This window comes from Thermobia domestica, chromosome 5 (assembly GCF_964235325.1).
Source record: "Thermobia domestica chromosome 5, izTheDome1.hap1.1, whole genome shotgun sequence".
Taxonomy (NCBI): domain Eukaryota; kingdom Metazoa; phylum Arthropoda; class Insecta; order Zygentoma; family Lepismatidae; genus Thermobia; species Thermobia domestica.
The window spans coordinates 307,984,526-308,056,614 of NC_137458.1; the positions used below are offsets into that span (position 1 = coordinate 307,984,526).

The following is a 72,089-nucleotide window of genomic DNA, read 5'->3' on the forward strand; positions in this document are numbered from 1 at the left end:
AAGGTAACTTTAGAAGTTAAACCTTTTAAATCGCTGTTAATTCTCCTGTAAAGAAAAACTGTCTGCAGGAGGAATACACACGCTGATTAAAAAAGAAAAAAGGTGAAAATGAACTGGGCGAGTTTAGGAAGCATACTCTTCAATACTTGCATGTAGTAACTACAATTTATTTGGACAATTATATAAATTACGGTGTAACTTAATTAAATTTTTTCGTATCATGTTCGTTGCATGCGAAATCAACATATTCCACACAATCCGACCAACTCCGATTTGTATGAAACTTGGGAAATTTAAACTGTCGGACTGGCCAAGCCTCCCCCTCCCCGTCCGAGTCTAACTAGTTTTTTCACGTAATAGCCTCTATGCAACTTATTATGGGTTACGGTCGCTTGTTGATCGTATTAAATACTTACTGAGACTAGTGATGGGCCAAAATGAATACAACGAATTCGATTCATTAGATTCTCCCAAGAATTCGGATACCACGAATACTACGAAAAAGAATTCGATTTCTTTTTGTATTCGCTTTTGTAACTTCTGCTACACTAATTCTTTGACAATTTATTTTCGGAAGAAAAAGTGTTGTTAAATATTCCGTACCACGCTAAACCCTCATCAAGAGAATATTACAAATAACAGAGAATTACACAGTTATCCCTCTCATTTCTTTGCCTCCAGACCGAGCAAGCAACAGACTTCCGCTGTTAGTTGACTGAAATGCAAACAAGCCGCAAAGCAGACAGAAGACTCGGATACTTTAGTATTCGATTTCATCTGCAGTATTATCAATTCAGTCATATTATATTTTATCTATTTTTCCCACATCTTAATTTAGCTACAAGGAATGATGACTTTTATTCTTTTACTGAGGTTTTAGATTTATTGTTTTTTGTTTTTTTTATATGAAAGCGCGCTAACAAACAATAGCAAATATTTTTTGACTTTCGCTTTAGTTTTCTTTTTTCTCCATTCCGCTATTGTTGGAAATATTCTTCCTGTTGCGCCTGCGCAAAAGTGCGAATTCGAGTAAAGAATTCGCTTCTTGAATCGAATACACCGAAAACACTTGGCGTTGTGCCTCAATAATAGTAGAAGTAAGAACTCGGTTTAATCACGTGTTCCCATCCGCCTTCACCTTGCAAAATTCTCTCTTATTGTCAAGGCAGCAAGGTTCACTCTCGTGCAGCACAAGAAACAACAGTTCAACATCCAATCAATACACTTCGCGCGTAAATGAACCCTCTTCCTTAAATTGTCTCTGGACATCTCCATTTCTTTCCGTGAATTCGAATTCGTCGAGTTCTTCTGAGTACTACAGTCCGAATCCGAGTTCTCAGTGTAAGATGAGAGCCTATAGAGTGATTAGGTCTAGTTTTAACCTGATCTTGTCTTTAATAAGTTTAATAAATACTGTAGCACTTACTTTCTAACTGTTTAGCAAGACAGCGGTGAAAATTGATAAGGATAAATCGTGTGGCAATAATAAACAACTATATATATTCGTAGAATTCTACGGGTGTATTCGTAGAATTCGAATTCGAACTCGATTCGTTTTCACAGTATTCGAATACGTATTCGATCCGCTAAAGAATTCGGTTCGGCCCATCACTAACTGAGACTCAGTTCTTGAAAAAATATTATTCACCTGACACCCAGCAAAGAATAAAAGAACTTTTGCAAGTTGATTGTTGTGATCAACTTTCTGCGTTTGACTGCAGCAAGTTCGATAATGTAGTGAAATATTTTGTTTCCAAAACTATTTCATTTTACAGAAGTTGTCCTGTTTGAAGCAAGTAAAATGAATATAAAGGAAGTATCAAAGATTGTAGAAGAGTACAGTTTAGATCCCGTTCGGAAAGTGAAATTGATGATTCAGATTTAGATCCCGATTTCGAAATCTATAAAGCAGGTGAGTACATAAGCAGTGCTGTGCCGTGGAAAATCAGCGCCCGGGGCAAAAGTATACGACGGCTCCCTCTCCCTGTAGATACGAGTGAATGCGAGGCGCAATAAAATTTACAAAAGTAAACCTTGTTTTCCCTTGATTTTGAGCACTTTCTATTACTTTTTCCTTCCATTTTATATATATATATATATATATATATATATATATATATATATATATATATATATATATATATATATCTTTTTTTTCCTCCCGAATTTTGCGCCCCCTTACTTCGGCGCCAGGGACTCGCCACACCCGCCAAGGAACGGTACTGTACATGAGAACACTCATGTAAAAATATTTGTACGAGGGCCATTCAGAAACTAACTTTCCCACGCGTCCCGCAGCTAGGAAACCTATGTGGCGCTCAGCGACTGTGTTGATGTGAGAGAGTAAGGTTCTGGCGTGGCGCATACGCCAGCGGAATTTTCCTAGTGCTCTCAGAAGCGTCGTGGTGGTGGTTGAAGATGGAAGTGGTTTCCTATTCCAGCTCCCACGGCGTGTGGAGTGCGAGCAGATTTAAAGTTTTTGAATGCACAGCGCATAGCGCAGATTGAAATCCATCGTCAGTTTTGCCAGATTTATAGACCTAACATCATGAGCAAGCAGATGGTGCTTTGCTGGGGTAGACAATTTGCAGCAGGACGCTAAAATGTGCATGATGAGGAGCACAGTAGGAGGCCAACCGTAATCACAGACGACCTTGTGGACTTCGTTCGACGGAACGCAGCGGTCAATTCCCGCAGATTTCCAGCTCCTTATTACACATCATTGTAACTTCTTGCACTTCACACGAAGCTGGAGCATTATTTTTCTATTGCATTTTTTTCGTTTGTTCAAAAAGTACGTATTTCAAAGAGCAGTACGTATTTCTTACATCACCAAATAATATATTCGTAATAACATCTAAAGTCCAAAACTTGTTTGCAATGTTTTTAGTGTGTCTATCGTGATTTAGCAATGTGCTATATTTTTTAAAAAGGCCTAAAACCCCAAGATATTGGAATAAACAAGGTCAATTTAGCCCAGGATCGAAAATGTTAATAGTGTGAAAAGAAGTCTCACGGCATGGATGTTGTGTTCATTCCGAATGCAACAGAAATCTGAGGTCCGTCACATGCAATGACCTGAACAAGTGTGAACCAGGCGAAACTGATAACTTATCCATACGGATAACTTATCCATACGGATATCCATACGGATAACTTTCAGGCTACTTACCAGTCCAAGAAGAGACTAATTCACTGCAATTTTCTTGTAAGATCCTTTGTGCGATTGTACACCCTGATAAAATCGTCATTTATAATATTGTAATATTCACCTTCGGGAAGGTCTGCTCCGAAGTCGTGCCTCTCCAGTTGTTCTGTTTTTCTACATATCCATCTTTACAATCACACTCTACGTTTAACCTCTGCTCTGTACACATTTTCCACACCCTTTAATCCATTTATAACTGTGTCTAATGCTTTATTTCTTTCCACTCATTCCTGAGTTCCAACATTCGCTTCGGTAATCTTTCTTTCTCCATCGCTTTTGCATGGCCAAATCATGCTATTCAATTTTTATATAAAACACTTAAAAGTACCTCTGTTCCATTCTCCATTTACTGATTCTTTTCTTATTGCTTGTGCTTGTTCTTAAATACGTTTAAGACAAACATGTTTCCTTTAGAGTGCCTGTATTTTAGAGGCTGTAATTGTTTTTATGGTAGCATTCTTACTAGTGCACTTATTGGGGCTGCGGCGGCTCATTAATAGAGCGCTCCCTTCTGGTGCATAGAGTCCTTGGTTTAATCCCGCCTTATGCCATGTGGGTTTTGTGGTGAACAAACACCGTGTGCGTGGTTTTATTGGTGTAGTCAAACCTACATAAAGTTCTTTTTAAAAAACAAAAGTCAATATACTTATTACTGCTATTAATGTAACTAACGTCTTTCGGAGCGACATTTTACATAAATTCGACATACCTAAAAGACGGAGATAAGTATCAAGAGGATAAGGTTATTTTGGCTGAGATTTTCCATGTTTTTCCTCAGTAACACCACATATATATCCCAATCGTACCGTATTAATGTCATATGTCCCGTCCCAGGCATATGTCCCATTCTTGTCACCTTGTCACTATCCCCACCAATCACAACCTCGTTGATTAAAAAAAAAATAATTTAATCGTGGAGCAAAACAAAAATAACTACCGGATATTGATTAACACCACTTTAGAACACTTTACTTTATATTAAGCAACAATCTCCTATAGTAAGGTAGTGTTCTTTAAAAATAACTAGACCAAAGTCTACTCGCGAATGGGCAACTATGGTTAAAAATAACCCTTCCAGAGTAGACGGTGTAAACGTTTCTAACGAGGTTAGTCCAGTGAGTCAGATGCATCTGTCCCAAAGTCTCCCGAAAAGTATGGGAGTGGTAGATAGGAGCGAGGCGGGAAAAAAATCCATCAGCGTAGAATTCCTGGTTGTAATATGTCAATCAAATTAAAATGTCAGTGCTCCACAGTTTTCCTGAAGAGCGTATCAATTTCTTCACAATTGTATTTTTACATGTAATATATTTTAGGATGTTAACAAAATCGCAATAGTAATTTCTTTGTAATTGTTTTCAGGTGCAGTTCGGACAAGCCCATACACGTCGAATGCTTCTGAATGTGAAGTGCATTCTGTAAAACAGACGTGCTTTCGCCACGTTAAAGACAGGGATGGTGGACGTGGAGTGCGTAGACAGAAATCTGATCTTGGTCGAGATGAGCCAACAACACCCTGAAAAGGAACGCATTGTTTTTGTATAAAGGAAATAACGTGGTGCCAAAAATAACAAAATTTACCAATGTGTTAAGAACTCGTTGCAGTGTGAAGTCAATATACAAGTTTAGAATGCACAGAATGTTCCATTGAATATTCTTGTCTATTTAGAATGTTTAGAATGCACATAAGAGAGCAAGGTTACTTTAGTGATTGTATATTCAACTGAAGTTGAGTTTGGTGCCATTTTTTTCATAGAAGGCTTGGTTATGAAATCTTTTGGTAAAGGATCATTCATTTTTCTTTATTTTTAAGAACATGTGATGCTTAGATTTTGCGTTGTCAATTCTTCAGTTAATCTATGCTATGTAAACTCCTATAAATAGGAGTAGCAGGTGATCCCATGAGTTTTACTTATACACACATTATTGACATGATCAGTCTATTTAGTAGAACTCGAGCTTCAATTGAAACTCATTCTGCTAGTACCCTAATATGTTTAATAATTGTTTCGAAAAAATGTGCATTCTAAATACACACGTTTCGTTCAGTTTTTACTTATAATTTGTATAACGTTTTGTATTTTCATACGACCTCTTTTGCCACTTTGTTTTGCAAAAAATCTGCTCAAATATATACTGTAGTATGTATATATATCAAGATAAAGTAACGCTCCTGCAGCACATAAGTGTATATTTCATTTTTTTTAACGAGATTTATTATTATTTGTTCCGTGAAACTGAAGAATTCAAGTCCATGTACATTTCTTCTCAAATGTATTTTTTTTATTCCTGTAATTACGACGTTAGAAAATTATAAATTACTCCGTATCCGCGCCATGAAAGCAGCTGGAACATAGGCATCAAAATTTATAGAAAGATTAATGTTAAGTGTAACGTAAACGTGCATATTAATTCGAGTCAGGGGTAAAAGTGGTTCTGAAACGGTAAGGGGACGCATGACGTCAAGCCGTCTCCCGAGCCTATTGTAAAATTTCTTGGGTAGAGCAAATATAGTACTCGGGACTTGGACTTTTCCCATCACCTTTTTATTATAAAAAGTTCCTCTAATACAGAAGTATGTACAGTAATATTTTTCTTTTAGGTTAGAGTGTGGTAGGAACCCGATGACCAAGCGTCGTGGGTTTTGAGGTGAGGTAACTCTCTTTATCCAGGCGTCGTGAGAGGGGTTAAGTATTGTGCGATTAGGTATCTCTCTCGGTCGTCTATAGTCGGTAAGCTGTTCATATTTGGTCTGCAAGTCGTCGGTAATCGGTCGGATGTTGTCGCTATTGTCCGCATATGATCGAGAAGTCGTCGATAAAGCGGACATAATGACCTTTTCCCGATCATTGGGGCCAACTTTGACTAACCATTTATGGACGTCGCACAGTGTAGAATTTCAGCAATCTAGGTGGAAAAAATTCAAAATATCTACTTAACGAGAACTCCTGGTGAGCGCTATATTTTGTTTCTAGGATATCCAATGCTCAATAAAACGATGTTAGTTCGCCGAATACCCACCAGACAGAGTACTACAAGTACGCCAAACTTGCACTAACATCTTTGCGCTCCGGCAGCTGTAACCGCGTCTAGTGAAATTAGAGCAAAGTTTGCTTCAATTGTGTTCCTTGTCTGTTGAGTGTTAAAAGCTGAAACAGTTGTTGTGTGAATATGCGACACTTAATTAGCTAGTGGTGTGTTTAGATGAACATAAATTGAAGTTGTCGGCCCGTTAAGGTCCGTTAAAAAAGTAAATTTTGTATGCAATGTGATGCGTCATAAGGGATATTTTGCGAAGGTATTAGTTTTTAATTTATTCGAACTCAGCGGTGTATTTGTGCTAATATTACAGCTAGGGCATTTGTGATTCTATATATCAAAAGATATCTTGCGAATGTTTGCGAACTTGCTTGTTTTCGTTTGTTTCTTCCAAAATGACACTTTGGCTTTCCCGAGGGAAACTGAAATAGGGGTTCAAAGTCCAAGGCAGGCAAAGTTTGACAATTTTATTACTCATGTCTTGCAAGAAATAGGTAATAAAGTAGATATTGAACATGATAATACTTACCTAAACACTACAACATAAATTTGTGTCAGCCAATCAGAAGCAAATGGAGGAAGGCAAAAAGACATAGACAACGTTTTCTCCATTGCCATTCCCAGTGGCTTGATGGGTACGTCACTATTTTCGATGACATTGTTCCTAGCACATGACGAACGTCCACGGTAGGAACTGGTCGGCCAAGAAAACCTTTTTCTGTGTGTGGTTCTAAGGCTAGAACGATTAATGTAAAACATTTTGTACAGTCATCCATTGAAGAACTTGGTACCGCTATTGCAGTACAATTAAGAAAAGAAGGTAAACGTGATTCTGTGGCTGTTGTCAAATAACGCTTCACTGCATCTCTGAATAGAGAAACAACAATTAAGAAACCTCGAGTATCTTTGCTTCAAAAGCCAGCGTCGTCAACACAGAACACTACTCGCCTTAATGGTAGGCACTAATTTATCTACACATCAGTATTGATGAATTAGCGAGCAAGCCGAAAAGGTGGGTTCTAAATTATATTCGCTCTCGATCATAGAGTTAAGGAGGCGAAGCACTTGTGCTATCGAGAAGATATTATTACTACGGAAATTTCAGGGGAAGTACCTCTATAGTCATCCATCGATCACATGGTTTCTCGCTTGTGTCAAACTCAAGAGGTGAGAGAGAAATCACATCTATTTACAATTTCTGCTTTTCACGTGATTATCAAGTGGGAATGTAACGGATCGAACCAGAGTCGGTACAAAAAGAAGTTCTGTGAAGAACATTCAGTGATTCAAAATCTGTTTAGCATTTCTATGATTCCCTTGCAAGTGTGTGATGCTACGAACGCCTCTGACACGATCTTCTGACAAAATCCTTCCATACCTTTTACTAAGTACTTCATCCTATTAAATTTATTTTTGCACACGAATCGTCTAAGTTAGTTATCACGGAAGTTGATAAAATCAAACAGCAAACAGATATACTGATCGATACTAAAATCACTCTTAATTTTTCGGAAGTAATCCTAAACCCAAATTTGATTTTCTGCATGATGGATGGAAAAATGTGTAATGATGTATCCGCATGTCTTACACTCAAACGTGTTATCTATGCGGGGTAAAACCCAGTGAAATGAATAAGTTGGATGGGATCACAGGAAAAGAAGTACGAACCGAATTCATTTCGGTCGTTATATCATATATTAATGCTTGGATTAGACTTTTCGAATACATTCTCCATATATCTTACCGGCTAGGTATTAAAACGAGCCAAGAAAGGGGTTCTGAAATTAAGAACAAAATTACCATGAAGAAGAAGTTCAGGAGAAGCTGTAGGAAAAAGGAACTAGGCCTTATAGTTGATATGCCTTAGATACAATGTGGCAACACAGGCGATGGCAACTTTTTTTTTTAATAATCCCGAGCAGGCTGCAAAACTCACTGGAGTGAATCTTGAGTTAATTAAGCGTTCAAGCACTATACTCGAGTGGAGTGCACAAATTGTGATAGGAAAATTAATTTAGGCGAATTTCAATGATTTGCTAAAGACACCATGGACCTATATCTCCAAACGTACACCTGGTAGCCAATTCCTGTGAGCCTAAATAAAATATTATTGCAAGGAAGAGATATACTTGCGATATGTGTATTGCCTATAGGGCAATTTCTGAAAGAGGCCCAAGAAGGAAGAAATAACATTTTACGCGAAAAAATTCTAGACTGGACACAAGTACGGACTTAATCAATCGACTCCTTTACACCTTAGTTGCATATATAGCAAGTGTCGAAAGCTACCCAGATACAAAACACAGGAAGATGCTCCAAGATATACAAGAGTTATTAGAAATCAAGAATTCACTTCCAGAAGGAGAGAATTCCGTCAACTACAATTCCAAAGGCAGATCAGATGAGGAAGGTAGCTTCAGCAATTATGAAAAACATTGTCAGATATTTCTGTTGCTTTTGCATTTCGTACTTGTTTTTGTTTACAACAGTCTTTTATGATTTAGGTACTTTTTGGGGTCCCACAAACGTGTAATTCACCATCATTTTCAACGTACGTATGAAATAAGCATATTACATTCTTCATTTTGTATTAAACTGGAAACCCCTTGCAAAGCTTCTTTTAGTGTCACAACTACCATATTTAACATTGGAAAGTCGACTAGGCTATTTTTACTAAAATTGAACTTTTCCCACCTAGATTGCAGAAATTTAACTCTGTGCGTCGGGTTGATCATTTTGTGCTACTTGGGAACTGTGGTATACCACTTGTAAACATCAAGTACTTCTTACCTAAATTTTGTAAAAGTGCTCCGCCAGTGGAAATTAGCTCCTATTGGTCTTCTTTCATATATAGTCAACTCATTTTAACCATAAAATTACCATTTTTATGACGGTCTACTGTAAATTTGCACTATGCAATGTAGTAAGAAATCATTAAATAATGGAAAATTATATGATTTTTTAAAATTAACATCATCTCGTAAAATTGCGAAGTACTTTTCTAGGATAATCATTAGTATAAGTGGAAACCGTGCAGTTCCAATTTAGGTACACATACTTAGAATCATATGAGTAATCTTTCAACGGCATTTTTACTCTTGCAGAAAGCAGTTGTATTACTAGATGCAGATTTACTTTTAAGCCTGGGAGTCCCAAACGGGTCCATTGGACCCATATGACTTTTCGTTTATTAATTACAGAGTAAGTTTACGTGAGTGATCGCTAATATTCCGTGACTTTTTCTTTATGGTGCTCCTCTCCCATGTTATGTCAGAAATACTTTGCTCCTTTAAGTCAGGTGGTGTATATAAAATATTATAGCTTTGTGTACCAGGTGGGTCCAGTGGACCCACTGTATACTTTAAATATAAATACTGGTTTAACTTTAGTTATGATTTACATTGTGGAGCATAGATGACAGAATTAACGTCAGCGTGTTCTTTATTCTTTGTTATCAGTATTATGTTTAAAAATGTTTTATTTATAAAGGAGTTTAATGCAGTTTTAGTAAATTTTCCTAACTAACTAATTATTTCTTTTCTACGTAATGCCTACTGGTTTATGGTGTTTTCTTCCGGACACCACTTCTCAGGGGCATATCATAAATTTCTACCTATAATATATTCTAAACCAGCCAGTGCACGTTTCACTTTAGTCATTGGATTTAGTGTGTGAGGATAATGGCACGTGGCGGACTTTCCGATAACGACATACGCCAATGTCTGTTGACAGAAGAGGAGGATTTTTCTGGTGATTCGACAGATGGTGGAGAAGTGGACTGTGAATTATTAGAGTTATCTGCATGTGAGAGTGGTTTTTCCTATGTTAGTGACAGCGACGTGCAAGATGAAGCAATATTCCGCTCTAGAAGTGGCATAGTGAGAGGTACTAAATTCTAATGTTCTACCAGTCGCGGGCGTGCTGGTGCTGCCAATGTAACTAGAAAGGACCGTGGTCCTACACGGTATGCTAACAGGGAAGTTGATGAGAAATCTGCTTTTTGTCTATTTTTTCGTAGGAACATTCTGGAAACAATTTGAAAGTTGACTAACAAGGAAGGTAGGATAAAATTTTCTCGTGAGTGGAAACCTGGTAGTGTTGAGGAACTTCAGAAATATATCGGCATGTTAATACCTATTAGGGTATAAAAATCAAAGAATGAAGAAACTAGGCAGTTCTGGAGTAAGAAAAACGGTCGGCCTATCTTCAATTCCATTATGAGCAGGAATCGTTTTCAGGAAATCAATTCCGCTCCAGGTTTTGATGATGCAGAGCTCAGGCGCCAGAGAATACCTGATGATAAACTATCTCCATTTCGTGCAGTGTTTGAAGACTGGGTTAAAACTCTACAGGACGCTTATATTCCGGGAGATAACATGACGGTGGACGAACAGCTTGTGACTTTTCGTGCCCTTTCGGCAATACATACCGAGTAAATCGGGTAAACATGGAATAAAGTTCTGGGTTATTTGTGATAGCACCACAAGCTATGTGTGGAAGATGCAAATATATAGCGGAAATGTCCAGAACAGGGAAGAGAAGTAAATCAAGGGGAAAGAGTCGTTCTTCAACTGACAGAAGAAATTGCTGGAAGTGGTAGAAATATTACTGGGAATAACTTCTTTACAAGTCTTTCTCTTGCTCGTAACTTGAAGGAACGAAAACTCACCTATTTCGGAACTATACGGAAGAGTAAGCCAGCACTCCCAACTTCATTTACCAAAGCGGATAAAAGTAGGGTTGTAGGGAGCAGTTTGTTTGGATTGCAACAGGATGCCATGATAGTTTCGTACTGTCCAACGAAGTACAAAAGTTGACTATTTCAGGTATATTTCAAGTATTTCAAGTATAAAAGGTTGACTATTTCAATATGCCTAAAAATTAGAACTTCTATTTGAGCTCATATAAAGAAATAGTAATACTGCTAAGTTACCATATTTCTAGTGTACGGAATAAATACAATAAGTACGAAGTGTATTTTATTAATTCGTCATAAATACATTGCTCAAATGACATTGTTCAGTATTTAGTTGTTCATTTTCTCCCAAAAATTTAATTATATGGTTAGAGGGTTTCAATATATTAATGTGGGTCCATTGGACCCGACTGGTACACAAAGGTATAAAAATATGTCTGGAGTTCCAGGGTTAAAAGGTTTACCTGTTGTCGGTACCAATAGAGATCGTAGTGCCATAAAAGCTAACAGTAAATACAAAAAGCACTAACCACCTTGCGCTATATAGTTACTAAAAGAGAAAATTGTAAGGCTTAAGATTTAGATTTCTGGGCTTTCGGCATCTAAGGCCATGTTAACCCGTCACGATTTTAAGGGATGACGTCCCTTGGCGAGCACACTATCCAGGGAAAGGGAAAGAAGAAAGAATTGGGGACAGAAGAAAGAGGCCTGGGATCTATGTTAGATACCACCCAGGTATTTGCCTAGTGTAAATGAGGAAAACCTCCTTAAGTATGGCTGGCCTAAAAAAAAGCTTTTTACACTTTTTCGACCGTGTGCGCCGATCGGGATCGAACCCGGGAGTGTTCGCACTGAAGGCAAAGTGAGAATGGTATTTAAACCGCACAGGGTAAGATAAGCGAAATCTTTGTTTAGCTCAAAATATTAGATTGTTTTTAAGAGGTCATATCATAACATTTACCATGTTAGTAGCTTGTGCAGGTGTTGTTTTGGCGGACATCATTTTGGAAATTTACAAGTAAGATTCAATATTTTGCATGAAAAGACATGTTTATAAGGAACAAATTTCTGTATCATCAGAGTTAAATACAAAGTAATACACCTGTACATTAAGTTTACAAATGCATCAAAATAATTAATTAGTAAAATAATTAAGGACATTTATATCTGCTTATGTGTGCTACGAGGCGCGTTATCCACATAGCCCAAACACATCTGTTATAGATTTTGATAACTATTTCAAAGTGAACATGCATCCGGTGTTGGAAGCTGCAACTATCAGCAATTCTCTCATTATGGGCCAGTCCTACAATATCCTGATATTCTTTCTGATTACTATCAGTCAGAATTAGATATTAGGAAGTTGTCAGTTACTTTAACCCGTGGTTCGTTCTACAATATACTGTGCCTGATATATACTCTGTCAGATAGTTAACCCGAAGCAAGGTTTTAACGGACCATTTGATTGGTTGGTATATATATTGGTTGGTAATATATAATTTCGTTATATATTACACTCCATTTTATAATACTACACGTGATAACACAATCTGAGCTTTTAATTAATTCATTTATTTGATATTCCACCTCTAAAAATATGTAAATTAGGTTAATAATTTAGATATGTTTTTACATATCATTCAATTTCAAAAATTAAACTCTATATTTTTATATAGAATATATTTCTTCATCTTCTAACTACACAAATTACATGGCGCTTATGTGCGGGCACTTGTAGCCAACGGGTACTACTTTTCGTTATAAATTGGCATATATTCGAACTAAAATGGTCTTCTAGGCCTCGCTATATATTGAGCAATCTCCTCATCGTCCTCTGGCAGCATCAACAATTCTTCGATTTCGTCCATGATTTACTACACGACAACTAACAAGTAGCTGATAGCTGTTAACAGGCAACTGAACTTCCTGTCAAAGTACCAACCAGCTGATAGGGTTTATCAGCCACTTGATTGTTATCAGAACATTGTAGAACACTTATCGGAAAGATGTCAGGAGGATATTTATATCAGACAGATATCAGAAGATGGTAGGATTGGCCCTATGTCATTCAAATTATCGAACCGATAAACCAGCCGTCGACATATAGTAGCCAAAACGTTGTAAGATTTAGAGTACGTTTGTTTTATCTTAGCACACTTCCCGCCAGTGCACTTGGTTGACCTTAAAGTATTTTCTGCTAGCATTCACGTGAACGTTTTAATCCAATAGTTGTCTTATTGCTTTTGTCGTGTATGTGGCGTTAGTTGTCAGCCAGCTCATCAAATGAAATCATTGATTGCTATTTGGCGAGTATTTGAAGTGCTCAGTTGCCACACTCGAATAGGTGTGTTACAATGATTTGTGAGTAGTGTCGCGTTTTGCTGTATTGTAACTGCGTATTGTAACTGTCAACTTAACCGTGCCGTGGCAACAATGCGTTTGCAGACAGAGCCATCCTTTAGGCGGGAAGCGTGTCAAGATAAAACAAACGTACTCTAAAGCAATTTCATAGGAGGTGGCTACATCAGTCATACAGACTTAACTTGTCTTCGCCTAACTTCTACATATTTGATCCAATGAAGGTAATCTTACTGGATAGAAGAGCCTTCTACCAACAGGAATATCGGGTAAAAGTCTCGGCTCATCTCGATAATAAACGTATTTCATTACAATTTTCCGGAAGGTTTAACTTGAAGATCTAGGATTATAACGAAATTTCAGGGGCTATTAAAGAAAAATCATGTGCTTCCAAAATACAGAAGCTTATAGTCAGGTGGCAAATATCTGCTGCCATAGCAGAAGGCTAAATAGAAAATAGCACATTAAACTTCAGTCCATACTCTACAATTATCAAAATTCAATCAGCCGCATCAGAACTACAATAGTGATGTATGGGTGTATTGTACCATGTCAAAGACAATGGTAATTATATTCTGTACTTACAACCAGTAGTGTGTAGTTTGGTATATGTTGGAATTATTTATCCTTTTCAGCACCGAAGCTATATGATGCGTAGACCTACAGTGGAAGGTGAACACCGAACCACCATAATGAGTTAAAGTTTCAAACCTTTTCCATAGGAATAGAACACAGTACTCATCACGTTATCGAATAGACCAACAGACAAGCCAATTTCAACTCTAGATTTCAATACTTGTTGAAAGAAATGAATTGCCAGTAAGTGAACGAAATATAGCGACGAAGATAACAGCGTTTATCGAAATCGTTTTAAATACTAACATTTAATTCCAGACGCAATAAAAAGGGTAATTGGTAACTTCCCATTGCAAATAATCCAGTTCTCAATATTTAGTTTTGGTGGATAATTATGTGCCAACAAAATAAAACAAAAGGAACATATGGGACTAGGATAGGAATTGAAAATAGTATCCATCTTATCGTGCCGGTGCGATAACTAATTCACTACTCAACTAGTCCTGGATCATAAACAAAAACTTTTACATATCACTTTCACCGTAACAGTAAACCGCAGACCATAGTCCGAGTCTCAACTCCGTTACCCTACTTTCGAAATTCCATTGAATTCGCAACAAATGAGAATAATATAACGAAAATTCTATTGCCCCCTCCTTTCTGATAAATCACAATACATACCTAACGAACCAAAGACTTCAATGTATTTCACTTAAAACTGATTTTAAGAACGAGATTAAAAACATAATGTGTTTGTAACCTAATCGTCAAAAGTGCCTTTACATCACCGTGATGGGTATGTGACCGCGCAGTACTCTAAGAAAGGGATGCTTGCATCAGGGGGCGGATCCAGGACCGATTTCTGGGGGCGGTGGGTTGTCATGCTGCTACTTTTAAGGTCTCCAAACTTTGGGATGGGTTTTATTTATATATATAAAATAAGAAAGTTTCCTCTTCTGGAGGGGGCAATCGCCCCAATCGTCCTCCCTGGATCCGCCCCTGGCTTGCATAAGAATTTGTGATTAATTTTGAAGAGTTTTTGACTAAGGAAATAACGTAAGTATAGGGAGTAAAGACACAGATTTGAAGCATCAGTGCACTGTCATCTCTGAAAAGATTTGTATTCTCAGTTTTTCAATTTATTGCCTTATATGTTAAGTTAAACACCACATCTGCCACTGATAGCGTAGATCATCTTACTTTTTAAAATTGCCTCTGTAGCCTATTTGTCCATACATTAATCTCTAGACATGATGTAGATAGAAGGGAAAGAAAGAGAAACATCTGTAAGATTTATGTAATTCACTAATAGACTATAGGGACCGACTGACCTAATTACTGCTACTAGCGCTTTTAACTCTTTAGGAATTTACTACGACATGTGCGCAGGACACTTTTCTAAGTCCTAAATCTGTGCGTGAATTATTTAATTTTCCTCACTGTAATTATTTGAGAATGGAAACTGATTACGCTGAACGTGAATATGTTTTGCTGTCATTAAACGTTTGGCCGTAATAAATGTAAATAAGATTCTTATTATTATAAAAAAGACAGAAGTATTTACTCCGTGTATAGAACAATATAATACGGTAACTAAGCTACATCATAATCACTAACGCCCGCAGGACTAGGGGGGGGGGGCAAAATACCGATATAGTGTTTTTCGTTTTATTCTCTCTATATATATAGGTAAAAGTCATAACATTTATCATTGATAGCTCATATCGCCTTTCCTCGCTGTAGCCTATTAGTCAGAACATTAATCTCCAGACATGACGTCGAGAGAAGAGAAATAAAGAGATATGGACAGTGGAGTAACGAATTTTACTGCGCCCTGGATCGATCGATCATCGACTTACTCATACCCGCCCCTACCCCAAGTTGCTGCGTTATATATACGGTTCCATATCAGAAGGGCCAAACAAAAGGGCAAAGATAGAAAGGCCCGAGTCAAAACGGCCCTACGTCAAACGGGCACTGGTCGAAAGGGGCCCCGCTACAAAAGCGCCCGAGTCAAAACGGCCCTAGGACAAAATGGTCTCCGCAACAAAAGGGCAGGAGTCAAAAGGGCCCGAATCGAAATAACCCCTTGGCAATGCACACTCTTGTCCCAGTGCTCCCGCCATTGTTGGAATCACTTCTGGAACGAAGTTTTTGGAATGTTGAGCAACCGTGCCGTCGCATTGCGCATGATGCCTTCTTTTGACTCATCAAAAGGGCCGGGTTAGAGTCCCGCGACAAAATTGCCCAAGTCAGAGGGACCTGCCTCAAACGAGCCCGGGTCAAAGGGGGCCTCGCTACAAAAAGCCCCGAGTCAAAAGGTCTCCGCAACAAAATGGCCTAAGTCAAAATGGCCCGAATCAAAACGCCTCATAAAAAGGGTCCGGGTCAAAAGGGTCCCACGACAAATGAACCCGAGTAAAAAGGCCCTGCGTCAAAGGGGCCTGAGTCAAAAAGTCCCGCAACAAAAGTGCCCGAGTCAAACGGGCCTGCGTTAAAAGGTCTCCACAACAAAAGGGCCCGAGTCAAAAGGCCCGAATCAAAACGCCTCTCATCACAAGGGCCCGGGTCAAAAGTTCTCCGCAACAAAAAGGCCTGAGGATCGCTTGTTAACACAACGCAAAAATTTGCGATTTAGGTGGCGATAATAAACATAACAGTTATAATGACTGTCTGCATTTTTGCGTTACGTTACTATACTCAAAATTTTTGCCAAGATTGGTACGGAATGACAACCAACGTCAACAACAGAGGCGACTCTTGAGGGAAGTGACATTGGTAAAATTAACATTTTACGAATGCAATCCACGAGTAGTTAACTGCGCAAAGGTATGATGGAATTTCATTTACGGTGGAAAACATTAATGGTCTCGAAACAAAAGTTCAAACAAAACACATCAACCACTTTTTGTTCATTGATATGCATATTTTGATGATTATACTTATTATTATATTACTTTTGTTATTATTATTATTAATAATAATAACAATATACAAGATCAGTGGTAGCCCATGCCTTCAAACCAGCATGTGCCACTGTTTGAAACTATGAACATCTACATTAACATCGGTCGTCTATCGATCATTTTATGTTACTCCCTCCCACTCTCCCAAGCTGTGCAAAGGTGTCTTACCCCTTACCCCAAAGCATAGAAAGCAAACAATATTTTCGCAAACACAGCCAGGGGCAGAGAGGGAGAGACACAGAACCAAGGGCGGATCCAGAACTACTTCTGGGAGGCGGTGGGCTGTAATACTGCTACTTAGATCTACTTTTAAGAGCTCCAAACTCTGGGATGGCTTTTATTTATATATAAAATAAAGTTTCCTCTTTGGGGGCAATTGCCCCAATCGCCCCCTGGATCCGCCCCTGCCTGTTCACAAGTCCTAAAGCTTTGAAAAACAGAAATTACAAGAACTTGTGAAATCTAGACTCGTATCTTTTATAGCTTGTAAAGTATTAGACTAGTAATTTTGAGAAATAGGCCACAGATATCACTACCTCTTTTAATCAGAGTAGTTCCCCAATTGCCTCTCAATGATGAATCTACATCGAAAATTCGATGTTCGCTCTAGGACTTGAACTCCAGACCCATGAACACTGAAGATACCTACAGTCCTCTATACAGGAATACATTATTTGAAGAATTTTTGAAATTGAAACTAGCAGGAGAGAGATCACTTGAACTAAATCAATGAATGAACGTAAATCCCCTCATAAATATCTGCATAAATAGTATATGACTAGTACGTACCACTTTCAAGCGGCTATCTAAGAAAAATGTGAGATAAACCCATGTGTTTCTTTGATGCTAAAAACAAAAACAAAAATAAAACCTACAATGTCCATTAAGTAAATTGCGGAGTACTGTTCAACAAACTATGTATTCTGACGTAAGATACGGAGCATTAATAAATATCTTACGTTGACTATGAGCAGGGGCGGATCCAGGACCGACTTCTGAGGGGGGCGGTGGGTTGTCATACTGCTACTTTTAAGGGCTCCAAACTTTGGGATGGGTTTTATTTATATATATAAAATAAGAAAGTTTCCTCTTCTGGAAGGCGATCGCCCCCCTGGATCCGCCCCTGCACAGAACGCACAGAGCTCGCTGTATAGCTGCAAGAGATCCATGGGTAATTTTAGTTGCCCTCTTGTTACAACGCGTTCAGTCAAGGCGCACATATCAAGGTCAGTTCCGGCAGTAGAACACGCAGTTGACTGTTAGAAAACAAGTGCAGCATGCAACTAGTACCTCCTGTTTACTTTTCAATAATATTTTTCACTTTCATGTGTACAGGTCACGTATTGCGTAATTTAATTGACATGTTGTGTCAAGTATATATGCTCTAAAAAGGCAAAAACATGTAACTATATTTCTTTTCCTTTTTCAATTAGCCAGTGGAATTTTGTATGGTTGTTTCGACATCCTTGTAGTTTGCTTAGGATTACTTCCTCTTTTTGGTTGAGCTTTTGGTTATGAATACCACCGCGACAAGCCGTGTCTTATGATAGCGGCGTATTTTCGCCCAGAGAAATTACGGAAATAATAAATAATGTAGATTCAGATGCTTTTGAAACGGACGACAAATGTAGTTTGTAGGAAGATTCTAGCATCAATTTATGTGACACATACCTCTTTCTATTTAAAAATATTAGAATACAATATGCGGCATTCAAGATGGCTGCCATGATGTACACTAAATCATTTAACGCAGTTTCTACACCAATGCCAAAATGTAACATTTGCTTTTTCTCCATCTGTGCGTCTCTTTGTTACTGCCCTGTCATGATACATTTTTTTCTATTAGATACATATGTTAAACATAGCACACTCTGTCTCAAACAGAGGATGTGTCATAAATGAGTTCACATTCTCATTTGTGGGAACATTCAAGCCTAAGCTGAAGTGTAAAATCATAACCTTTTACATTTAAAACAATATTGTGTGATATGCAATATGGTTAATTCAAGATACCTTCCATGGTGACCACACTCCAAATCAATGCGGTTTTTGCAATAATACCAATTGTATGTAACATTTATTTTTCCTCCGTCCACGCATGTCGTTATTATTGTTCTGTCCCAATACTTTTCACTAACCCTATATATAGATCCACATGTCTTCTCACAGTAAAATTAATCTAATCTTTTTTACAGAATATTTTTATATTATACTTTGATCCAGGGGTAAAAATAGAATTTTAGAACTAAATGGAAAGTCAACAATAGATATACTTTGATTAGGCTATGTCAGGAGAAAAGCAACTCCGAAATACAAGAGTGCAAGCAAACTTTCATGGAGAACGACTTAAGAGATAGCGATTGTTGCAGAACAATCAACAAGCAAACAAACCTAATATCACCATTCAAATTTCCTATTTGTTACTAATAACCACAGATATTTTTCCTTCTTTTCACAAACACTTCAACTTACTAAGGGGACACTATCCCCTTGTGCATGCCTGATCTCCACTCTTGCTTTGATTTCAAGCTTTTTACCCGTGGAACCGTATTTACCGGGCCCTTTTGACCCGAGGCCTTTCTGACTTGTGCCTTTTGACTCTGGTCTTTTTGTCGTGGAACCCTTTTTTACCAGGGCCGTTGACGCAATGTCGTTCTTATTCGTGCCCTTTGGCAGTGGGGCCCCTTTTGACCCAGGCCCGTTTGACACAGTTCCCTTTCGACTCGGGCCCTTTCGTCGCGGACACATTTTTACCTGGGCCTTTTCGACGCGGGGCTGGTTTGACTCGTGCCCTTTTGTAGCAGGTCTCCTTTTGACACGGGCCCTTTTGAATCGGACCATAGCCTTCTATATGTTCCTAGCCACGAAGTGAAAATGGCAACGCCGCATTATCTGTCATAGGTAGTCCGATGGTCCTGCCTAGTGGTTGTAGGGGATGCAGTAAACACGAAAAAGCAGGCATACGACCATACTTATTACACCATGCGTGATATGCGTGTTCTACGATTATTATAGTTTAAAGCGTATATTTTGCAAAAGAAAAGGTGCATGAGCTGTATGAAAATTACAGTTAGTTCTGGACAATACGTACGTGTTTCATAAGAATATTTACAATGCTCGATGAAGTTTTACTATACGCATCCATAGATTGTAAACTGTACAGGAAAATTTGGGAAAGTCTTTAATTTGCACATTTGACGTCGAGAACATAACCCAATCAACTCCTGTGGGACTTCTAACCCGTTCCTTCTATCACTGGCGCAAATCTCGGGGGGATGAGGGGACATCCCTTCCAATCTTGTAACTGAGGGAGACTGTCCCCCCCAATAATCCTATTTGAAATGTGTTTTTGGGGAGAAATTTGATTATTGTCCGATTGCCACAAAGGAAAGTGAGATGAAATTGATATCCCCCAGAATAAACCTCAAATCTCCAGGATAGTGGCGGATCCAGGATATGATCAAGGAAGGGGCTAAACCATAGTTTGCCGCTGTATCAAGTGTAAAGCAGGACTGAAGCCCATTTTATCCAGTGTATACATGAGCATCAAGGGGAAACTGTAGCCCTCTTTGGATCTATATATAGATAGAAACGGTCTTACCCCCCCCCCCAATGTTGAAGACAGATTTGCGCCCCTGTTTACTACTACTGCTGCTACTTATATTATGAATCCGTATAGTAAAACTGCACGCTAGGCTCTTATTGAATGATTTTTAAGATCACAAAGAAATGCTCATTCTGTTTTTTTTTCATTCATTAAAATCCTGTCAATGCAGAAACAGGATATAAAGGGGGAGGCTACAGGGACCGGGCCCACCTAAAATTTTCACGGTAGGCTTTCAATATAATATGACTAGATCGGACCTCCCTAACTTCTACCGGGTCCTACCTACACTTTTGGGCTGGTTACGAGTTTGAGGATATATATCAGTAGAGGAGGGAGTGTCGTTAATTTAACCTGGAAAATTGTCTCAAAATACCTTAGAATGTTAGAAAAATGGGACCATAATTTGTAAGTCCAAAAACTATGTATGTAAAAAATAATAAAAAAAAAATATTTGGCACATGTACTAGCATATTTCGTTTTTTTTAAAAAAAAACTGAGGGTAATGTGGAAACACCCTAAAATTACAATAAATCAATGTGTATACACAAAGTTGTTTGATCATAGTATGTTTTGAATCATAGTATGTTTTAATCTGTAGATGAAACAAAGATAACAAAAGATTTTAAATGATTACAAAGTTAAAAAGCTGATAGTTACAAAGTAAACAAATTTCGATACAAGGTTTTGTTGTCAACAGACAAAGACGTTATGTAGGTAAGTCTTATTTGCAGATATCACACATATAAATGTCAGTTTCCACACCGGCACACTCAAAGTGATTCCATTTCTCACATAATTGACATTGAATCCATAGTTCACCACGCATATCTTTCGAAAATAGATTCCCATAAAACATGCACAGGGCGTCTTTTTCGGTGGGCTCTTCTACACCAACTGGAAGATAGACTGCAGTTTTTTTTTTTTAATTGGAGGAGGAACTTTGGGCATTTTTCTAGTTTTCTTACCGGCTGCAGGCGGCTTCTGTTTAGGTTAAGTCGTACTCTTAGATAACGATTCCTCGAGCTGTTTTCTCTACGGAGGCGATGTGAAAACAGCGCAAGAACTCGGCTTACGGCCTCTATTCGAGGGCTTCCTCTTCAAAAGGGGTATTTTCATGATTTCACATGGTGACACACAAACTTTTGAACATGTGCTCAGAACGTTGGGATCCTGTGAAGGGGTGCTCGGTAATATTAAGAATTCTAAAGTACAAAATTCGATGTGTTACAAAATTGCATTCCTCAGATGTTTACTCTATCTACTCCAATCTTAAGCTAGTTACTGAACAGTATTATACGCTCTATAGAACTAGTTTTAAAAAATAATTATCCTTGGCACTTCCATAAGTGCAAGCATATAGCGAGAAAACATGATACGGAAAGCACGTCATAATAATTCGCAAAATACGCACTCAAGTTAATTCAGAGACGGACATAGTAGAAAAATGAAATTAAATATTTGAGTTTTACGTCCCACAATTATGCCGGCTAGGCTAAAGGAGACGATGATAAGAAATGAGTGAAGTGGTAGAATGAAGAAAGCGGGAGAAACCATAGGAAACCCACGCACACGATGTTCGTCCACCACATACCGGATATAATGGCACGCAGAGGAATAATAGTCGCGTCACACCGAAATGGCAGTTCATAGCTTTTGTTTTCTTTCACAGTTTATAAAATAAGCTACAGTAGGTTGGGTTAGGTTCGGTTATTTTTTTATATATATATATTTTTCATAGTTGACAATCAGCTACTGCCAATCCTCCTCGCGGCGGAAACTCATATAGTCCATTTCTTATTCCAATGTTTTGATTCCAAAGCATTAGACTTTGCGTTTTAACATTACCACAAACTTTCTTAACACTATTTTTGTCCCCTGTACATTTTACTTTCTTCGAAGTAGATCAAGTAAACCAGACCACATCCGTTACATCGTCAGTAAGTTGATTTTGTTACAGGATTTAAATTGTGGGCATTACTTCCGAAAGTGTGTCGTACATTTTTACATTCGAATTCCGATGTTTCTCACGTGAATTGCATAAATAAGTCTTCCTTTACCACATGAAAGTGATAATACCCACACTTTTGCACATCCTTGTAATTTTCCAAAACACAAATTACATAAAGAACTCAATCCAAAGTTTTGGGGGCGCGGTGGCTGTGGTAGAGGGTTCACCTCCGGTGCTTGGGATTCCTGGTTCGATCCCAGCTCGCGTCGTGTGCTTTGTGGTGAACAAACACCGTGCTCGTGGGTTTTCTCGGGGTTCTCCCGTTTCCTCCCACTCTTCATTCCACCATTTCACTCATTTCTCATTATCACCGTCTCCTTTAGCCTAACCGGCATAACCGTGGGACGTTAAATTTAAAGATTTCAATCCAAAGTTTTCTCGCGACCACAAGATACAGCCAACCAACTATTTCACGTTTCCTTTGCTAAGGAGACTTTACTAATGGGACCTACAATTTTTGGTAGACTCCGATTCACTGCGTTCAATTGCATCCTCAGTGGATTTGAACCAGCAATCACGCGTACCGAAGGAATGTGTTCAAATCCTGCAGCGACTGTCTTAAATTTGCTGTTTCCGAAGAAATTAACTTTACTTAATCTTAAGTATATGTGGTGAACATTTAACATCCTTCTCGAATACAGCATTAAAAAAAAGTAACTTCATTCCGACCGTCACTCGTAATATCCGTAGTTTGACTTCCAGCTGGACAGCCATCATGACTATGTTGGTTTTCATGAAAACTGGGATGAGTACATAAGTATGCAACTGGAGAATAATTTTTACTAAGAGAAAATGTCTTCCAATAAGAAACCTACTTTGAGGAAAAAGGTTTTCAATGTAACGTCTCCTCCCCAAATATAATTGATTTAAAAAAAAATCGCTCTAGGGTCCAGGGTAGCGAAATAGGTACACAGAAGCTTAGACTCCGAATCCTGAATTTTTAATACTCCCGACCCCTTTTAATTTGTAGGGCTATTTTATACTTCGTTATATTAATTGATAGACGCAGCGTATAAGGTGTTTAACCAGTCAAGGAGAACCACCAAGCAACGTTTAGAACTTTGCTAAGCAATTGTTAAGTTTGCTATTTGATTTTCATATTGGTGCACAAAATGGTTGAAGCTAAAACTAATCATAGCACCTTCTGTCCAAAAATAGTTTAATAATCGATGCATGATCACTACAATAATCGACGTTGCATCTAAACGATTAGTATGATGCATCTTTTTTTTTCATTCATTTAAAGTAAGATACAGCACGTAGCAGCGCGAACATTATAGTATGAATAAGACATAAAAACGTCAATAGTTCATCAATTCAAGTCCCGAGTTCATTGCGTTTTCACCTTCCACTTCTATAAATCTTGTTTGTTTCATTTTCTGACAGCCTTCCCTCTTCCTGTCCCAACACTTTCATTTCATTACAATCCACTAAGAGTCCCGTGTCTAATATGTTTGTAAATAGCATTGGTGTGTCCGATGAAGCCAAGTTGTTAGTTGGCGAAACGTTACACATTTTAATTTTTAAATAAAGCGCATTTGCTTTGCTCAGCTATTATTTAATTTTATCCCGAACTTATTGATGTGTAAAGGTCTGACTTTATTTTCCACTGATATTCCTTAATTCACACACGTATAGAAATCCCTGTACAAAATATCAGTCGAACTTTTACACACCAATACATCAAAACGCTAGAAATAAGCTACTTAATAGTATCATGCAACTTGAAATAAATTTTGTAACGGGGAAAATTAAAGATGTAATACATTTTGACCATATATTTTAATTAAAAGTAGCACAAAACATTAATATCAACAGAACGCTCCTACAACGTTTACACAGCAAATAAAAATGTAGAAGTATTATGTACAGTACACCACTAGGCGAAACGCTTAGTATTTAACTGGCACCAATCGCACATACTCGTGCTTTTTTTCCCGGTTACTAGTAGCTGTTCGTTGGTTCTGATTAGGTACACATTGAAACTTAATAGATAATAATACTATTTCTACTACATTTTTCATAACTTCTTCAATTTTTCCAAAGATACACTAAAATGTAACATTTGTATTGCAATTTGCAATATACCTGTGTAACATGAATAACACAAAATAAATTAATCAACAAAAAATTTAAACTAAAATTGTTAGATAAAGATTTAATATTAAACACATGGGTCTGTGAAAACAGGAGCCAGTCCTGCCGTGTTAATAGTGTATCATGACTAAATTAAGTTTTATGAATTATGAAGAAAGAGCAAGAAGTTTCCTTTTCTTATATGATGTCGACTTGTCATTTTTTAGTTTTGTGTAATTGTTTAGAAGAACATTGCTCAGAATACCACATACAATACTAAAAATAGACCGAGAATTGGTTCCACAACTTTTACAACTATAATTTAGATCAATATAAAATGAATTGTCTGAAGAGAGTGATTTTAGAGTCAATGCTTTTGGAACACACTTTTGGGAAGTTTGTCGTAGAAATATTTTTAGTAATTCTTCACTATTAACAATATAGTGCAAAATAGCATACATGTGAAACAAAATAAATTTTATTTGATCTGTTGCTACGCAAAGTCCTTCCCTTTGAAGGTAATCAAAATAAGGATTGTCTATATTATTTCCCTTACCAGCCACAACTAAACTTACACATTCCTCACATGTCACTTTTTCTAACACAATGAGCTGCATAACCAGCCACATAGATCATCGAATCCTCGTCTATGTCGTCACAAGATTCCAAATAGGACGATTTCAATACACATTCTAGATCACTGGTGTCACAAGACTGATCAGAAGTGTAATCCTGTAAATCTTCAGTACTGGGTAGCCTTAATACATGCTGTAACCTAATTTTAGACTCGGATTCTAGTATCTGCGTATACGAAACATTGTAGTTACATCCTGACATGGACCTATAACAACTGAATCGTTTTTCTAAATTATCACTCTGAAATTTGCCAGTAAGCACATACTCAACAGAAAAATTAGAAAAACAGTAGGTTGTTAATTGGATCATTACCGTTGTTGTCTGCATGAGTGCACCGTAAGTGTCCTTGGTGAGTGATACTGTATTAGGATCTTCGTACCATGATTTTAACCAGTCCACAAATTACTGTAAATATTGAACTCTGGAATCACTGTCACTGGTAATAGGCATTGAATATTCGTCCCTTTTAACTTTCCCTTTTAACATATTTTTGACGTTCATTACCTTCCACCATTTGTTTATTATTTCCAAGAATTTCATTGTTCCTCCAAATTCACTGTTGTTCGTAAGGGCTGCAATAGTGGTATCATGAAAAATATTGCACACAAACTTTACGTTTTGCCGTTCCAAATTATTAGTGTACAAAGATTTATTGTTCAACTTATACGCCTTCCGCAAAATGTTTTCCTCCTCTCTTTTATGAAATTCCCGCAAGTGACTGAAACAAGCTTTTTGCAGCTCACCCTCGTATGGATACACAAATGTTTTTTCACTGTCTTTCAAATTTAACCAACAGTTACGTATATTCTTAAATATATGTACACTATCATACATAAGAAAAATTTTTTCTCCAGGATACTGTGGATTAGTGAAGCTATAAGATCCACTAGCAACAAATTTAAATAGACTCTGATTAATTCTATTATTGTCTGTGATTATACACAATACCTTGAAACCTACAGTCTGAACATAGCTGATTACTTTTTGAACAATTTCAAACAGTTGTTTCCCTGACATTGCATTTGCTGGAACCAATTGGACAACCTCATGAAACCTTCCAAAACACGAACTTAACATGAAAGTTTGAACAGTGGTGGCTTGTTCTGTTGGACTGTTTTCAGCATAACCTGTAATTTTTTGAGCTTTGTAAGTCAAGCAACTTTTAATATGAATTTCATCTATTAATAATGCTACAATTCTTTCAAAGCCTCTGAGATTTTTAAAAATACACTTGAAATACGCTTCATTGCTTTTCTCAATTTCAGGCGAAATATTTAGTGAGGAAGACAATGCTTGCAAACGCCGGACACTTGGCAAAATTAAGAAGTTTCTCAAAATTTCATATACTTTTACAGAATGACTGTATACATGAAAAGCAAACACTAAAGTGTGTTTGGAATACCTTCTTAGTGGGGTATTTAAAAGCATAAACTGATCAAGAATTAAATGTACATTAAAATTATCCTTATCTATATATTTGATTGCAGTCTCTATACTGTCACAACCTTTACTTATATAATAACTGGAATCACGTGTAACCTGAGTCACGTTTGCATACCTAGACAATAGGTTTTCAATCTGAGACCAAAGACTGAGTTTCAAGTTACTAGGTAAAATCCAATTAAGATCCTTTGCTGACAACTCATAATTGCAAATCAACACACGAACACTCATGTCATTCTTAACAATTATGCTGTTCATTACAATAATTTCTTCAAACTCTTGGTTAACATCACAATCGATATTCAGTATGTAAAAATACACATTTGAATTAACGATTTTCACGTTCCATTCACGAAGATTTAATTTTGTTGATAAATCATTTAAAAAATCACTGAAATTTTCAATAACATCTGAAGACAAAAACTGGTTAACTTCTTCCTCATGTCTTTGTATTATTGTCCTCCGTCTTTCTTCTGGGACCTTCCTAACGTTTTTCTGACGAGACAAATACGAAGGAAGATTTTTGAATATATGAGGTACGGCTCCATCCACCAGCTTCGGGTAAGTCAGATCAGTCGTATGTTTGTTTCCTACAGAATCTGTATACTCCTCAGTTCTGATAATCTCAGAAGAGTCAAAGTGGTCTGAACACACCGCTGAATATTTCGTTGGATTCCAATTACTTCTTGGTATTGCGCTTAACCATTTCTTGAAAAGTTGTTCGTCTTTGGGGAATGAGAATGTTGACTTTGTACCTTCAGTTTTAAGAGTACTGTCATAGTTAGATTTGCATCCTGGGACGCAACACCGTCGTGGCATCTGAAAAAAGAAAAGTATCACAAATTACACAGCAGAACAAATTATCATGTACACATACATAGATTAACGCCCTTGTTACTGGCGTCCAACAACGACATACACTGTGTTTTAAGAAGCAGTTAAACGTTGGCACAGGAAAAAAGGGAAGGGTGTAACGCTCCCGCGCTTAAACGTGAAAAACCATCTAGTTCGTCCAACGATCCCACAAAAAATTCTGTAATAAAATTTTCAAGCAAGGACGATTCGGCAAATCACAATACAGTGGGGTGCTTTAAGAATCACAGCCGTGCTCCTGAAAAATTGTTAGTCCCTGTATATATAAATATATATCCCTTAAGTAAATTACGTAAAGTCAAGAATTAACAATTAAAGAATTAAGATCTTAAATAATTTCACTAACAATATATTAATTCAAAATCAACTAAATTCAATTTAATAATTTATTTTCTTTAACAGTTTGCATTAAAACCAGAAGAAAATATTACAGCAAATATTACTTTTTAATCACCCTATATATAATTCAGATCTCATTCAATCCGTAGTATAACAACAATTCCAAAAATTAATAAATATTGAAAGTTCACAATTCTATTATAAATTCTTATATTAAATAGAATGATTTAATTTGGTCACACCGTCAATCACAGACTTCTACAATTAATCAAATTATAAATTGATAGAATTATTTATAGGTAAGCCAATAGTCAACCGACCAAATTAGATTATAAATATAATTATTTTAAAGCTCAACAAAAGTTAATTAAATGAACCAAACAGATTTGAATCAAATAATTAATTGCTATAATTCGGAGACTAGATTGTTACAGTTAATCAACGAGTTCTACTTTTTTTTAAGAGAGTAGTGTTCAAACCTAAATATTTAGTTTGGGACGCTATTTCTAAATCGAGAACTTTCAGAAAAAACGTTATCAATAAACGATTAATCAAACAATAATATGCGAAAGACCCTAAACAGAACCTAAAGCAATATAATTAAGTTTCAAAAAAAACTCCAGAAAAAAATGGAATCCGACAATTTCAGAACTGAGCTAACTCCCAATGAATAGTTTCAGAGAACAATGATAATCCAAGAAAACTATTAGATCTGGCCGAAGATTTTACGGAACTACGCTAAACTTCGAATCAAAAAACTCCCGTGAACTGGGAATAAAATTTGCTACTCTAACGCCAATCGGAAAATTAATTGCAAACAAACGATAAATTATAAGTTCAAAGAATATAAATTAGAACTAAAAATTGTAACAAACAATTTTTAATGAACCAATTCAGACGGTTGATTTAACAATTAAATAAAACCAAATTGAATACGAAATAAACCCCAACAACAAGAAATGTCGTTAAAGCACTGAATCGAATTTATTCTTCCGTAATTTTAATTTGAAAGCTAGCTTCATTCAACTAGATCAAATAAACCAAGAGTACCGAACTTTAATAATAATCCAATGTACCAACTATGAAAGAAATCTTCAAACAATAAGGCTGACGTCGCAAAAGTACTCTCAACTACAATCCGAATGGGACACTAAATAAAAAAAAACTATCCACAAATTAAATTACTACGACAAAATTACTCAAAACTGAAAGAACTAAAAAGGACGCTAAATATAAAAAAAACTTTTACAGAATTGACTATTAACGGAAGATTACTCAAAATCGAAAAGAATTAATTGTGACACTAAAGCAAACTAACCGAACTTCAAACCTAATTAATTACAGACCCTGAAACTGAAACAAATGAGACGAGAAACTAGAGCTACTAACCTCCCAATTAATTATACAAAAATAGTCAAAATTGATGCAACTAAATGGGGACGCTAAATTAAATCAACCTTGAGACCAATTAACCAAGAATACTAGAAATTGAAGCAACTCAATGGGAACGATAAATTAAATTAACTTTGAGCCCAATTAAGCAAAAATTATTATGAATTGAAGCAACTCAATGGGAACGCTAAATTAAATCAACCTAAAGATCAATTAACCAAGAATACTAGAAATTGAAGCAACTCAATGGTGACGCTAAATTAAAACAATCTTCAGACCAATTCACCAAAAATACTAGTAATTGAAGCAACTCAATGATGACGCTAAATTAAATCAATCTTTAAGCCAGTTAACCAAGAATACTAGTATAATTGTAGCTGCTCAATGGGGACGCTAACTTAAATCAATCTTTAAACCATTTAACCAAAAATAACAGTAATTGAAGCAACTCAATAGGGACGCTAGCTTAAATCAATCTTAAACCAATTAACCAAAAATAACAGTAATTGAAGCAACTCAATGGGGACGCTAAATTGAATCAATCTTTAAACCAATTAACCAAAAATAACAGTAACTGAAGCAACTCAATAGGGACGCTAGTTTAAATCAATCTTAAACCAATTAACCAAAAATAACAGTATTTGAAGCAACTCAATGGGGACGCTAAATTAACTCAATCTTTAAACCAATTAACCAAAAATAACAGTAATTGAAGCAACTCAATGGGGACGCTAAATTTAATCAATCTTTAAACCAATTAACCAAAAATAACAGTAATTGAAGCAACTCAGTGGGGACGCTAAATTAACTCCACTAACTAAATCAAAGTCAATAGTACCTCAAACAGAATATTGAACACAAACTATGAAAAATCCACTCCTTAAAAGCAGAGAACTTAACAACCCAAAAGAAAAACAGAGAGAAAGAAATACAAAAATAATATTTCTTCACTTACCGCAATTACGTTAACTGCTGGGCTTTCTTTTCCTTTCTTCTCAATAGAAATTACAGCAAACAATTTTTCTCAATCGGAAATAAATCCAAACGATGAATAATCAAAATGATTCAAAAAGTCCAAAGATTTCGATAACAGTAACAAGCGACGTAAAAGCAAAAACCACAAAAACAGCAATGAATTCAATTAGAATAAGTCCCTCTTAGATTTCAAACACACCCACTCAAACATGCATACAGCAACTCGTTGACGTGGCAGAACAGAAAGCACGGATGGGATTGCTTCGGTACTGCGAAATAGCACCTCAGGCAACGTTCAATTCTTCCTAGCTTCTCGCGCGAGGAAAGCAAGGCACCAGCCACGAGGAAGAGCGCAATGGTACAAAGTTGACTATTGACGTATAAATACATAAAACTCTATACAAAACATCTCTATTACTTTTCAAAGTAATTTCTTTTCAGTTTTTCCTCACAATTAATGTCTCTTCTTTATTCTTTTATTTCTTCTTTTTTTTTAAAAAAAGAAAGAGAAAGTTCTTTATTTTTGTATTATTTTCGCATAAAAATAGTCCATTTCACACCCATAGCGGAACGTATTTCTTAAATCCAATAATGCCCGTTGGTTGTAGAGTCCAAACAACAGAGTACCTCAAAAGTTCAGATACAAAAATTGAAATTGACAGAAAATATTGTGACGATTAGTCCAAGCTGTCACAATTCTCCCTGGCCGAATTAAAGAAAAATTTGAATAGAATTCTTCTTGTACTAGGATCCAAATACAGTTTCTGTGAAAAACTCACAACAAAAATATAAAATAAAAATGTATTAAAATATGATTTTTTATACAAACTATTCACATGAGACAAATAATAACCACGTGGAATATTTCTTTGGCTAGCCAATATACAATCTTCTTTTAACTTAGTTTCAACATAGTAATTGAAGAATTCTCAATATTTGTAACAATAAAACCTAAGAAACACCTTAAAATTTATCAACTTTAAAAATTACTTAAAAACTTACTTTGAATTGTCTTGCTACCTCACCTTACAATTTTAAAATTTATATCACAAAACAAATATTTCTTTCGAACTGTAACATTCTCAAAAATTTCTAATTATTACAAAGTTTCAAATTATAACAAGAAACTTACAGTATTACTAAAATTTCTAAGACTTACGGAAGTTTGTAATAATTACATTTAGATTTCTTTGTTGAAGATTTTTTTAATCAACATTTCTACGTGGAAAATACTTTTTAACTTCTGATACGTGCACTCGTTTGTAAGAATCTTTACTATCATCCTGGTTCGAAATTAGTACAGTATTTGGGGTCAAAAATCGTCTAATAACAAACGGACCTTCCCACTTGTCACTTAGAGACTTCGAAATTTTATCAGCCAGAGAGGATTTAATATGTGTTCTAATCAATATTTGATCTCCAACCTTAACAACTACAGGTCCTCTGATTTTAGATAGCAATTTTTTCCTTCGATTCCAAGCCTTCTCCATATTTTGAAGGGCGTAATCCCAGGTTTTAGATTTATTAAAAGCAGTGAAATCAGGACTATTAATCTTCCAACGAATTTCTAAAGGAGTTGATACAGGACGTCCATAAAACAATTCCGCAGGAACAGATTTAAGCCCAGAATGTTCACATATATTTAAAGAAAATTGAATCTCCGGAATCAATTGTGCCCATTCTGTTTGTTTGCAGGAGCAATATGCTCTTAAGGAATACTTAAGGGTTTTAATGAATCTTTCAGAAATGTTAGCTTCAGCATGATAAGGAGCTATTTTAATATGTTGTATTCCATGGGAAAACAGAAAAGACTTAAATTGCTGAGAAATAAAGACGGAAGCATTATCAGTAGAAATTGTTTCCGGAAAGCCAATTCTACTGAATGTTTCCAATAATTTATTACAGATTACCCCTGAGTTTAAGGTTCTCATTTTCTCTAAAAAGACAAACCTAGAAGCATTGTCGACACCTATAAGAATGAACTTAAACCCGTTAGAAACAGGAATAGGCCAACAACGTCTATCATATAATTTTCTCCAACTCTGATCGAATATTTCGATGACAATAGACCCATTTTCTTTTTGTTATTATCCTTTATCCTCTGACAAAGTGGACAAGTTCTCACATAATTTTTAACATCATCTACGATAGTGTCCCACGTAAATCTTTTCATTATTTTAGATAATGTTCTATAAGCCCCTGCATGACCACCGGACAAAGCATGATCGTGAAAGTATTCGATTATTACTTTTTGTAGGTCTTTGGGAATCATAATTTTGTAAGGATAATTAAATGCCTTACTCTTCTTCATTAAAATCCCGTTATTCAGAACAAAGTTTCTGATACTTTCTCCATACTCTAATCTTTCGATAAGATTTCTTAATTCTGGGTCTTGTCGTTGTAAAATATCTATGGGCTCTTTAACAAGTGGAAGAGACCATGAATTAGCAATTCGCAAATTCTTTTTCATTATCGCGAGTCCAACAGGACCATCCACTTGAATAAACTCAAAAGGGTCATACATACGGGTTAAGAAATCTGCAACTAAATTGTCTTGGGATCTTATATGCTTAACAGTAAATGAGAACTGACACAATGTTTCTACCAATGGTCCGTATTTTAATAGACGTTTTGAATTCCTTAGTATCCAAGTCAATGATTTGTTATTAGTAAAGACTTCAAACTCATTGACTAGATAGTGCCTGAACCTATTGATGGCTTTTACGAGACTTATAAATTCTATCTCGTAGATACTACGATGTCGGTCAGCTTCTGTTAATTTTTTGGAAAAAAAGGCAACTGGGAGAAGACGATTATTGTCGTCATACTGAGAAATACAAGCTCCAATGGCTTTCCCTGACCCGTCGCAGTGCACAAAAAATTTCTTATTCAAATCAGGAGTTTTTAAAACCACATTATCTATCAACATTTTCTTCAAATTATTCAAAGTTTTTGATGCTCTACTGTCCATTCGAAAGGTTTCCGAATGGAACGTAACTCACTAATAGGAGCCGTAATTCTTGCATACCACTAACAAATTTGGAAAAATAATTAAATAGTCCACAAATCTTCATTACTCCCCTTCTATTCCTAGGAGGCGGTATATTCTGAATAGCAGCTATTCAGGAAGGATCGATTTCTATGGTGTTGCCATCTGCCACAAAGCCAAGGTATTTGATTTTCTTACAAAAAAACAAACTTTTATCTGGCGAGATAGTAACACCATATTCCGTAAGTCTCTCAAATACTAATTTTAAAGTTTTCATATGGTCCTCAACATTGTCTGACGCCACTAAAACGTCATCAAAATATACTCTTACACCTTGATTTTTCATATCCCCCAGAATTTTCTCCATGGCTCGTGCCAAAAGACAACTTCCAGTCTTAATTCCCACTGGGACCCTCGTATATTGGTAGCTGCCCTTAGGAGTGACAATAGTCGTAATTTCTCGGGAGTCTTTGTGTAAGAGAATTTGCTTATAAGCTTTTTTCCAGTCTAAAGAACTGAACACACGCTTACCAGCTAGACTGGTAAGTCGCTCCTCTAAATTAGGAAACGGATAAACGTCATCAATAATTAAGTTGTTTGCTTTACAGAAATTTCCGACTATTCTATACGTATTGTTTTTATTTTTAACCAAAAAGCAGCTACTACCAAAATTCGGGTGGTCCACTTCTACAAGTATCCCTTGAGAAACCAATTCATCAATACAATTATCAAATATTTTTTCCTTACCCTTGGGTATGGGAAACGGATTTTCTTTAAAAGGTTTAATTTCTTTCAAGTATAATTTTCCTTCAAAATTTTGTAAACCCCCAATTTCATTAGAAATAACATCTTGAAATTCCTCACGAAGCTCGTCCACAAATTCCGGAACGCCATTATCCGCGTATCGGTTTTCATCAGAAAATTTTTCACACGCTGAAGGGATTAAATTAGGTTTCAAATCTCCACTATTATGTTGGCAATTTTGGGGGAAAAGTTTGCTATTTTTCCTAACGAGTTCTTAAAATTTGTTAGATTGTTCAACGTCTAAGTCTGAAACTTCAGAGTCACTTTCAATAATATTCTTCTTGTTCTTCATATTATCGGAAGGACAGAAGATATCATCTGTAGTTGCTCCTGCTGGATGGACTGCCTTCCCCCTTTCAGATTTGCAGTGCCTCTTCTTGTTTACACTATTCTCAGAAGAACACAAGATATCTTTAGCCGCTCCTCCAGCTTGGACTGCATTCACATTTCCAAACTTACAAAGACTATCCGGATATGTAGAAAATCCTGATTTATTCTTTTTCCTTCTATTCTTCTTGCGCCTAGGTTTGATGCAGGTACTTCCATCCAAACATTCTCCCTCCAATTTAATTTCTTCCGTACGGCAATCATCAAACACTTCACTACAAATCCGTCCTAGATCCACTCGACAAGAACTCGGTAAATTTGGTACATCTCCAAGATCGATAGGTTTACTTTCAACAAAAGATGACAACATGGGATCAGAATCGACACACACCTGCAAACCTCGGTCAATAGAAATAACTTTCCCGTCATCTTAAATTCGTTCTGCATCATTAACTATCCCGGAAGTGGAATGAGTTTTATCAAATATTTCTCGAAGCTGATTTAATTGTTTATCAGTAGGAACCGTTATTTCAAGTAACTGTTTTTCTATAGTGAATAGATCAATATCGCACTGCACTCCACAATCGTTACGAAGGACTGGAGTTGTAACCATCCTAAAAAACAACGAAGACATTCTTTTATTTTTCCTTCCTTCAGAATTCGGAAAATTCAAACGTTGGTCAGAACGAGTTCCAAGCCTGACTCGAGATTGCACTTGACCAGAAGTATCAGTTAACGAGGCCTCTTCCAATCCATAATGCAAAACTAATGTTTTTCTATTATTACGTAATGTTAATTTATTCTTTGAATAATCAACTACTGACGATGTTGTTCGCAAGAAGGGTATACCAACCAAGCAATCACAAGGAAGTTCTGGCACCACTCTGAATTTCACATTTTCGAACCACCCGGATAAGTTCAATGTTAAACTAATCTCCATATTACTTAAATATTTAGTTCCCAAAGGAGCTCTAATATTTTCAGGCTCAGTCTCTACCAAATAGTTCTCCAGAGCACACTTCCTAACAAAATTTTCCGTTGTTAGATTATACGAGGAGCCACTGTCCACACAAACCCGAGTTTTAACATTATTAATAATTGCATCAACAAAAGAAGCAATCAATTCACCAGATTGCGAGGGAATAGCCCGATACTCAAAACGATGTTGAGGACCCCTAGACGAAATTCGTTTAGAAGCCAAGACATTATTTCCGACCAAATCCTTTTGATTAAATTTAGATTTACTAATGTTTCTTTCCGAATTATTTCTAAAAGAAAGCTGACCTTTATTAACACCTGCTACTGATGCCCCCGATTTAGCACCCATCTTTTTCATATATTCAAGTTGTTCTCTAAACTGCTTAGAATAATCACTACAAATTTCTCTTAATTCAGACAGTGATTTAGGCACATGCCTCTGAAGCATTCTATATCGAACTGATGGATTCATTCCATCTAACAATATACTAATCAATTGGGATTCACTACAATTAAATCTCAAAACAAGAGATGCGTAATAAACATCTTCCACAAACTGATCTACCGCTTCATTTAACTTTTGTTTTCTTAATAATCTTTCAGATACTAAAGAATGTTTTACAGTATTTGACACAAATCTACCAAGTATTTTACATTTAAATAACTCCCTTGAAGAGTTATTATTGATGGCATGTTGTACTTCCACTTGAAAATCTCCTTCACTACGTGTTAACAAAGCACTATAGATCACTGTCATTGGGCAAGAAAATTGCTCCAATATTTTTTCAACTACCAGTAATATATCAAAAACTATAAAACTATTTCTACCATCAATAACTTTAAACCCTTTTATTTTCGATTCAAAACATTCAATAGATTTCTGAAAGGAATATTTATTTATGTAATGCGTAGTGGTACTAACAACTGCATTATTACTCTGAACATGGTTATCATAATTAGAAAAATTATTCGACAATCTATCAAAACTTCTATGATCATGAGGCATTGTCCTACCCGTCCGAAACATGCCTATAGGAGTCGAATTTTTAATTAAGGACATCCTCCTATAGTAATCAGAAAGACGCTGATAATTGTTAGTTGGTCTATCACGATTTGGCAACTCTGAACTGTTCTCAGAAAATTGAAACCCCACTTGCCTAGGCATAACTGGACTAAATGATGAATTTTGACTAACACCTGTAGGAAAACCAAAGTTCTCTCTTGTAACTTGATTAGTCTCCGCAGGCATTGGTGTAGGAGGTTGAGCAAGAAAACTAAAGTTCCGTGGAAAAGGCTCCTCTAAACTATAAATTCTCGAATTATCTCTGTCACGATCATATAACTGGAAAAATTGACTTCGAGGGGCTGTCAGACTCATTGTAGCCCTACCTAAACTATCATTTGACATATTTGTCAAGTGCCCAGTCTGATCTATAGTAACCAATCGTAGATCATCTTCTGAATTATCAATACGAGCTGACTCTTCTCGCGAAAACATTTTGAATTTTAATTCAAGACAAAATTTTATCAAATGTTATAAAAAGGCAGTAATTATTGACACAAAAATTCAATTCAATAATCAAAAATCAAATAATAACACATAAATGGCATCAGTATTTAATATACAGGCTACTACTCACTACACTTACTACTAATTATACTAAAGAAGAAATAGATCTATCCTCAACTATAAGCTGCTTTCAGAAATATACTACTTTATATGCATTCAAACTTCCGTTCATCCAAATATATATATATATATTTAACAGACTATCTTAAATGGATGTGGTCAGCAAAACAAACAATTCTCAATATTCATATACATAAACAATTTATTACCTAACAACAGAATGAGAAACTAACTGAACCAATCCAACCTCAATTTATTAATTCAAATCCACAATTTCCAATACCAAATACGGCGAGGTGCAAGACAAATATAATATGGTGAGATGCTAGACAAAAATAATATGGTGAGAAGCTAGGAAGAATCTTTGTAACGCTCCCGCGCTTATAAGTGAAAAACCATCTAGTTCGTCCAACGATCCCACAAAAAATTCTGTAATAAAATTTTCAAGCAAGGACGATTCGGCAAATCACAATACAGTGGGGTGCTTTAAGAATCACAGCCGTGCTCCTGAAAAATTGTTAGTCTCTGTATATATAAATATATATCCCTTAAGTAAATTACGTAAAGTCAAGAATTAACAATTAAAGAATTAAGATCTTAAATAATTTCACTAACAATATATTAATTCAAAATCAACTAAATTCAATTTAACAATTTATTTTCTTTAACAGTTTGCATTAAAACCAGAAGAAAATATTACAGCAAATATTACTTTTTAATCACCCTATATATAATTCAGCTCTCATTCAATCCGTAGTATAACAACAATTCCAAAAATCAATAAATATTGAAAGTTCACAATTCTATTATAAATTCTTATATTAAATAGAATGATTTAATTTGGTCACACCGTCAATCACAGACTTCTACAACTAATCAAATTATAAATTGATAGAATTATTTATAGGTAAGCCAATAGTCAACCGACCAAATTAGATTATAAATATAATTATTTTAAAGCTCAACAAAAGTTAATTAAATGAACCAAACAAATTTGAATCAAATAATTAATTGCTATAATTCGGAGACTAGATTGTTACAGTTAATCAACGAGTTCTACTTTTTTTTTAAAGAGAGTAGTGTTCAAACCTAAATATTTAGTTTGGGACGCTATTTCTAAATCGAGAACTTTCAGAAGAAACGTTATCAATAACAGATTAATCAAACAATAATATGCGAAAGACCCTAAACAGAACCTAAAGCAATATAATTAAGTTTCAAAAAAAACTCCAGAAAAAAATGGAATCCGACAATTTCAGAACTGAGCTAACTCCCAATGAATAGTTTCAGAGAACAATGATAATCCAAGAAAACTATTAGATCTGGCCGAAGATTTTACGGAACTACGCTAAACTTCGAATCAAAAAACTCACGTGAACTGGGAATAAAATTTGCTACTCTAACGCCAATCGGAAAATTAATTGCAAACAAACGATAAATTATAAGTTCAAAGAATATAAATTAGAACTAAAAATTGTAACAAACAATTTTTAATGAACCAATTCAGACGGTTGATTTAACAATTAAATAAAACCAAATTGAATACGAAATAAACCCCAACAACAAGAAATGTCGTTAAAGCACTGAATCGAATTTATTCTTCCGTAATTTTAATTTGAAAGCTAGCTTCATTCAACTAGATCAAATAAACCAAGAGTACCGAACTTTAATAATAATCCAATGTACCAACTATGAAAGAAATCTTCAAACAATAAGGCTGACGTCGCAAAAGTACTCTCAACTACAATCCGAATGGGACACTAAATAAAAAAAACTATCCACAAATTAAATTACTACGACAAAATTACTCAAAACTGAAAGAACTAAAAAAGGACGCTAAATATAAAAAAACTTTTACAGAATTGACTATTAACGGAAGATTACTCAAAATCGAAAAGAATTAATTGTGACACTAAAGCAAACTAACCGAACTTCAAACCTAATTAATTACAAAGACCCTGAAACTGAAACAAATGAGACGAGAAACTAGAGCTACTAACCTCCCAATTAATTATACAAAAATAGTCAAAATTGATGCAACTAAATGGGGACGCTAAATTAAATCAACCTTGAGACCAATTAACCAAGAATACTAGAAATTGAAGCAACTCAATGGGAACGATAAATTAAATTAACTTTGAGCCCAATTAAGCAAAAATTATTATGAATTGAAGCAACTCAATGCGAACGCTAAATTAAATCAACCTAAAGATCAATTAACCAAGAATACTAGAAATTGAAGCAACTCAATGGTGACGCTAAATTAAATCAATCTTCAGACCAATTAACCAAAAATACTAGTAATTGAAGCAACTCAATGGTGACGCTAAATTAAATCAATCTTTAAGCCAGTTAACCAAGAATACTAGTATAATTGTAGCTGCTCAATGGGGACGCTAACTTAAATCAATCTTTAAACCATTTAACCAAAAATAACAGTAATTGAAGCAACTCAATAGGGACGCTAGCTTAAATCAATCTTAAACCAATTAACCAAAAATAACAGTAATTGAAGCAACTCAATGGGGACGCTAAATTGAATCAATCTTTAAACCAATTAACCAAAAATAACAGTAACTGAAGCAACTCAATGGGGACGCTAAATTGAATCAATCTTTAAACCAATTAACCAAAAATAACAGTAACTGAAGCAACTCAATAGGGACGCTAGCTTAAATCAATCTTAAACCAATTAACTAAAAATAACAGTATTTGAAGCAACTCAATGGGGACGCTAAATTAACTCAATCTTTAAACCAATTAACCAAAAATAACAGTAATTGAAGCAACTCAATGGGGACGCTAAATTGAATCAATCTTTAAACCAATTAACCAAAAATAACAGTAACTGAAGCAACTCAATAGGGACGCTAGTTTAAATCAATCTTAAACCAATTAACCAAAAATAACAGTATTTGAAGCAACTCAATGGGGACGCTAAATTAACTCAATCTTTAAACCAATTAACCAAAAATAACAGTAATTGAAGCAACTCAATGGGGACGCTAAATTTAATCAATCTTTAAACAACTAACCAAAAATAACAGTAACTGAAGCAACTCAATGGGGACGCTAAATTAACTCCACTAACTAAATCAAAGTCAATAGTACCTCAAACAGAATATTGAACACAAACTATGAAAAATCCACTCCTTAAAAGCAGAGAACTTAACAACCCAAAAGAAAAACATTGAGAAAGAAATACAAAAATAATATTTCTTCACTTACCGCAATTACGTTAACTGCTGGGCTTTCTTTTCCTTTCTTCTCAATAGAAATTACAGCAAACAATTTTTCTCAATGGGAAATAAATCCAAACGATGAATAATCAAAATGATTCAAAAAGTCCAAAGATTTCGATAACAGTAACAAGCGACGTAAAAGCAAAAACCACAAAAACAGCAATGAATTCAATTAGAATAAGTCCCTCTTAGATTTCAAACACACCCACTCAAACATGCATACAGCAACTCGTTGACGTGGCAGAACAGAAAGCACGGATGGGATTGCTTCGGTACTGCGAAATAGCACCTCAGGCAACGTTCAATTCTTCCTAGCTTCTCGCGCGAGGAAAGCAAGGCACCAGCCACGAGGAAGAGCGCAATGGTACAAAGTTGACTATTGACGTATAAATACATAAAACTCTATACAAAACATCTCTATTACTTTTCAAAGTAATTTCTTTTCAGTTTTTCCTCACAATTAATGTCTCTTCTTTATTCTTTTATTTCTTCTTTTTTTTAAAAAAAAAAGAAAGAGAAAGTTCTTTATTTTTGTATTATTTTCGCATAAAAATAGTCCATTTCACACCCATAGCAGAACGTATTTCTTAAATCTAATAATGCCCGTTGGTTGTAGAGTCCAAACAACAGGGTACCTCAAAAGTTCACATACAAAAATTGAAATTGACAGAAAATATTGTGACGATTAGTCCAAGCTGTCACAAGGGGAAATGTTGCTCTTTCAGGCCAACGTATTTACACCCCCTATATATGGTATGCCTACTTTGAACTTCTGGACCTAGGAAACAAAACTTGCCATTAGGCTTATCATCAAGAGTAGGTTACTACGTATCGAAAAGTGCAAAAGGTCTCCATCTTTAATCCAATATATACGGCTGAATTTCGTAAATCGCCTCAAAAGCATTGACCAGATGTTGTAACAAGGCTTGGTTAGGAGGAGGAGACTCCAAATAGCGAAGCGGGTTTTAATATTGACGTTAAATCGTGTCACAGGTTTAAAAGATTTTTAAGATCTAGATTAATATTTTCAAAAACTCTAATCATGACTTTGTAATTAAATATCTATACACAAGGTCTAATAAAAGTGACCGAATTCTTTAAATAATGCTAGAATAGTTGTAATGACAAAAACGAATGCCGAACACATCTAGTGGCATCTCGTAGCAAAGTATTGGTTTCTGCAGTGCTCCTCCTTATGCATTAGTTGTCAAGATAAACTAATGAACAATTCATATACATCATAGATTTAATCAGAGTCCCTCCCTAGCCGAATGATTACGCTTAGCAGTTTCAGTGCGAGGGACCTCGGAGTCAATACCCAGCGATGACTCAAATTTTGATGTTCATCCGGGACAAGGGAATAGATAACTAGCCCACAATATGAGTAACACTAAGGTTTTAGTATTCTTTTAAGAACGAGGCCAAAGTGTTACTATTTTTAATTTACTATTAGTAAAGCAAAATAGTCGAACTTTATCTAGCAAATTAAACACACTAAAGCTAGAAGTAGCAAACATATGTCCCTCTAGACAATTTTATAATACCATGTATGACAAACAGACAGACGTAACTCTAAAACTTCCATCATCGTTTCGTTAGATGTACGTACCTACCTTTCAAAGCTCAACTTGATGTCAAATCGTCCTAACTCCACCTTTCCTTACCTCTCAGCGCCAAGGACACGTGATGGGGTAACGTCGCTTTGATACGAAGTAGGGCATTCAAAATTGTGTACATCTAAAAAAACGATGAGCGAATTTTTGGAGTTACGTTTCTGTCTGTTTCTCACGCATTGAATAGCTATTTAATAAAATATTCCAGTATCTAAAAAGTGATTCACACCACTGTCATTCTCACTGGTCCAACAATACAGGGCAAATATTTCTAAAAACAGATAAAGCTATGAAAATCTGTATCTGCAGGTTGATAGCCATTGAAATGGCTAAAACTATGAACTATATAGCAATACCACTGGTGAAACAGTATTGCCAATCCTGAAAATATTCTTCTTCGAATTGCAATACTCCAATTTATTACAAATATGAAATTTATATAAAAATCCAAATTCAGAGATGTATCACTTTTTACGCAGTGTTGCAAACTTACGATACTACATTGTTACAAAAGCTATATTTTTAGTATTGTCCCCCCTTATATCTTCGAAACAAATTTTGAAAATATTTTCTGCAAGTCAATAGCCGGTATGAGCAATGCCACGAAAAAAAAGTGTTGAAAAAAAAAGCCGGATGATTCAGGGTAAATCAAATCAACACCTTCATTCAGCTGCAAATGCATTCCTACACCGATGCGATATCAGATAATAAATATATGCTAAACCACAAATCTGTAGTATGTGGGCTACTCCATGTAGCAAATCAAACAGTATTTGCAATATCCGATTGCCGATTATCCTATATAAGCGGGGTGTGGCCTGGTCGGACGACGCGGACAGTAACAAATACATTTAAAACTGACAAAATACATTCATTAATGTAAAACTCAGTCAAACGAACTTCAAATTTATACTGTATGTACTACAAAGAACAATCAACCCTGACGAAGAAAGCTGGTAAGTTTCTTTTGTCTGCCAGCCGTTTGACGTATTTTATGGACTTTTTCTATTGCCAACCAGGTCGGATAACCGGACACTACTGTATTAAGAAAAATGTTGGAAAGACGATGCATAACTTTTGTTTACCCATATCAATACCAAGTTTAGAACTGTCCGAAGGTTGTACATAATTGCAACAAAAGATTACTTTTTGACATTGATATTAGTTGTTATGAATAAAGTCAGAATGGCTGGTTCTCTCAAGGTTGGAAATCGTACAATACTTACTGTATTGTCACATGATTGCAGACTGTGTTCTCATATAGCGCAATAGAAAAAGAATCATCGCACCGTTATTGTCAATAAAGTGATTTCAGTTTTGCATTCCTTATCAGTATTCAACCTTATGTCCCTCACAACTGTGCTCCACCTGCTCCAAGTAGCGAAACAACGGAAGGTAATTGACACCAAAAGTACATAATGAAAATGTCAATTTTTTACCTAGCGAACCTTCAAACAATTTTTCCCTGAAGTAATGAACAGCTGTACTTCCACTCTTCAGACAGCCAAAAGTGTTAGAAGAATGGTCTGTCTTGATCGCCTGTCAGGTTAAATGAAATAGAGTATTCATTACTCTTCAGTTCAATACAAGAATTACACGCCATAAAATAAATATTATAGCTAATTACTAAAATCTAAGTCTAAAATATGAGAAATGCATAAAAAAATCCTCACAGCCTTGGCAGGGGTTAGAGCCATGAAGTCTCTGATTACATGTTATCATTAAATCCACGTTTCGATTAACGCCAAAGATGAGAGAATTTCCTGTTTTTTTTTTTTTTTTTTTTTTTTTTTTTTTTTAATTTACTGTTAACAAACTTTGTATAGCAAGAAATCATATTTAAATGTAAAATAATTACCGTTTCTCAAGTCGGCTCTAATTTCTCTGGTCACCTATATTTCTTCTTAATGATTTTTCTTATATATCCCTCATTGGTAATTCTGATTATGAAGCCATAAAACCTGAAAAGAAAATAATACTTTAATGAAAACGCACTACTCAGACATCAGTTGTATAAAGTATAAAATACTTATTATACTATAAGTGCAGGGGAAGGAGTGAGCGAAGCGAACTGGCTGGGTAAGGTAAGATTACGCACTCCATTTGTTTTTGAAGGATTTTAAACAGATTTACTTCCACTTGATTCGTATCATCGCGCCACTTACACATACTTAGGCTAATGCAAGATATAGTGGAGAGATATTCAGATAAACGGACATGTACTGTTGCCGTAGTCTCCTACAGCAAAAGGATTTATGATTCTATGCCCCATAAAATTTCCATGGCTAAGTTTTCAGTTCCCTCGTAAACAAGTATGACTCTAGTGTTCTAAAAACACTCAGGAAAGTGAGTGTACTAGTTGCCCAATGTGTACAGCTATCGGAACTTCCAGATAAATGAGAAAATATTAAAGACACTACATGACATTCAATTTTATACTTTTGTCTATAACTATCTGCACATATCCTTTATCTTTTTGCGAAGTTTTATCCAACAAATCGGAGTTTTGGCAAAATGTTAATCTTTCTGGTTTCTATTAAATATCAGGGGGGCCAGCCTAACCTAATGTACCTCAAGGCGCTGGTTTACTTCTGGCGCACCACATTTTGCAATATTTATAGGTAAAATTCAATACTTTCATGAAAAGACATCTTTATAAAGAGCAAATTTTTACAAGCAATAGAATGAAATATGAAGTAATATACCTGTATTTTCTGTTTACAAGTGCAGGGATACTAGTATAAGATCCTTATATGTGCTTTACTAGAGATAAAATGAGTGCATATGGAAGAAAACTGTACTAGAAATTATTTTCTACCTGCGGTGTATTTCTGCACAATGTACAGAAGTTTTATGTTCATGTGATAAGCGCTATTAAAACACGTATAACTGCCAAAACTCATTCGTTTTCACTACCCTCGCCCATGCGTATACCCACCTTCGCTGGCGCGCCTGCTTTCTTCGGACGCAACATTGCTGACGCCCGGACTCTCAAGTTTCGCCCTGTACTGACTCAGTTAGGTAGCATTCGCACTATTTAATGGCCACCTAGTACAGGTTGTTTTGCGTTTTGTGACTGTAGTTTTTATTGATACATCCGGACTTCGTATGTATACGTAAATCGTAAAAGAATTGGGATGACATTTAGTGTCTCTCTCAACTTCTTAATTTGTCTATCGTATGTCGAGAACACAACCTAACCAAACCCTGCGGCGCTTCTAACCCGTTCCTACTACTACTACTACCCTACGGCTACTCCTACTCCTACTACTTAGATTGGGGGCGAACTAAATATCAGTTAAGAACTATATCTTTTAAACAATTTCTTAAGATGGCCCCTTTGAATTTTAACTATGCCATGTGATATACTTTCATATCGCCCAGGGCAAATCATTTAGGAAACAATAAGAAGGAAATTAGTGAACTAATTCTAATTTTTGAACAATTATTCCGAGTGGTGTGCCAAAAGTAAACTTGTACGAACTAAAATAACTTAAGTAAGAAAATAATGGAAACAGTTCTTAAATCTTATAGACCTGTATTGGCTCCCTGATACGGAGTTTTATAAATATTTCTTAATCTGAAATTGCCAACGGGGTATATATTTGGCAAAAATTTACTTTGGGTCGCACAGTGACTTCAGCCTTGTGATAAAGGTACAAAACAGCAAACCCTGCGGAGCTTCAACCTCCTTCGCTAGCTGTCACTCGCTCAGCTATGTTTTGTGAACTATTGCACTAGATATCGCACCAAAGAAACAACTCTTCCAGCAGAGATCTTACATGTGCGACTAAAAGTAAAGAATTGCCCACATTTGTTCAAACCTGTACACGAACATTAATGCTAAACGAGAGATAGTATGGTTAGTTATGGTTTGTTTAGGTTATGTTCGAGGAACCAAAACATTAGAGGCAGTTCCGTAAACTCTACCAACCTAGAGTACAAGGGCAATTTTATTTGAAAAAATATAACATTTTCCCCTCGCAATTAATTAATCAGCAACGTAAAATAATGGTGCGGTAAAATTATTAGGGTGACGTTTAGTGGAAGACCTGAACAGAAACTCGGATATTGTCTCTTATACACACGATTATTAGTATGATTTAATATGTTGTGCTGTTGGTAATATGTTTTGCAGTTGGTATCCTGAATAAAATATTACGCAACAATTGAATATTCTAGAAAAAAAAAATTAATACAGTAAAAATAATGACAAGGTTAGATCCTTATGTGCGTTACAAGTAAAGCGTCTCATATTATACGAAACTAGTAACACTAAAATCGCGCGTTATTTGATTGATTATGATGAATATGATTGTTCAGAAAATATGACTAAATCGGCATGCTACGTTCTAATTTCAACAACAAAAGAACGAAATTTAACTGGATAATTCAAGAAAATAAAAATATACACTATAAAGTAAATGTTTGAAGATTCTACTTACCATATATTTATCAATATTTTCCTTATCAAAAATGAACTTCATAACAACACGCCACAAATAACTTTCAATTCAAATGAAGAAATCCAGTTCCAGTTATCTTCCTTACGGAAGATTTATATAATAGAAGTTCCAGCCTTAGAGCCCTATGGAACTAATTTTCTATATTTTCTACTACTAATTTTCTTATATATATATATATATATATATATATATATATATATATATATATATATATATATATATATATATATATATATATTAAATAAGGTTATGAATTAAGATGGCTCGTGCCAAAATGGCCGAACTATCTCGTTTTAATCTCAATTGTCTTTCACACTATTAATGTAAAACAAAAAGGATAAGCGGCACATGAACACGTTGAAATTAAATCACAGAGTTTTAAAATTGTAACACATACCACAATTGTCAAAAAATACTAAAATAAATTAGTATTAATTGATTAAAAACTGAGAGCAAAGCTCTCCACTATTCATAATACACACTATTTCTCTTATCCAAATTCAGAATCATGATAAGAATCCTGGGAAGAAACAATGACTACCTGCCGCGTTGCCAATTCTCCTACTTCGCGGCTATGGTATATAGAAGGTTGTGGCTATAGCAATCAGCCATACAGCCTGCCCACCCAATCCCTAATTCTCTAGTGATTCCTCCATGCAACTTCTTAAGTCCAAGGACGCCCAGCACACCTATACATGAGTCAGAGGTACAAGCACTGTGGTCACGTGAGTTAGAGAAGTAGCAGTACACTTGTAGTGTTAGACTGGTGAATTACAAATTTATAAGCTGGCCGCTCTAATAAACTACAATTCCGTGCAAGGTTTAAACATACGTCCTCGGCAACTACTAAGCTCTTTTAGTCAAACACTCTGCCGTGTGGACATCTTCAGAGCAAAGTGCCGCAAATCGGGTTTCATGTATAAACAAATACTTCTACAAGTAGCGACGTCTATCAGCAAAGTGATAAACTGAAAAATAACGAACATCACCAATTGAGTAAGCAAGTAACTGTTAAAAATGTGATCCGTTTCCTTAATTGGCAGGAAAGTTCAAACCATCAAAGCTACTCATTCCAGAGTTGAAAATTAATATCAGTAATAGCAATTTCTGTTCTTACTTGAGAAAGGTATGTAGTAGGATGGAATCCTGAATTCAATAACTACTGTAGTTATTTTCGAAACATCTACTGTAAAAATTTTTATCGCGGTAAATCGAAACTTTCAAAACTTGCAGTTTTGCCAATACACTAAACCAATACAGTGAAACCTGTCAATTTGGCCACCTCTCTAAGTTAGCCACCTGCTTATCTTGGCCTAGTTCGTCTTGAACCTGCATTTTCCCATAAGACATATGTTACTTACTACTCTATTAGTTGGCCACCTGTCTATCTTGGAAGTTGGACACACTGAAGCAATGTTTACCCTATGATGATAATGATAAATTTACCTGCGTATCTCGGCCACGAAAAATACAGTTTTGCTTTTTTTCTTAATTCTTTCGAATTCCCATATGAGAGGCAGATGTTTTGTATTTGTGACTGGACAGAAGAAGCATAGAATCGCACGATTTGTTCTTGGAGGTCAACGGCCAGAAAACTACCCTCATAAAAGAGTGGTGAAGGAAGATGTGAATAAGAAAAAGCACGTACAGGAATTCAGGAAATGGTTGTATTTATTTGTTTACCCTGTCTGTTTTGGTAAAATCATTAGCTATATCGGATCCTTTCATTAGTGGGAAGCTTTAGTAATTCCGGAAAATTCTCAAGGTTAAAGCTCAATTGTCATTTATTGGCACCTGACTGCATGTCAAAGGATAGCGGAGGTTTTGAGATATGAATTCCCTCAAGATTTTCTCAAAACATCTTTTGCTCCGAGGGAAACACTTCTAGCTCATTAACAAGAGGTAGTTGTCTACAATGTTAGAATGTGCATATCTGCCAAAAAGAATAAAGCAAATATGTCTAGAATGAACCACTATTCAGTAACAACTGAACAGAAGTCATATAAATTGCATATGAATTTCTCAATTTATAACTTATCTTTTCTTGTTTTCAATTTGAATAACGCAGTGTGCTATAATATCAATTTCAATAAACTACGTACATACACTTATATTTCATGGTTGTTTGTGTTATTGTGTTTTCAATCCAAATAATCCAATGTACCAGACTAGTATTCAGGAGGAGAAAGATATGCATATATATTAAACATACTATCAAGAGCGCCGATCCTGGGGTGACCGAGGAGGCCCGGGCCCCCAAAGCTCATGTGACCCCTATTTTATTTATGAGTATACAATATTTGGTGTAATTTTAGTGCAATTTGCCTTAAAATTTTCATATATATACCTTCTGCATCTGAATGCCCCGTCCCAAATTTACAGAGAAATCGGCGCCCTTGCATGCTATAGTAATATTTTCTAGTACTGTATATTTTTATGATTACTCTATATACATTATTTATAAGTAGCTGTCGTGCCACTTCTTATTAAAACTTTACAATCAAGTAATACTAGAAATCTTATTCTAAAAATACACAAATCACAGTTATTTTCTGTAAGTTGGCCACTTTTCGATGGAACCGATGGTGGCCAACATAGACAGGTTTCACTGTATTTTAACATTTCAATTTTATATCTCGCCTGCTAACAGACAGATTTTAAAAATTCGAATGGAAGTAGGTTAAATTGACACTCGTAAACTCAGCCTCAAACTTTTACCCCGACGCACTCCAAAGTAAATTCGAAATTAAGTATTCATCAGCTTGTATATATATTTATACAAATCAAATGAAAATTTATAAATAGTTGAAGCAGATTTTCCAGATGTACCACAGACAGTATAATCGTGAAGATAAACATATAAAAATAAAGTAATTCTCTTTTTCGACAATAAAACCATAAAGCTTATTTAAATTTTACATATTTACAAGTTCGTGTACTGGTATTGGAATTTGAGACTTACTTCATTTTCAATTTGAAAGAGGAATTCCTTAAACTGTTTCCATTGATCATAATTTAAGGAAAATTAGCGTACGCCATCACAAAAACAATTTGGACACTGTCTTGTACATTTTTTACAAATAATTTAAAGTCGCTTATAATAGTGAATCTCGTTTCTGAATCCATAATAACAATTCACTTTTTGCTTCAAGATTATTTTATAATTCAATTTTGTAAAATAGTTCATTCTTGAAAAATAATTGGTGTATAGGGTGTTCACTATTTAATGTCTTGTTACGGTCATACCGCATAAAGAGTATATTTTTGCGTAACTTTTAACAATTGCTCACTGTCTCCATTATATCTTCGCGGTAATAATGTTTCATGTTTTCCACTTAAGTGAATTAAAATTCTTTCACCTCTATGTTGTGTTCGAATTAATTTCAATAACGTTATTTCGTATAATTTATCAATCTTGGAACTTGACAGATTTTAAAACTTGAATATCATTCTTTTTAAACAAGAAGTCATTTGTTATTCATTATATAGAAGATCTTTGAGAATTTTATTTTTTTCCATTAACAGAAGATCAACATTTAAATAATTGTCTCTCAGTGGAGTATATTTCATTCTGTATCCATCTTTTACTAAACACTTTCATTTTATCTGTCATAAGTTTTGTAAATGTAGGTGGAAGAAATATTTCAAAATTTTCGAGCTCAAAACACACTTTTCAAACCTAGTATTTATCTCATATTCTGTATCTAAGTCTTGACAATTTTAGCCAATAACTGGTTTCTGTTCTAAGTTTATAACGATATTATTTATTTTTAATATCATTACTTATATTTACGGGCAATATGTGCTATTAAAATATGCACAAGCTAGCGAGAAGAAGAAAATATAAAAAGAACTAGAATTAATTTCTTTCTGATATTATTGATATTTTTATGTTAACATGGTGATTTGACAATATGTGTTATTCGTCGTCATAGAAACGAGAGATATAATATATAACAGAGGATACATCTTGTAGAATCAATATGCATGTTATTTACAGGGTTTAAATGTTTACTTCATTACGTATTATAATAAAAAAGGTAATATCAAGGTAAAGTGTTTAAGTGGATTTTGATAAAAGTAGTAGACTAGATTATATTTATTCGAACTGTGGGCTTAAGTGTGCCCACAAAAAATACAAAAATAAGTATAGTGATTACATTTTATATAGTAGCAACAATAATAAGAATCGTAATAAACTTAGGAAGCAGATAGTCATTGGATCTAATCTGCCTCGAATTTAATTTCGTAGAAATTTCATAGATGGCAAAAATTTTCAAAATAGGAAAGAAAGAACTGTAGAAGTAAATAACGCGCAAGACTGTATTCCGGTTTATGACTTTCAATGCAACTTAAACAAACTTTTTGGTCATGTAACTTAAGCTAAAGTTACGGCGTCCGAGAAAACCGTATTCAATTCATTATTGCTTTATTTCGTTTTAAATATCGATATGATTTCGTTCCTTATTCGTACTTTATTTGAATTCTATAAGGATAATATAAATAAATATCACTGATAAAAATTTCATAATATATAACAAAAGGTCTAGAATATAAATAATGCTTATCATCCATGATTAACATAAATGACATTTAATCTTTAAATTAATTCTTATTATGATATTTTATTTATTTGTTATAATATTATCTTGTTTCGTTCTAGACATTGTCGCTATTTCATTTATAATTTGTACTTTGAATATATATATATATATATATATATATATATATATATATATATATATATATGTATGTAGTGTAGTCGATCCTTTCTCGTTCAAAAGAAGAGAATAATTTAGATTTGTTAACTTTGGACTTATCAGTGTTAATGGCATCGAAATGATTAACTTAATTAGGACCCAAAATAAATAACTCGTATACCATATTTTAAATGTACCGTCTCTTATCGTTGATGAATTTTATGAATAATTAGAGTAAAATTAAGTATGAAAATTAAACTAAACATTAAAATAATATTAATATAAAGTGAATATGATACATAATTATATGGATTGTAATTTTTATATGTACGTGTGTTTTTGAAAAACTTCGGCAATTATTATGGAATAACTAGCGGTTCAGGATTCTTTTTTTAATTGTAAACAAATGAGTCCTATTGTTCTCGCCACATTATATAACGATATCGTGTAGTTTTAAGATCATTACTTCTATTCACGGGCAATATGTGCTATTAAAATATGCACAAGCTAATGAGAAGAAAATATAAAAAGAACTAGAATTAATTTCTTTCTGATATAATTATTGATATTTTTTATGTTAACATGGTGATTTGACAATATGTGTTATTGGTCGTCATAGAAACAAGTGAGATAATATGTAAGAGAGGGTCCATCTTGTAGAATCAATATGTATGTTATTTAAAGAGTGTAAATGTTTCCTTCATATCGTAATATAATAATATAATATAATATAATAAAAAATATAATAAAATAAATAAATAAATAATAAAATATATAATAAAAAGGTAATATAATAAAAAGGTAATATCAAGATGAAGTGTTTAAGTGGATTTTGATAAAAGTAGTAGACTAGATTATATTTATTCGAACTGTGGGCAGAAGTGTAACCCTGAAAATACAAAAGTAAGTATAGTGGTTGCAAGTTTCAAAGTGTATTTAACAATCAATATCACTTGCAATTTTTCATTATATAGAAAATGTTCAATTTCAACTTTATGGATAATAATCTATAAAAAAATTTTAATATAAACATATTAAAACACAGTAGATACACAGTCCCGTACTGTATTTTATGTTGGTTCTTATTGCTAACAAACAGTTAGATGTAGTTTCTTTATTATTTGTTCTTAACGTCTTTTTATTTATAACTTCAACCCGAAACAGTCAAAGCAAATTAATACATAAACTACAATGATGTAGTTGATCAATGCAGAAGTGTATACCTACTTTTGTTCCACCCTGTATAATTCATATAAAACTCTTCAAATACTTTCTCATTCTTATGACCATAAGTTCTTTTGTCCGTAAAAATCGTATAACAAATTGTATTAATAGCTACAGCTTCTGCAACATCAAAAATTAATATTATTTTAATCCTAATTTATCATCTGTTTAGAAAACAGCCTTTTATGTACGATGCTTCTAGCTTAGTAATACTTAAGATTCATACGGCAGTAGATGTTATTGCCGATAAGTCATTTTTATCTGTAGAACTCCATGTTCTCTAATTTCTATGCCAGAAAAGAAGAAAGGAAAGAAATTACCTACTAATTTTATTCTATCATTAGGGGCAAATTCTTGTCCAGCTTGAGCACCTAAAACTTGAAATTTCATATAACAATCTACTCTGTGAGGATGAATAAATATATCACCCACATCAAAATTATTCAGTATGTTTTTAAACTCATTCAAATTATAAAGTGTTCTTCTGTTTGCTGTAAAACTTTGAAACTCATAACTCTTAACAGTATCAATCTTATTTGTTATGGGGAAAATTTTGAGAAAATATTCTTTATTTCTAGAAAACCATAAAATTATTTACAAAACTACCTTAAAATTATAGTGACCATCCTAACCTAACCTCAGCATTGATAGCACTACCAACTCCAAAAGGTGTAAGTCTCTCTCCAACTAAGTCTTAGTAAATACTTTTTTTCCAAGCCTGATTTTCTACTTCCTATATTTGAAACATGTCTTGATACTGTTCCTTCATTACTTCTGTAATATATATCATGTTGTATGCAAGCTTTGTGTAATAGATTAGAAATTTTATCTCCTCTTCCTAATTTTTTTGTACCTTGATTCCCGAACTACAGTATGATATACCAGGATTATACAATTTAAATGGAAGTTTATTAATCAGATCGTTTACTACTTCCTTTCCATATTTCTCAGTATTTCAAAATCTTTTTGCTAATGAGTTTAGTATCTTTGTCAAATAACCTACAGCTTTTGAATTATTAGGAATAAGTTGTGATAGCTTATTTTTAATCATATCCATAATAGCCACTTTCTCATTATAAAATTTATTTTCATCTTTCTCTCTTCCGTCTATAACAATCAATCTATCTATTAACTTTTGAACATAATCTCTGCAAACATATGCTTCAAAGAGTTTTGTGTCTTTACCAGATTTAGGTGATTTCTTTTTCGTCTCATCACAAGATTTTTTAATATACACAAAATATTTAAATACGAAACATGATTACCTTTTTTATTTATTTTTGTCTTGATACATAGGATTGGTAAGTAATATATGTTTATAGTTCTCTTTATCTTCCTAAATTCATTGCGATCTTCAATTCATCACTATTATCATGTTGCATTTTGGATGTTAATAACATTAAACAAACTTTAGATCTAAATGACTGATGATCAACAAATATATTATTACCTTCTGTTCGTGCTTCTTTATCTCCAATTTTATAATAGCGGATTTTCCTCGAAGCTCTTTTATACCAAATATATGATGACGTATGTATTTTGGTCGATGTAAGTAATTAGCATTTTTTTTAGAAACAACAATTGTAGATTCTAAATTTTCTATCTTTTGAGATATTCGAGATGTAATTAATACTTCTGAAAATGTTTTTTCGTTTTCGGATCCTCTCTAAATAACGTTCGCCCAAACGACCTTTCTCATTGTGTTTCATGGTAATATGAATTCTTAACAACTGGGACAAGTTTTCATTAGAGTTTTGATTTATTTTCTTACTTCTTTAATCTCATTTCCTAAACTGTGAATAACATCAGTTGCTGCTTCTTCGTTTCTTGTATCTGTCATATTCTTACTTTTTCCTTTCTTTTCAATTTTTAATACCTTCAATCAGTTCTATCTAATACATTATTATTACTCTCAATTTCTTTATTATTTATTGGTTATAAAGAAAATCTTTGAACGTTAGACGCTGACGTTAGGGTGTTTGAACGTTGAGATGGGTTGTTGTTGGGATGTTTGAACGGTAATGTTGGTTTTAATTGAGTGTCTTCATAAATGGTTATAAATATCTTAATCTTATTCTTGTACATTACATTATTAATCTTTTCGTCATATCAATAACTATTAAGCCATAATCACCTTTCCGGTACTCAGACATATCTTTTTAGATTTATCACAAGACATACCTTCTCCTACTAACTCATTGCAAACATGTTTAAGATTAGTATCATCTTGACAAAATTTACGTAGAAAAGTAATATTTCCCTTACTAATTGTTCTTTTGTTCGGAGTATGTTCGTGCAGGATAAGAAAAACAATTTAAATCCTTGATTTGCTCCTGTGAAACAATCTCTAATGTTGTTCTGATGTTATTTTTAAAAGTCATCAACCACAGCTCTAGAAAAATATTTTCATTCATCAATTTTAATAGAGTCATTACTCGATAAATGTGTTGGTATCCCATTCTTAAATTTTAATTTTTCTTCTTTAAATGGTTGTTGTACACCTTGTCTCAAAAAGGTTGAGCGCATTCTTTATTGGTGTTTTGAGGCAAAAATTTTCAAAGTCCAGCTTCGGGTATCTTCGGGAAAAAGTAAGCCAGGTTCGAACCTCCAAGCCAGCCTTTGCAAAAGGGTAAAAGTTTGCAGATGTGTTTTTCTTCTTTTAAATATAATAAGACTTGTTACCAAGTGTTTAAAAAAGCAACATTGATTGAAATACTAAATGATACAATATTTCGAAACGTTTTTATTAATGTGAGCACATGCTTGTTTGTCATTTAGCTCTCTATACGTAATGGAACATTTAAATACGTTAAAGAATCTTTCCATATGTAAAAGAATGCTCAAAATTAAGAAATAGAACATAATTATCGCCTGAGTACTAAAATAAAACTCAAAGTAGAACAGAAACTGCGTTTGTAATGGATATGAATGTCATAATCATCTTGAGATCCGTTATACGTTGCTAGAAGCTTAGTTCTAGAAGTCCTTGTGTTAGCTCATTGGTAAGCTGTCGGATTTCAAATCATATGGTTGAGAGTTCGATTCTCGTCTGAGCCAATACTTTTTTTTAAAATTACATTTTCCGCAATGCATGAAAAATTATATAAAATAATTACATTAAAATACATAAGTTGTTTATATATAACATAATAATTGCAGAACATAGTAATTATTATGTTTAAAATATAACATCTGAGATAATTTTCATAGTAGGTCGGTATTATATATGAGGATGTAAATACAAGTTAAGAAACTCGTTCAATAGCAATAAATAAATCATGTAGTGTATTTATTTGCAGCTATTTGTCATATAGAGAGTAATTCTCAACATTCATAATACAGAATGTCATTTATGTTCTTGGAAAGGTATTCGATGCATAAACAGAGGGTATAAACAGAGAATCCAAAGTCGGAACGCTCGCAAAAAAATTCATGAACCCCAATGGTCACGTGAGCAGACTGGAATTGTGCTTATGAAGCATGCCACAGCAGAAAGTCTTTACATAGATTTTCAATTCAATTCCTGATATATGCTTTTGCAATGTGGAAGTGGTGATGCCTTAAGTCGCCCTCTCTCGCTCGCTCGCTCGCTCACTCTCTATTTATACAGAATATAAAAGTGGATTTATGTGTGTGTTTCAACATAATTCTAATATATCTAGAGCAATTTTAACTATATTTCTTACAGTCTGGAAAAAGTGTTCTGTCGGGATACATATCAAAAATGCTAGAAACGGGTCGATATTAGTATCGAATCCATAGTTTCGTGGTCGCTTAGGTGAATAGCTCTACTTTCAATTCAAGTCCAATTAAGCTCCCATTAGCACCCAGGGTGGTTACGTAGCGACATAAAGATATCGAAATCAACCGATATTAGAATCGAATCGTAAGTTTTCAGCGCCGCTAACAGTGTAGCATTTCCCATTAGTCCACATTAGTCCCATTGCCTAGAGGGCAACATATTTGCAGAGTGCAAATTTTAAAACTTGAATAATATTTTAATTTTTTCCGTATGAAAAAGTTAAAAATCATGAGCAAATATACTATTTCACGAACAATCCTCTTTTACTATTCTAATATGTTTAATAATTGCGTAAGAAATGTAATAGTAATTCAGAACATGTTTCACAGTTGTTATTTTTTGTTACATAGTTGTAGCTATAGCATGTAGTGAGTGGAATTTAACTGTAATAAATTCAGTAATTAACCATATTCGAATTAAGTTTTATTTTTAAGTTCGGAATGAAGGGGCGGAGAAATATGTAGTTATTGGGGGCACCGAGCTTTTCTACATTTTACTTTCAAGATCTCCATTTTTCTTTTGTCATTTGTTCCTAATAAAAAAAGTTCAGTCACTTTTGGATTGTCATAGGATAGTAGGAGTTGGATTTTGGGATGCAGCCTGTGAGATTCTAGAGGAGCTAACTGCTTGAAAAAATATTTTTGAATCATCTGTAACATATGAAATAAGGATATGTATCATAAAAAATTGAAAGTAACTATGTCTGCGTAATCATCACGGTCAAATTGCAAAGTCAAATGAATTGACGTTTGGTATATAATCAGGCTCCAATCCCAACTGGGAAGTTATCATACGCGTGTCACTTTCATTATAATACATATCCTTAGGGGGAGTAGAAGTCCGAATTTTTGCGAAAAATTTAGTATCTCACAAGCCGTTCAACTGAGAGCTGAAATTCAGCATACAACTCTTTATTAAAAATAAAGAGAATATGCCCTGGCATTTTTTAAAACTGTCTTTTATGAGCGGGGGGACGGGGGTGCCTTTTCTATATAGTGGAAATTAATAGTGGGTTGATTTGTAAAAATAATCGAAAACGATTGATATTAGTTGAGAAAACAATTGAGTAATGCAAACTAAAGTTCTTTTTGAATTTTATACCCACTGCTTTCTATTTATAATTGCTGAAGCTGGTGTTTAATATATGGAGCGTTCCGAGCATAAGGCAATCAAGCCATAAAGTTAGAGAAAATGGCCATAAAATTTGTATTCTAAACGTAATTACATGGGCATTTTCATTTTTTTTTTTTTACGTTGGTCTACTTTTCCTTGATTCGAAACTTTTAAATTTCACCTTATTTTCTACAAAATGTGTCTGTAAGGCAACAAAGAAATAATTACATATGATAAATTTAAATTCATTTTAATTCGGAAAATGAGAAACACTTTGCCATTATATATCGTAAAGGTCAGATCCACCAGTATTGTAACAAAGAGGTGCTTGAGCCAATGACGGTAGAAATTCAAACTCCGATAAGTGATAATTTCACAGTCTTGTTTTATTACAAGTGTAATCTCTTTAGTCAATGGAGAGGAGGACGTGGGTCATCGGTCAGAGTTGATGTCGATGGGTTTTGGTGGGTCGGAGTTGGTCGCAATGGTTCAAAGTGGTTCATAGTTGGTGGTGGGTCAGAGTGGATCACGATGGTTGATGGGTCAGAGTGGGCCAATGGGTCATTTGGGTGGTGGGTGATAGTGGGTCATGGTGGGTCGTGGATCAAATTTTCATTGACCCACACCATCTCTGGTTAAAATTGTACTAAAGATAAGAGGCACCGAAGATGCATGTCGGCTATTATGCTCAAATTTTGCGCATGGATAGTACTCCACCAGAAAGCAATAAATCTGAAACGGTTCACGGTATCACCTCCTAGAACTCAAGATGTAGGGGTTTGTCTGATTGGCTAAATTAAGACGTCAATGATTTATCCTTCAACAACCAAGCTTTTTATGATCGTTTCTGTGGGGAAGTCAGAAGAACACGTGCCTAGTAATCGTAATATTGATAGTTCGCGTCCACCCCGGCGTATTTGTTTTGTGTTTTTTGATTCACCTAAATATAAACAAATCACACATATAGGCATTTTAACATATTTTAGGAGAGTAATTTTTGTGGTTCGTTGGCGTTTCATCGCGTCTCTGCCGCTGGTAGTAAAGTTTTCAAAATTGAACTTGGGCCATCACGGATCGTCGCTGCGGGGCCACCAATTTCTGGCGAGAGGTTAATAGTTGACCATCTGTACTCCACCGACGTTCACAGCTTAGGGTAATGAACGATGTCCTTGCCTTGTAGACTTCATGACTACCGACGTCGGCAGTCAACTAGCTTTTAGTATTCCTTTATTAACCATCTATCGTTCATGTTTGTACACGGTGTTGTCATAATAATAATAATAATAATAATAATAATAATAATAATAATAATAATAATAATAATAATAATAATAATAATAATAATAATTATTATTATTATTATTATTATTATTATTATTATTATTATTATTATTATTATTATTATTATTTGTAGTAACAGTAGTATAATTGATGATAGAATAATTATTGTCTATGTATTGTCTAGGTAGGACTACACACAGGATTTGGCTCGTTTTGGTTCGACTTGACTCTAATCCGAGTCGAGTTGGAAGATATTTTTCGCGCCGAGTCCAAGAGTAGACCTCAAAGATGTCTGTTTCGAGTCGAGTCGAGTTTCAAAGAAAAGTCGTTCGTGCCCATCCCTACTAATGAGAGCTTAATCGGAGTTAAGCGAAATTGAAAGTCTCACTATTTATCTAAGCGACCCCGAAAACTATGAATCTAACATCGATCATTTTCTAGCAATCTTTTATATGTATCCCCCTCCCATTCACCATAGGTAACCCGACAGCACTCTTTTTGAAACTATAAGAAATGTGGTTAAAATTACTCTAGGCCAGTGGTTCTCAATCTAATTCCTATCACGATCCCCTTTTATCACACGCTCTTGCCAGCGACCCTTTTATAATTTGTTTTATAATAAGCTTGTGTGGGATTTTTAACATACCTATTTCTATAATAGTAGAATCCATTTTTTTGTTTATAGTGAACAGTGCCATGGAAAATCATTGCCCGGGGCGAGAGTATAGTACGATGTCACCGTATATATGAGTGACGTCGACAGACTAGCTACGAAGCGCCACCATGGTTGGCACGAAGCTCAATAACATTTTCAAAATAAACCCTACCTTTCCTTAATTTTGAGCACATTTTATTACGTTTTCCTTCTATTTTACACATGTGCACATGCACTTTCCTAACATGAGTAACACACTTCCTCCGAAATGTGTGGCCCCTTTTTTAGGCGTCCGGCACTGACAGTGGATACAGTAACTGTAATATCTATATTCCCAACGACGAAGGTGCTGGTTCAAGATGGATGTTAAACTCCTTCATTGAAGAGGCCATTAACGTATCCGATCTAAGCCCACAACTTCTTGACCAAATAATAGAATGATCATGCGACAAGTCTTTGCAACTTGTTTTCTGTAACGAAGACTTGGACAAGTTCTGCCTGATGAGGAGAGAAGAATATCCCGGTCTGGTGATTGCTGCTTTAAAAGTAATAATTCCATTTGCTATATCGTACTTGTGCGAAAGTGTGTTTTTTTTTATGGTAAACATTAAAACAAAGATAAGAAATCGCTTATCAGTTGAAAATGGCTTGATAATGTTCGTCATGAAGATTGAACCGGGCATTGCTGCACTAGTGAAATTACACCATGCTTAGGTATCTCATTAGGTTTTAATTTTAATTGTATTTCAATGTGCAGGTTTTGTTTCATGTGTATTTTTCTAGTATTTCTATATACAGTTCTCATTAGTTTTATATCATACCTCTTTGATTTAAATTCATTTTTAAACAACTCTACTAACTAACTAACTCTATGGCCTATGGACCCCGGAGGTTCAATGCCGCGTTCACAAGAGCTCTCCACTGACTTCTATTCTTAGCTAATTGCATCCAGTTTCTACTTTGTATTCCTATCTCTGCGAGATCCATCTTAATATTATCCTCCCATCTGCGCCTAGGTCTTCTTAATGGTCGTTTTCCTACGGGTCTACCAGTCGAGACTTTGAAAGCGTTTCTACTTTCTTTCATTCTAGCTACATGACCCACCCACCTAAACCTCCTAGACTTGACGACCCTAACAATGTTGGGTAACCGTATAAATTATGTAGTTCCTCGTTATGAAGTTTTCGCCATTCCCCATTCCCGTTCCTCTTGGGTCCGAATATTCGTCTAAGGATCTTGTTCTCAAATACTTTCAGTCTATGTTCTTCCCTCAGAGTAAGTGACCATGTTTCGCAACCATACAGAACAACAGGCATGATTATCGTTTTGTATATTTTAAGCTTCAAATTTCTCGACAGAATTCGCGACGACAAGAGTTTGAACCGAATAGTAACACGAATTCTACACCCTTTGAAAATGTTCAGTAGACTTATTTTTTATTGTTCTTTACAGTGTGTATAAAAAATAAAAGTATGCCTATCAGAACAAAATTAAAAATAATATTTAAAAATAATTTCTGGTATTAGATTCTAACTATATTTATCTCTTCCGCCTATCTTCGCGATCCCCTAGGGGCCGCGATTCCCAGGTTGAGAAACCCTGTTCTAGGCACACATGAGTTATGATGGAACATACATACATACACTTTTATATGTATAAATGCAGATATAAGAGAGTTGAGAGAGAGCGATTAAGGAATTACCGCTCTCAATCTCTTCACTTTACTTTTGCGATTCGTAAATTTCTTACGTGACAGTTTGGGGCTAGCTAGTTTTTTTGTCTTGAACCACGATCCGATTTTCGATATGCTCGACCTAAATGCTGTAATGCGAATATTGAGAAGTTATCTGCGATGAAAGTAGCTGCAAATAAATACATTACATAACTTATTTATTGCTATTACACGATTTTTTAAATTTGTATTCAATATTCACACATAACACACCGACGTTCTGTGAATACCTCAGATGTTATTAATATATTTTAAAGATAAGAATTACTTATGTCGTGAAATGATATGAATATATATATTCAACTCATATATACAACTGATGGTATGAAAATATATAAACAACTGATGAATTGTAATGTAACTATTTTACATAATTTTCATGCATTGAGGAAAGTAGAATATCATAAAAGAATCTCACCTGAACGGGTATCGAACTCACGATTTAAACACTCGGTGGTGTACCACTGAGCTAACATGACCGCTTTTCGGAATCTGCTTCTGAAATATAACTGAGCTCATACGTAAATGCTCTTTTCCGTATGGAAATCACAATGACGAAACGAGAGTGTGAATACATAGTCTCGAAATATTGTATCATTAAGTATTTCAATCAATGTTACTTTTTTCTACACTTAATACCATTTCAACATGTCTTATTATATTTAACAGAAGGAAAAACATATCTGTACATCTTTTCCCGATTACTAAGGTTGGCTTTGGAGGTTCGAACCAGCAGCTTTAGTTTACTGTTTTCCGAAGATACCCGAAGTTGGACTTCGAAAGTGTTCGTCTCAGAACAGCTATCATCATATCGCTCAATCTGTTTGTTATATGGTATATGTTTTTATACGTGTAAAGTCAGTATAACAATTCATTCTTTAAACAGCTTTTCGTATGTATTAATATTTCTTTATAAAAACTGTTTTTAATATTATTATTACGGCTCATCATTTTCAGATTTCTTTCGCGAGTCGTTGACCAAGTCGTTCGCCACCAGCGTTGCCAGACTCACAGCTCGGAATTATTCCAAAACCTGATCGAACTTATGCTAGATTCGGTCAAATTATGCTAGATCCTCATAATTACTAATTCAGGAGTTTTAAAAAAAGGAAGTTGAGATACGATAACGTAACTTAAAATACACACAGAGGAAGAATGCATGGATAGAACTCAATACTTTACGCACCAAAATTTTAACTCAACTAAATTACTGCAGTCGTTGTCAGACTCAATGGCGTATATATCGTATAAATGAATGCAAAGTTTTTGTTTACATATTTTGAAAGAAAATTACTTCGCAGCTTAAGCGGAGTTGGGAATCGTCTGCTGGGGGGGGGGGCAGATTTTTGGTCGGTCTCGGAGCTGTCATTTCAGGAATAAATATGATCATGAAGTCAGAAATAAAGATGGTGAAGTTGCCAAAAAGTTGGGGGGAGAATGGCCCCCATAGCTCCGCCCATGTCTCGGAGTTAAAGGATTAGAAAACCCTGGGTGGAGCCACAAAAAAAAAAGCCCAAAGCCGTTCCGAACTTACTTCGGAAAATAAGACTGCCTGTATGGTTTACCGAGTGTATGAATCAATGGAACAGGATACATTTCTGCCGTTCTTTTTCTTCCCACGACCAACTTCTTTCTCATCTCCAGGTTTTACGGCTTTTTGATAACTTGCTGAAATTGTGCTAGATTTGGGCAGGATGCTAAAAGCAAGATGCTAGATGCTAGAGACATGCAAATTATGCTAGATCTAGCATCATTATGCTAGATCTGGAAACGCTGTTCCCCACAATAGGCGTGTCGTGCAAGTAACCAATCACACGTCAGGTACTAGCTTTTACCTATTGCTTCCTTCTCACAGCTCAGAACATTGGTAACTATGGATAGACGTACAGCAGTAATTACTTTATGGGAGTTGGAAGGTTATTCTGCAACTGCAGCTAGCAGGCGAGTAGGTGTCCCGGCCTCTACAGGAAGGCGATGGATTCGGAAATATGGTGCTACAGGTCAGACTGGTAATTTACGATCTCCTGGTCGTCCGCATGTGTCAACCGAAGCCCAAGATGCGAGATTAGTAAACGAAGCCCGGTTAGACCCACTAAGGACGTCTGGACAGCTAAGGGAAGCTTCTCTCTTTCCTGGTAGTAAGCATACAGCTCTGCGAAGGCTTCGTCATGCTGGGTTACGTGGCCGTGTTGCTGCCGTGAAGGAAAAACTCTCAGACGACCACAAAATTTACCGTCTCGCGTTTGCACAGGCGAATGTGGGTCTCAATTGGGAAAACGTAGTTTTCTCAGATGAATCCATATACACAACATCAAAGGAGGGACGCCGTTTTGTGTATCGTCCGAGAGGCACCCGATATGACCATGGATATGTGGCTGCTTGCAATCGCAGTGGCCATGTATCTATTTTATGTTGGGGTTGGATTTCCAGTCGCGGAGCAGGACAGCTTCATAGAATTGAAGGACATCTGGACAATGCTCAGTACTTAGACATTATCAATAATATCATGGTGCCATCTGTACGAGTATTTCAGCCTGATGGTGTAATTCAGTTCCAGCAATACCAGTCGCCAATACATACTTCCCGTGTGGTTCATGAATGGTTCGCAGGGCACCCTGAGATTGATTTAATCGACTGGCCGCCTCGTGGAGCAGACCTCAATCTCATGGAAAATATGTGGGCAGAAGTGAAGCGTACTCTAAGGGAAAGTTGGCCTGAGGCAGATCCACCAAGAACTCAGGATGACCTGTGGCATCTTGTTTCCGAAGCATGGCTGGAGGTAGGGGAAGGAGATAGATTTGTCACCCATGTAATAGATTCCATGCCCAAAAGAATGGGGCGTGTAATAAATTCAGAAGGGTCTTGGACACAATATTAATGTCCCCGCCTTAACTCCCGAAAAAAGCCCTTTTCAGGGCTACCTAAACGCCTCTGAAAATATTTCTAGAAGTAAACCACTCCTTGTATCCGATTTCTGTGCAATCCTACTAACAAAAGAATGATAATTAGCTGTAGGCTTTGAACTCAAGACCTCTTCAGTGGCAAGTCCGTACTCTACCAGTGAACTAACATGAACACGCAAACCCAACCTGAAGAAACACGACTTTCAATTTCTGGTATTCGATGACAATGATGCTCATATACTTTGCAAATGTTGTATTCAACTTGGGATATTCCGCAACACACACACACACATAAACAAAGCGAAAGAGAGAGAGAGAGAGAGAGAGATGAATACACAAAAGTATATTCAACGTATTCGAATGAGACTCTAAGTAACGACATTCCGTTCTAAAGAGAATTTGTGTTTCTTCCCGTGACGTTAAGGGGATCGGGAAAAGTTATGTGTCTTGAAGCAGGATACGACTTTGGATACTCTGTTTATACACTTTCTATATCCGTAGGAATATACTGTATTTCACGAATATAAATAACATACTGTAATGAGAATATTGAGAAGTTAAATCTGTATGACAAATAGCTGCAAATAAATACACTACATAACTTATTTATTGCTATTAAACGATTTTCCTAACTTGTATTTAACATTCTCATATATAATACCGACCTACTGTGAAAATTATCTCAGATGTTATATTTTAAACATAATAATTACTATGTTCTGCAATTATTATGTTATATATAAACAACTTATGTATTTTAATGTAATTATTTTATATAATTTTTCATGCATTGCGGAAAATATAATTTTAAAAAAAAGTATTGGCCCAGACGAGAATCGAACTCTCAACCATATGATTTGAAATCCGACAGCTTACCAATGAGCTAACACAAGGACTTCTAGAACTAAGCTTCTAGCGATGTATAATGGATCTCATGATAATTATGACATTCATATCCATTACAAACGCAGTTTCTGTTCTACTTTGACTTTTATTTTAGTACTCAGGCGATAATTATGTTCTATTTCTTAATTTTGAGCATTCTTTTACATATGGAAAGATTCTTTAACGTATTTAAATGTTCCATTACGTATAGAGAGCTAAATGACAAACAAGCATGTGCTCACATTAATAAAAACGTTTCGAAATATTGTATCATTTAGTATTTCAATCAATGTTGCTTTTTTAAACACTTGGTAACAAGTCTTATTATATTTAAAAGAAGAAAAACACATCTGCAAACTTTTACCCTTTTGCAAAGGCTGGCTTGGAGGTTCGAACCTGGCTTACTTTTTCCCGAAGATACCCGAAGCTGGACTTAGAAAATTTTTGCCTCAAAACACCAATAAAGAATGCGCTCAACCTTTTTGAGACAAGGTGTACATGTTGATATTTCGGCTGACTCATGCTTTTAGAATATGTGAAAAAGTAACTATTAGCTAATCTTCCTGGCTGCATTAAAAAGTTATATAAGTGAAAAGTTTTACCACCCCCAGATGATGTTGTAATAAGACATCGTATACCATCAGCTAACAACACCCCATTTCTCTTTTTAACTGATTTTTCTTTAATCGTTTCTTCAACATTCCAACTAACTATTTTCTCAAGCTTACTCATTTGTTGTAGATGAAATGTTTTAACTGTTTCTTTAAATTTAGTGACAAAATTTTTCACATATATATCTCCATTTATCATTATAATCATTTCTGATTTTTCTTTAAATGTTTTAATACAATGAACAATTTTTTTATGTTGATATTTTTCTTTCTAATGTTTAATTTAGATGATAGACCAGTAATTACTTTACTTTCAGCGATGAATACAATAATATTTTTTGTTGCAGATAATATTTATAAAATGATTAATATACAATATGCATATTTAGTAAAACGTAACTTTCTTTTCTTCTTTAAGCTGTATTCTAATTTTCAAATGATATCTTCTATTAGTTTTTAGTATTCTTATCTTCCATTAATCTTTATATTCTTTATTACTTTTTTCATGAAATAATATTGGAAAAATTTAACTCATTCATTTATTATATAATAAATAGCTAAGTTGTTTGAGGTTACTAGTGACACTTCTCAATTCAACAGGTAATTACCTTATGAATTGTATAACAATTTAAGTATAGGACTTATTTCATTTTACAGTACTTATTTATTTGCAAATGTTAGACAAAACAAGGATTATGTCTGGAGATAAACGTGTGCTTATACTAAATCTAGAAATAGCTTAAAGAACGCTAAGAATTATTTAAATTTTCGATTTATAAACATAAGATTAGCAGATAATATAAGAAATAGAGTGAAATTGAAACACGTGATATAATTTTGTTATTGAAAAGTTCAATAGAGTTCTTGGATTTAATTATGTACCAGTGGTAAAGACTGAAACAAATGTTGGAAATATATTACTAAAGTTCTGTTCTTTTAAGAAATTATTTTTCAAAGAATTATTGATTATGGTATAATTATTAAAGATAGTGGTTATACTCACAAAGAGAGACGACTTACAGCAACATTTAAAACATGCAGAATTTAAGCATAGTGTTATATGTATGATGTTGTTTATCCTTTATTATTTTCTGTAACAAGGTATAAGATTGATGAATTTGAAGTTCAAGTAGCAGATAAAAGAAAAAGCTAGATCTTTTTGGTGGAGCAACTGAATGCTAAACCTTTAAAAACAAAGTTTTTTTCCTAAATAAATAAGAAGAATGTGTTCAATTAAAAGCTGCGCGTTTAGTATTTCTCAAAATGATTTTATGAAAAAGATTATAAATTCTCCACAAAAACATTGATCTATTTTTTGCAGCAGTTCGAGCTTTAGGAACACCAGGTATTACGAAAGTAGTAGATAAAGAGAAAAAGAATAAAGAAAAATTAGAAGAGCAAAAAGACATAACTTATCAATAGAAACAAAGAACGGTGGAGATAGAAAGTTGAATCAAGAATATTTAACTAAATTCGACATACAAAGGTCGGTGAAAAAATTAAATATAAACAATACTATGAGTGTGTATGAGTGATGACCCATCTAAAAAATCTAAAGATTATAAATGTGGTTGTGTAAATTTAGATAAATTAAAATTTGGTAACACATTGGATACATTGAAAAAATAAGAAAGTTAAATATGTGTTTGGTTCTTAGGAAGGAGTAACACCTAAACCACTAATACATTATATTGGAAATCAAAATATATTTTTTAAAGATAATCGCATAGAAGACTTTAATTCTGTTATTATGTTATGTGCTAATGTTTTGCAATTAGCTAATGGATATTCTTTTAGCGATGTAATGTATTTACAAAAAATGAATGAAAATGTATTTAGTTTCCTTTATGGATAATTCCATAAACATTTTCGTAATCAAGCAAAATGTAGGCAATGTGACTAAAAATGTATAAGGAAAATGCTAAAGATAAATTTCAATATGAAATGTATTGTCTATTTGTTGAAAGATACAAAATTTTAAAGATATAAGTAATCTAGGAAAAATTGATGAGATAGTTAGTCGATATATTCCTTGGCATGTATATGCAGATAAATATATATATATATATATATATATATATATATATATATATTTCAAAAATAACTAGAGATTTTATAAGGCAGTACAATATTTGTTACCACTCTAACTGTATAGATGGAATAGTAAGAGCTTGAGGCATAAAAAAACCTTGGTAAAAACTATAAAATAAATTTTCGCCACAATTCTGTCGTGTATAAGCTTTACAAAATAGACTTATATCAAAAGATATTGAATTTAAAAATATACTAAAATATCAAATATCAGTGCAGGATGTCTCAAAAGCACTAAAGAAACAAAATACTCGAAATTTTGTAGTGATGCTTTTTTAATACGTCTTCACTTTACATATCAGAAGCCATTCACATTATTTAGAGAGATACGGTGATAAACGAATTTGAGAAATTATATATCATTTTCTGTAAAATTTATTTTTGTATACGATGACCATATGACTTATTTTTTGTATTGGCTATAAAAAGACGTGGTATAGATGTCGGTAATGGTATTAAAAATTCCAAAATAATTACATTATAATAAAAATGTTATCCGAGAATACCATAGGAATTACCATTTTCTATATTATGTAATTATATCTTTGCTAATACTATATATAGGAAACATGATTTTGAAAATATTAACATTAGTGAAAAGCTGCTGGATTATTAAAGAATTTAGACGGTGTTTATATTTGTTGAATATAGTAAAGATACTTCAAATAACTGTTAGAAAGCGAAGCAATTTAGTGAAAAGGAATTGGAACTATTAAATAATTTTGATCATGTTAGCATGAAGCAACTTAAATCAACAGAAGATAGTATTAAAACTCAATTTGAAAGCGATAAAAAGTTCCAAGATGTATTAGAATATTACGAGACACATGTGTAAAGAAAAATGGTATTGATACTAAGGTGCTCGTTACAAAAGAGTATTCTGAAATCGTGAAGAGAGAGAGTTTCAAATTAATTATGCAGAAACAAACTACAAGTTTTATTATATCGATTGAGAACTAGAAATGTTGAAGACCCAATTTTCAGAATAAGTAATCTTTATAATACTTTGAAACTTCCTTATAATTGAAAAGTAGTGCATATAGAAAAATAAAGAATATGTAGATACATTCTAGATATAGGTTCTTAAACAACACTATAGTTTAAAATTTTCCTATTAGCGTTAACATATGACAATGTTGTTTCAAGCAGATACATTTAAGCTATTTAACAAAGAAAATTATTGTATGTTATTATATATGTAACAAGAAAATCCTAATTGTTTTCTATATAATAAATAGTAATGGTGATTTATTGTGTTAAGTATAAGACATCAACTGATAAGGGTAAAGATACAATTAGAATTGAACACAAAATAAAAGATGTATAAACAAGGTGTGTGAGATATTTGTGGAGTTAAGAAAACTCAATTCGTAAAAAAGAAAGATTGGTTAGAATAAAACAAAGGTGTTAGCAAAGACATTATATAAGAAATTCACAAACCTGCAAGAGAAAACTACGATATTAAATGTTGTGAAAAAGGTTTTGACGATTTATAGCTAGCTGATCTTGTGGAAATGGATAGTGGTGTTGTAAAATGTAATTGTAAATTAAATACACGTAATAAGTATTTAGTAATTATAATTGATGTACTTTCTAAATATACGGTTGCTATTCTTGTTGCTGATAAGAGTCGAAGGAGTGTTATAAAAACATTTGAATCAGCATTAAAAGTATGAAAACCTAATAATTTGCAAACTGATCAGGGTAAAGAATTTTATAACAAAGACTAATGATTTGATGAAGAAATATAATATCGATCATTATTTTCAGTGGTAATGAAGCCTTCATTGTAGTACATTGTAACAGAACTCTTAAAAAAATCTGTAACAGAACTCTTTAAAAAAAATCATGTGGAAAGTGTTTACTATTCAACGAAATCAAAAATAAGTGGATTTACTACAAGATTTTGTTAATGAGTATAATAATAAGAAAAATTGGTATAAAGGTCGTAGAAGTTAATAAGAAAGATTAGCAGTTAATATTGGAAAATTTGTTTAAGAAACGATATAAGCATGTTAATACTAAAATTGGGAGTTCGTTTGTATATCAAAAGGTTTGTTTGATAAATGATATGCATCAAATTGATCAAAAGAAATATTTTTATTAAAGAGGTCACTTCATCTAATCCTTACCAATAGAGCGGAAGGAATCAATCATCGACACATCTGATTGTAATAATTATAAGGCATTTCTCTTGCCAATATCCTATAAAATTCTCTCAACATTTTATTAGCAAAATTGACCCCGTGCGCAGATGAAATTATTGGAGTTTATTAGTGTGGATTTAGATGCATTCGATCAATTATCGACCAAATATTTACCATTCGACAAATCTAAGAATTGGGAATACAATACCCCGGTACATTAATTATTTATTAGCTTAGAAAGGCTTACGAATTGGTTTGGAGAGAAACGTACAATATTCTCATAGAATTCAGAATACTCAAATATATTTATATTATTTAATATATGTGTAAATGAAATCCAAATAATGTCCGTGTAGGAAAACTGTTATCCACGAGCTTTCACGTCGAGAATGACCTCAAACAATGAGATGCGTTATCGACATTTTTATTCAACTTTGACCTGGAATACGCTATAAGGAAAATCAAAGGTAGCAACTAGGTCATAATGTTGAATGATATTTACAAGCTTGTGGTGTATACTGATGTAAATTTAATATTGGATCACAGCAGAACAATAGAAAAAAATGCAGAGATTTTATTAAATACTTGCGGGAACGTGTGTTTAAAAGTAAATGCTGAGAAAACTAAATGCTTGTGTTCCGTCTCCGTATGTAGTGACGGCAAAAAACTGAAGGTAACCTAGAAAAATATAAATAAATCGTTGCCCAATAAATTGAAAATTTTTCCAGGGCCACCTTTGAGAAACTGAAACTTGAATGAATAAATCGTTTAATTGTGTTATGAAATACATTAATACTAAAACTAAGGATGTGGCTCTAAGATAGCTGTTAAAGTAAATATAAATGAAAACACAAAATGCAATTTAAGATGATGGCGCAGAATTTAGATTGGTAAAATAAATATCTATGGTCTGTAGGAATGTAATGATTTATTGTTTAAGGTTTGCTCAATGTGTCAGTTGATTACATTACCTTAACATATTGTGCTAACTACAGAGCTATCGTCAATCAAAGTTGCTCCGTGAAAAATCTTATCCATATTCTTCCGAGAAATCCGGTCTTCGTGATTTTGTTCACATGCTGTTAAACAAAAGCCCACCGCTTTTACTTCTCGATAAAAAGTGTTATACTTTGAATACTAAGGAATATCCATAATCAACTTGTCGTGACGTGAATTGAAAGTTCTAGAAGGTTGAGGACATACCTCCAGGGTTGAGCACCTGATCCATTACCCTCAATCGATCTCACTAAAGGTGACATCCTGCAACCTGAACTTACTAATACAGCCTGATTAAATTACTTAACACGAGCTTCAAAAAGTATGCGGATGTAGACCAGATCATTCTGTAGAAAGAATAAACAAGCATGTTTGTCAATATCAAAATATTGACTCGACAAAGTAACACACCAAAGTATATCTGACAGGACAAGATGTGTATTGTGTACAAGTAACAAGTAACGGCAAATGTTACGATAAAGAATATGATGTAGAGATATGAAAGTGAAAACCTTTTAATGAATCTAGATTAATGATCCATTTTTTTTTATTTTATTTTATTTTTTTTAATACAAACTCTCCAAAGAAGCTTGAAGCTATATGAGTTCAATTCTTCTGAGAAAAAAATGAAATTTTGCAATTGATAACCACTGGAATCGAAAGAAGCTATTACGGGACCATATCTCCCGATATGAAGCACATGGAAGTTCGTTGGGATATTAAAATTTAGAGTACGGTAAATTATGGATGAGTTAAAATATCAAGTAATAGATTTGGTAAAATGGTTACTTTCAAGTATCTAGAGTCAATATTAAGAAACGAAAACCATAATCACCAAAAAATTAAACGTCGACGAACAGCAGGGAATTCGTGCTATTCATTACAAATTTCCTTGCCTTGTCGAATTATGTCGAGGAATGTAAATTTGAACATATATAAAGCGATAATCATGCCAGTTGTGTTTGGTCGCGAAACATGGTCGCTTACTCTGAGGGAAGAACATACACTGAAAGAAATTGAGAACAAGACTGAAACGAATATCCGGACCAAGGAGAACGGGAATGGTAAATGGCGAAAACTTCATAATGGGGAACAACAAAATTTGTATGTTTTACCGAACATTGTTAGGTCATTCAGTCTTGGAGGATCCGGTTTGTAACTCATGTAGACAGGATGGGAGGAGAATCGCTTTCAAAGTTTGAAATCGAAGACATATCGGAAAGCGACCATTATCAACACCTAGCCGCAGATTCCAGAACAATACTAAGATCTAGCCGAAATAGGAGTACAAGGTGGAAAACTGAATTTAGTTAGTTACGGATAGGATTCAGTGGAGAGTTTTTGTGAAAGTAGAATGGAACCTTCGGGTTCCACAGACCATTTAGTTAGCTAATTCCATTTAACCTAAATAACAAGAATATTTAAAGGAAATTTTATGAACAAGAATTAATGTAAATATAATGATGAATAGTTTGTAGAATATTTTACGAAACAAAAGTGATAAAGTTTATGTTAAATCGGTTGATATTTCGCATAATAGCTGAATAGATAATGAAAATGTTGTAGTAGCAAGTTCATTCGTTTAGCTTTTTATGGATATTAACCACAAAACGTCTAAGATAAAATATCAAATAAAAAATCAATATAATAAATATGAGTACTATGGATAGTTCTTATAAAGAATATTTTCTGCAAACGGGGTATTATGTTT

At 34.5% G+C, this 72,089-nt stretch overlaps 1 protein-coding gene across 1 annotated transcript; it reads right to left on the reverse strand.

Annotated features, from left to right (window-relative positions):
- Nucleotides 1-24,333: 24,333 nt before the first annotated feature.
- LOC145686775 (uncharacterized) lies at nt 24,334-46,351 on the reverse strand. Its single transcript, XM_081760430.1, has 3 exons — nt 46,218-46,351; nt 43,631-43,733; nt 24,334-27,429 (listed from the first exon to the last, which is right to left on the reverse strand). The coding sequence occupies exon 3, from the start codon at nt 27,427-27,429 to the stop codon at nt 25,570-25,572; it is 1,860 nt and encodes a 619-aa protein (XP_081616556.1). The 5' UTR covers nt 43,631-43,733; nt 46,218-46,351; the 3' UTR covers nt 24,334-25,569.
- Nucleotides 46,352-72,089: the final 25,738 nt, after the last annotated feature.

Coding starts and splice junctions, on each gene's coding strand:
- LOC145686775 (XM_081760430.1), bottom strand. CDS start 27,429: ATGCCACGACGGTGTTGCGTCCCAGGATGCAAATCTAACTATGACAGT.